At 47.7% G+C, this 71,799-nt stretch overlaps 2 protein-coding genes and 1 long non-coding RNA gene across 3 annotated transcripts; 1 reads left to right on the plus strand and 2 right to left on the minus strand.

The window, feature by feature from the left end:
• Positions 1-23,208: 23,208 nt before the first annotated feature.
• LRRC55 (leucine rich repeat containing 55) lies at positions 23,209-35,510 on the plus strand. Its single transcript, XM_019713427.2, has 3 exons — positions 23,209-23,543; positions 24,420-25,902; positions 29,623-35,510. Exons 2-3 carry the CDS (start codon positions 25,182-25,184, stop codon positions 29,856-29,858), a joined length of 957 nt encoding a protein of 318 aa, XP_019568986.1. The 5' UTR covers positions 23,209-23,543; positions 24,420-25,181; the 3' UTR covers positions 29,859-35,510.
• LOC141572269 (uncharacterized) lies at positions 31,354-58,596 on the minus strand. Its single transcript, XR_012497593.1, has 4 exons — positions 58,435-58,596; positions 36,559-36,614; positions 35,874-35,976; positions 31,354-31,489 (listed from the first exon to the last, which is right to left on the minus strand). It is a non-coding gene; the product is annotated as an uncharacterized LOC141572269 (long non-coding RNA).
• Positions 58,597-66,487: 7,891 nt separating this feature from the next.
• Positions 66,488-70,235, minus strand: APLNR (apelin receptor). Its single transcript, XM_019713395.2, has one exon. The coding sequence runs from the start codon at positions 69,890-69,892 to the stop codon at positions 68,741-68,743; it is 1,152 nt and encodes a 383-aa protein (XP_019568954.2). The 5' UTR covers positions 69,893-70,235; the 3' UTR covers positions 66,488-68,740.
• Between the last annotated feature and the right edge of the window lie 1,564 nt (positions 70,236-71,799).

A 71,799-nucleotide genomic window follows, 5' to 3' on the forward strand; every position in this document is an offset into this window, starting at 1 on the left:
GACAGCTCATGCTTACCTTCTACCATCTGTGGTGCTCAGGATGGAGCCGTTTCCAGATGGCCAGGCCCACTTGTTCACTTATGCCTACACCTCTACTTGAGACGGCACTGCAGTTTTCAGGACTTTGAGAAGAAAATGACGGCTGATAACCATGTTCTCATGTTCTCCTCCTAGCAAGCCTGTAAGGTAGATTCAGTTATTGTTGACTTTCTACAGATGAAGGAACTGAGACCCAGAGAGGCCAGGTCACTTGCCCAAGGTCCCACTGTAGTCCTCCCTGCCATCCCCACACCTTCTACACAGGCCCCTAAAGATCCCGAGGACTTTGGAATTCCTTGAAATGTCAGCCCATTATAGTTCCAGTCTGCCAGTGGATAGTGAGGGGCCTTGCCCTGGTCAGGAAGGGAAGGAAGGAAAAAGGTGGGAAGGAAATGTAGAAAGGGAGGCTGAGCTGATGGGAAGAAAAAGGAAGAACAAATGAGGGGGAGGGGCCGGCAGGAGGGAGCCCTGGAGTGAAGGAAAGAGAAGAGAAAGGAAGCTGGGATTGGGAGCAGGAGCTCAGATGCTGGGGAGGAGGGAGCAGCATCCTGAGCTATTTTTATGAGCCCAATTGCTGCTCATTTGCATGTTTAGTGTCTCTTTGCATATTGAGGTCAGAAGGTCCCAACTCCTTGTGTGAGAAGGAATAGGAATTCATTAGTGCAGACTTCTGGAAGGCTCTTCAAGCACACTTGCCCAGCTTTTCCCTAATGAAAGAAAAAGAAGGTGAGAGGGAGATCCAACCCTTCATCCCTCAAGGGTGTGTAGTGTATGCTAAAGAAATGGGCACTGGACGCTTAGTTAGTGCAGCAGGGCACCCACACTGCCCCCACTCATGGCACTCCCTTGGCAGGCGGATTAGCCTCTGGGGCCTCAGTTTCCCCATCCACAAAAGGAAGGGATGGAGGCTAGGAGCTCTGGAAGAAGCCTAATCAAGTTAGGTAAGTCACTCCATGAATTAATTCTTAGAAGGAGCTCATTCCTCAAAGAAAGTGGAGCGAAAGGGAGTTGTAGGAAACTGACTGGCAAGGCCTCTCAGATGCCTTACTCCTTGTCCTGAATCTTTGGGTGCAAAAGAGGTAGGAAGGAGAAAAGGAATGAAGAAATGAAGAGAGGGAAGGAGGGAAGAAAGGAGGGAGGGAGGGAAGTTGGTTTCCCAGCTAAGTTATGCACTTCTCACTTGCATTATCCTCAAGCTGCCCAATGAAGTAGATACTCAAAGACTCCCCTGTAGGGGTTTGTAGATGAGGAAACTGAGTCTTTATTTGGCTCAGGTACTGGCCCATAATCACAGTGTTAGGGGCAGAGCTGTGCTCTAAACCCAAAACCCTCTGAGTCCACAGTGTGTATTCCCAACTATTGCACTATACTGACCCAACAACCACACAAGGATAGGCAATAGAGGACAGTTCAGGCACAAGAGATGGGAACAGGACAGAGAGAAATCTCCCATGACCCACGTTGTCTCTCCCCCTGTGCATCTGCTCTATGAGCTTGGAGCCAACCCATTTGGGAAGCTACTTAAGACTCCTCTGTGTCCCTAAACCTTTGGCTTACATGAGTCTAAACTCTGACCCCAGTTCTACATGACCTCTTGTTTCAAGTCCCTCTACCAACTAACCAATTTAATTTCAGTGCCACTCAGTTCTAATTCTCTACAGACAAGATGTTACATGCCCAGCCCAGACTGTGAACTGGCTCCCTTTGGGAGGTCCCTCACACGTCCATGCCTGGCCACCTAGCTGTGGCCTGGAGAAACAAGGACACGGGGTACAAACAGGACAATCAGATGCCTTCGGTATACCAGGAGGGGCAGAGGGTATTGCTGTGGGGAACAATGGTTGGCTTTTCCAAGTGTTCACGCTTCAAGACGGTGGACTCTGCTTATGGCAGCTTTTGCTAAAAGGGGGATTACAGTGTCTAAGCTCATGCTTGGTTGAAAAAGAGAATAAGCAGAACAGACAGAAGTTCCGCAGAAAGAGTAGGTGACCACCCACGAAAAGACAGGAAGAGCATTCTAGAGCCCTCACTGGAAAATATCTCCTCTGCCTGCTTGCCTAGTGCCTGAAGAGCTACTGTTACAGATTCCTATGGGATATTGGACAAGTTCTTTAACCTCCCTCTGAATGGAAAGCATGATGGGTGGGCAGCCCTAGGCATTTTGCTCTAATGAGCAGTTAGGAAGGGTTATTAAGTGATGGTGGGCACGCATGCCAGTGTTGGAGCAGAAACTGCCGACTTATCTCCCCAGTGTCCATTCTCCCCTTCTTTTATAAACAGAGGTCTTATCTGGGTACGTGGCCACCCAGGTAAAAACCACCTTTCCCAATCATCCTTGCAGCTAGCTGTGGATTGAGGCCAATACAATGTGAGCAGAAGCCATCGCCAGGTCCTTGAAGGGAAAAAGCAACTTTGCCTTCTCTCCACTCCTGCTCACTGGAAAGATCCACACAGTAGGGGGAGCTCCATCAGCCATCTGAGCCACAAGATGGGACATGCATTTTGAGGATGGCCGAGGAACAAGATTGGAAGTGCCAAGTCCCCAGGGCTGTGGGGCCATTGTATCCACCCTGGACTGCTGGTGTTTGCACTGTGACATGGTTGAGACAGAAATTCCTTCTTGCCAGCCAGCATTGTTTGGCCAATGTCTTTCATGCCTCAGTTAAAGGTGCTCTGTTTGTCCAATCCCACGCCAGTTGGGAAGCACAGCTTGGTGCCCTTCACTGAGCTGGCGAGGGAGGACCTGCACCAGGTAGCCCGAGCACAGCTCTGACCCCAGCTCACAGGGCCCCCCTCCCAAAGGCCTCTGCTACCTCTGCTGGGGAGACTTCATTTTCTCATCTCCAAATCAGGCACCATAGTGTGACAAAGGATTTAAAGGCCTCTTTGGGGAACAAGAGGCATCTAGGAGATACAGTCTGGATGATAAAATGTCTGTATTTATGGGGTATTTCAAACAAATACACGAACACTAGGAATCTTAGATTCCGAGTCACACTGAAAGCCAGGAATTGCAATGCTATGTTCAGGAGAGGCCTGTACTCACAAGCCCAATCCTTCTCTTTTGCCTTTCACCCCACCACCTGACATATTCAAGACACTTATCTGGTCCATGAAGGGATTAAGTTCACAATCTCTCGTGTAAATGAATCAAAGTAGAAAGTGGCCCCAAGAGAGAGGCTTGGCTGCAGGAACCCCAGCTTAGACGTGGCCATGAGTTAGCCAATTCAGTCTTCAATGATAGGTTTTCCAATCATCTCCATGCCTCCACTCAATGACTGAATATTTTTTTTTTAATTTTTTTTTATTAAATTTATTGGGGTGACAATTGTTAGTAAAATTACATAGATTTCAGGTGTACAATTCTGTATTACATCATCTATAAATCCCATTGTGTGTTCATCACCCAGAGTCAGTTCTCCTTCCATCACCATATATTCGATCCCCCTTACCCTCATCTCCCACCCCCCACCCCCGTTACCCTCTGGCAACCACTAAACTATTGCAATGACTGAATATTTAAAGCCCCAGGGAAGGAGCGTCTGTTTGGCTGGGGTCAGACATATGCCTACACTTGGCTTTTCCTAAAAGTAGGCAACAAAGTAACTGGACTTCCTTGGCTTCCCTAGGAAAAGAAGGTGAATACTGGGAATCATTATCCCATGAAAACCCACATGCAGAATGAGGAGTGTTTACTATACCATGAAGATTTGGGACATAGTCTCAGGAAAAGCAGTGGATGTTGACTGGCCCAAAACATGGAACAAATGGCCGCGAGAGCCACCTCACCCTCTCCAGAAACAAAAGTGAAATCAAATAAAACAAGAGAAAAAGAATGAAACCCTCGTGAAGAGCTCGGGCACCAAAGGAATTGCCTTTCCCACGGAGATCACCAATGGCATAATTTGATTTTCTATCAATATCTGTGATTCAGTGCATCAGAAGGAGTTGACCCTGTTAGGAGCACAGGTCACCGGAAAACATTATCAGGGTGTGACCTCATCGTCATCCTCTGGAAGAGAGCCTCGAAAGAGGGGCTGCTGGCAAATCACCAGATATCAGAGCCAAGACACGGAAAGGACTATCTAGGGAACAGGACTGGGTACCATGGTCTGTTTTTGCAATTTTCTCAGACTTTACAATCCCTGGCCGATTCCATGGTGTACGCTCTTCCACCTGGACCTAGTAGGATAGCTCTAGAAATACCGTGTATCTTATTACACACCTCAATGTCACTCAGTTGTCCTCGCAGACAGAAAGGACCATGTTTCCTGTCAGTACCATCTGGCCGCCTGCTATGCTTCTCAGTAATGACTCCTTAAAAAAATCCCTTCTCCAATATCCCCTGTGAATTTAACAGAATAAAGAGAAAAAGAATCAAAATTAATCTTCTCAGATTGGCTTTCCATCAAGGGATAGTTTTATAATGTGAGATAGAGTGGAAAACAGAAGCTTTAGAGACAGACAGAGTTGGATTAGAAAGTATTTTTATTATTAGAGCTAAGATGTATTACTACCATGTGCTGGCCACTGTTCTATTCACTGTAATGTTCTCAACAACCCTCTGAGTTCGGTAACATTATTACCCCCATTTTACAGGTAAGGAAACTGACACATGAATAATTCGACCAATGTCACTCAACAAGGAAACAGCAGAGTTGGTCTGAGTCCAGAACCAAACTTGTAACCCCTCTGTAAAATTGCCTCTGAATGAATGTTAAGTGCTTTTCCCATCCCTCAGATCCTCAGTTCAGATAGACTTGGGCATGAGGTGACTGGAGGGATGGGGAAGGAAAGGCAGATGCAACTTGAGAGGACAAAGGGATGGGAAACCAACAGCCTGGTTGTGTTGAGGACAGTCAGAAGACGTGCAGTACAGCAACAGGGTGGGAGGGCGGTTTGGGCAGCCACCGGTATCCATGGAGAACCTAGGACGCAGCAGACACTTCTCCCAACTACACTGCTCTCAGCATCGTGGCAACAAGTTGTCAGGGAATCAGGAAAGGCTCCAATCCCAGCAAAGACAGATAATAGATAGAAGATAATAGATACTTGTAGATAATAGAAGATAGATAGATAGATAGATAGATAGATAGATAGATAGATAGATAGATAATTAATAGATGATAAATAATAAATGATAACTAGATAGGTAATTAATAAATAAGTGGTAGATAAAAAGGTAGAGAGATGACAGATATTAGATTGATAGATAAGTAAATGATAGATTATAGAGACAGAAAGATGATAGATGGTAGATAATTGAGAGAGAGATAATAAATAAATTATAGATAAATGATAGATAGATAGATAGATAGATAGATAGGTAGATAGATAGATGATAGATAGATAGATGATAGACAGACAGGTAGATAGGTATTGGACCGGCTGGTATATTAGATGCTCAGCAACAGTAAGAGATCCATCCATGAAGAGGTGGGCACATGGGTGGTGTGGGCCGGTATATCATTACCAGAGCCCTGGCAGAGTGTGGGCTGAGGCTGTTGACATATCTGCCCTGGTCAGGTTGACCTCTGGAACTTGGACTTGGCTGAGCCTCCTGACAGGGACATGGGAAACTCCAGCCAGGGAGGGCTTAGCTGGTGTGTGACTCCACCTTCCTGCCTCTTGCCCTTCGGTGCTCAGCGTGGGGCTCCAATCACCTCTCTGGTCTGACAGATCATCGCTGCTGTCATCATCCATGTTTACTGAGCATTTACTTTGGGCATGCTCCAAAATGTTTCACATCTCTGTTTTCATGAAACTATCACAAAAGGCATATGCAGTAAGTCGTGTGTCATGTTAGGTTTTCGGGTTGCAAGTAATCTATCACCTCGTTCCCCTGTCTGTGTTTCTCCCTACCACAGCGTCGTTGAAGGGTACATGTTTCAGAAAGGGGAGGTAAAAAATGGCCCAACCTCCTCGGGCCTTTAAGAAAGTGAGAAATAAACTTTTATTGTGTTAAGCCACTAAGAACTGAGAATTACTATGATATTGCAGCTTTGCCTGACTAATACACTACTCATAAGCTCCTGGCTTGTTGTGAGAACTGAGTTTATGCGTGTGAAGGAGTTGTAATCTTGTGTGATATGTAATAAGCTCTCCAGCAATGCCAGCTATTGTTCATATCATTCTTGGATGACAGCAAACTGAGACTGATCCCCAGAGGAGTTGAGGTCTTACAGATACTGGCATTTATTGTCCCAGCGTGGTCATCTACTCACCTCCTGTTTATAACAGCACAGAGCTGGGGCTGGAGGTGCTTCGTGTTTGCAAAGGGGTTTGTCGGTTGTTTTACAGAATTGCACAAGAACCTCAGGCTCTCTGCGTTGGGAAGAATATTAAAGGTCCTCTCGCGTATCCCTCACCTGAGGTTTAACTACCTTCTCCAACTTTCCTACTGAGGGTTCCTTTAGCCTCATCTGAACACTGAAAGGGCCTACCTGAGAGGTCTTGCTGCCAGAAAGTTCCTTATGCCTGCCTGACTCTATCTCCAGTAGCCCCAGCCCTAGCCAGTACATCTGCCTGGCCCATCCGATGGCCCAATGACCACCCATCCACTTCATTCAGCAAACAGTGATTGAGTCCTACCTTGTGCCTGGCCTCGCTGCTTGCTGTGACTCAGGCAAGTTACTCACCCCTCTGAGCTTCAATGCCTCCTTTATAAAATCAGAGTAATAATAGCACCTAATTCACTGAGTTGTGAGGATTGAATAAGGCGGTGTATACAGGGCGCGTATCACAGAGCCTGGCACAGAGCAAGTACTCAGTAAATACTAGTTTTTGTCACTCTGGTGATTGCAATGTGTTAGGATTAATTGAAGTTGAGTCAGTATTTCCAAGTCCAATAAGGACGGCAAAAGAGAAGGGATGAGGTGCTACCGAAACATTGAATGGATTTGAATTGGGCTTCATTATTCCATAAGAAGAGAAATAGCTGGGTATCGGAGGACCCTCAGAAAGGCCTGGGAAACCAGGCTAAGAAAGCCACCGTAGGGAGCTAGTGGGTCCCCCTTTGAAAGGCACCGAACACACAGGGTGGGAGCGCTGTTCACGGGGATGGCAGCAGAACTGGACACTGAGAGCAGCTCGGGATTCAGGGCAAAGGGTGACCCAGGGGCAGGATGTGATAGTGTCTCAGACCTACTTCTATGTGGCACAGAGCAGTCATCGCCACTTAAAGGAACTGGGCAGGACAAGCACAATACAAAACAGATGTGTCACCTTAGAGCTCCCTGAACAGGAAGTAAGCACAACCGAGGGATACAGGACAACGCAGGAGACAGGAACCAGGCTCCCTGGGTGTATTGCAAACTGGGCCCCTGCTTCTGAACCACTGCTTCCCTCATGCTAACAGGAGAAGGCTGGGGCATGGGGTGTTGGGGACAGAGGAGTGATTGAGCCACCACCCCCCCACCTGGCCACAGGGCCCAGCCTCACTATTGTTGGAGCACACGCTTTGTTGCTGTTGTTACTTCTGCTGTTGCTGCTGCAGCTGTTGCTCTGGTTTGAGGACATTTTGTCTCACTGCAGAGTCCAGGAGGAAGGCTCTATCCTCTCCCTGTGCGAGCTGCTTGCCTGCTGCCTCCTTGATGGCCCTTCCCGTTCGTTTTCTGGCTGTAGCCGGGCTATGACCATGGAGGGCAGGCTGCCTCTGGCAGCCCTGTGGTGGGTGGAGGCAGCTTCTCCTCTGAGTCACAGAGGATATCCCCCACCCCCGCTTAATTGCCAATAAAGCAGAAAGCACCGGTCTCCCTGGGAGCCTGGGAAGAATCCTGCTAAATCCTGTTTCAAGTAGGTTTGTGTTTTTGTTTTGTTTTTTCTGTTTGGGATTTTGTTTTATTGATCAGGCGAGAAAGATTCATTTTCCTTTTAAAGAGCTAAATTGTTAAGTGAAAGTGCCCTGCCCCCACAGGCAGCAGAGACCATGAAGAGGTCAGGAGGGCCACAGAAAAAGGAGTAATGGAGAAAGTCTGCCCATTGGGTCACACGGACTATAACGGGCACTGCTTTCCGGTTGACAGCTCTGTCCAACATTCAGGCACAGGGCCAGGCCTGTTAGCCAGCCACAGTGATACACACTGACGGTCACCACCAGGTGACCGGCAGGGCTCAGTGCCTCCACCGACAGAGGAGGGACATGGGAACAGCCACAGCCTGAGTGTGATTCCCTACTCCATTATGAATGTTCTGTGTGACCTTCAGGGAGTCATGCCACCTCTCTGAGCCTCAGCTTTCCCATCTGCGAAGTGGAGCCAGTACTAACAACCCGACAGGTTTCCAGAGAAGATCAAATCAGATGAACATATATAAAAAGCTTAACACAGTGCTAAGCCCATTGCAAGCACTCCAAACTAGCAGCTTTTAAAACCTCTAACTGTCATGAACATGAGGCTGGCTACACAAAGCTTGTGCCTTCAAAAGGAAACAGGGGCCCCGGTATGTCACTCTCTGCAGTGAGCTGACTCAGCTCCTAGAATTCCGGAGACCACTCCTTGGGAACATGACCAAAGACTCAGCTTTGTCTCTCTCCATGTTATTAGTTCCTAGATTTAAGACTCCTCCTTCAGATCATTTCATATTCCGTTTATCACAACAGTAGCAAAGGCTGGCAAGTACCCCCAAATAGGTGGGCTGCAAAGTGGTGGTCTGGCAGATGCCCCGAGTTCCTGAGGGAGCAGAGGATGTGGGGAGTGAAGCATCATGGTGTGTGTGTGTGTGTGTGTGTGTGTGTGTGTGTGTGTTCCTGTGAATGTTCTTGAAGTCCCACTGGAGAGAGCACACAGCATCTCAGCTGACATTTGCAAACAGAGCTAAATTGAGAGGTGTCACCTTCTCCAGCAAGGTCAAAAGACTCAGTGCATGCTAACCTGGAGAGGTGAGAATTGCAGGCAGCAAACAAAATTCGCACTGCCACTTGGACACCTGCCGACTGCTACAATCAGGGTAAAAATAATTGGAAGACTAAGTCAGGTGTAAATCAGATGCTCTAGCACCGAGTGGAGGTATGGAATTCTGTTTTCTAGTCCTCTTCTTCCTGAGCCCCCTCCTGCCTGGGGTTCCCGGACATGGTATCTGCACACTGTTCTAGTAGCCGGCCAGCCCTGTCCCCTTCCCTGGCTTCTCATTCCCTTTGCAGGCCGGAGGGCTTGATCCTTGGCACCCTGTTTCTCCCCTCTAATAGTGTATTCTCTAGAGGGTTTATCCTTTCTTGGGACTAATTGTCCCCCTCCTCAACCTCACTGCAGCTAAGCACCAAGCCAGAACCTGTAACCCAGAAACCTCTCTGCCCCACGCTCCCCATGGCTCACAGGCCACCTTCTCTTGGGTACTCCTGAGTAAGCCATTCATTCACTGGCTTATTCCATCAACAACTATTCGGTGAGTACCTGCCAGGCACTGGACTAGGTGGTAGGGCTAGAGAAGGGAAACTTACATCCTGTTGGCCATTCTATTGCAAAGAAAGGACATTTTTAACAATTAGACTTTGTGAAAAATATATAAAGAATACAACATGGCCCAACATGGACAAAATCGAGGTTTGAGGGAGGAAAAAAAATCTACTCTTTATAAAATAAGACCATTCGGAGCCCACAGTGTTGGTGCTAAGACTTGAGGGTGAGCAGGAGCTAGGTATGCAAACAGTGGGGAGAGATCATTCCAGAAGGATGGACCAGCATGAGAAAGGCTCTCAACAATGCCTTTGCAAAATAATTTGATTTGTGTGGGGGACACAAAGTGGAGGGTCTCCAATTTGCTGATTACCAAGCAGAAGTTAAAAGCAAACAGATAGAAGTTCTGTGACAGAAAAAAAAAAAAAATGCTTCAGCCAGACATCCAAATAATTACCTAAGTTGTCCCAACCCTGACATTTATCACCAGCCCTTCCTTTGAAGGTATGTAAGTAGAAAAATAATGAGAAGAACGTTATTTTGTAATTACCCAGCATGAATTACGGCTCTGAGAGGCTATTTCCAGGGGTACTTTAGTGTAATTATTTGGGCATTAGTGGAGTCTAATTTAGTATGACATTATCCATGCAGAGACGTTCTGGAACAAGGCTCAAATTTCATCTTGGCATTCCTACCATCTGACTGGGGAGCCTAACCCTGTTAAGACTCAATTGCTTTCTCTGTGAAATGGGAACAATGATTATGCTTTACCTACATCCCAGGAGAGGTGGAAGAATCAAATATGGCAACGGATGTAGAAAGGCTTTGCCAACTGTAGAGCATGTTCCTGCGAGGGCTCACTCTTCATGCCTTTCACTGATGCTGAAGATCCCCTTGGGGTTGCAACCAACAAGAGAAAACCTAACTCAACCTGGTGTAAGGAAGAAAAATACACGGGCCACAATAACAACAGCAAAATCTAGGGTGAAGCAGCTTTAGGTACAGTTTGATCCAGAGACTCAAAGGATACCCTTTGTAACTCAGCTCTCTCTCCATCCCTCAGCTGTCTCTACTCCCTGCCAGCTTTCTTCCTAGGCTCTTCATGACGACTAAGTGGTTCTCGACCTATAACCTCCCTCAGTTCAAATCCAACAGGAAAGAGAGACTGCTTCTCTCTCAATAATTCAGGGGGAGTCCTGAACCTGATTCTCGCTGACCCAAATTGGGTAGTGTGACCATCCGTGCTCTGACCACCGTGTCCAGGGAGTGAGGAGAGCCATGTCTGAGTCCTATGCCCAACTCTCAAGCACGACGTACACAGACCGAAAGTGGGGGAAGGATAGATTCCTAGAGAAACCAAGGAGAGGATGAAAGGGAGTTGGACAGCAAAATGGCAGATGTCCACTCCACCCCCATATCCTAAATCCCTTGCCAGGAAACTCTCAGCTCAGTCTTCAGGGGCTTAGGACCAGCAATAACTAAAGACCAATGTGATTACAGACCAATGTGATTACAGACCAATGTGATTACAATGCGAGAATGGAACACAACCCTGCTTAACAAGCAAGCCCTCCAGAGACTCACAGTGCCGAGCCTTCCGAGCCTCCACAGTCCAACTTGTTCTCAAGCGTCTTGTCTTTCCTTTCAGATTCGGTCTGCTTCTTCCGAGCCCAGGCTGAGTGCTGACAGGCAGCAGCTGCTGCCTGAGGGGACCTGTATTGTGGAGTTTCAACCACGTCTCCTTCAACTTGTGATTCTGTCCGTTAATCCACAATTCTCTAGCTTTTCTTGCCCTGGCTTCTCTCCTGCTCCACAGCTTGTGTTTGTTTGTTTGGTTTTCGCAGGTATCAGGGCATATAAAAGATGCCGGGGAACATAAGGCATGATAACTGCTTTCAGAGGTTAGGGGCTGATTGCAGGATGTGTAGCAGGTGGGAGGGGAGCCATGGGGAAAGGTTTACAGAGGAGGCGTGAACTGCGTGTCAAGTAATGATGAAGAATTTGCTAGAACAAGAGGAGAGAAGGTTATTGCAGGCTTGGATCGTTGGATCCAAAAGTATTTTGATCTCTCTTTACAACAAGAAAAAAGAAAACTTTTTTCTCAACCCAGAAGTTGCAAACCAGTGGCCGGCAGACAAATCAGGCTAACAGATGTGTTATATTTGGCCCACACAGCATTTTGTGGCATTTAAATCAGTTGCCAACATTTAAAAATGGTGAGATTTTTTTACATAAGGATCTGGATTTCCAGCTGCTCTTAAAAGCTCAGGAGCTCTGGCAGCCCTGGACCTGAGTCCTCACTGGGGTAACGATTGATTGAGTTGAGTAGCAACTACCCTCTTGAGACAGGGCAGGGGCCACACGACCTGCTTACCTCCATGTTTTCCTATGTCATCACATGGCCTCTGCTGGTATTAGAGTTTGTGACCCGGTCTCCACACAAACAACTGACTATTTACTCTTCAGCTCATCTCCCATTATTATATCATATCATATCATGTCAAACAATCTAATCTGATTACATTATTCCCTTACTTAAAAATCTCTAATAATTCTCCAGATCAACAGAACAAAGCCTAAACACCCAGTGCAGACTGGGTTGATCTCAAATACCCCTCTACCTTATCCACAAACTCCCAAGCCCCATACCTCTACTCTGAGTGTTCACCCTTTTCTAATCCTATTTTTTTCCCTGTATACTCTTAGCATATACTGTGTATACTCTTAGCATATACTCTTAGACTGTATACTCTTCGCATATACTGTCCCTCCCAAACTCCCCCTGCTCTCCACTGGCTAATGTTCAGTTGAGAGGTCCCCTCCTCTGTACAGACCACGCTGACTCCTCTCTCCTCAGGGATCCCAGAGCGGCACTGTGTTCCTACCTCGGCTCCAGCACCTGCCATGTTTCTCTCTAATTATCTGTTTACATGGTTGCCTCCTCCACACCCACCCAGACTGAGATCCTTGAAAGCAGAAGCCGTGACTGATTCATCTTTGTGTATTCAGTGCCTGTCTGTGTACCTTGGCAGCTATCAGATACTCAATAAATTCTTGTTAAATGAATGAAGAAAGGAACACACACACCGGGAACAAATTGGCATGTGTTCATGGAATTTGTTAAGGAATGTCACACCTCAGCAATTGTAATGAAAGACATCCTTCTCATTTCTGTCTACTCTAGCCACAAGGAAGCCTTCGGTGCTCTGGATCCCTGCAGGAACCGTAGTTTACAGTAGATCCTAGGTGAGTTATTAAAGGAAGCGAGGAGGAAGGTCCTATCCCTTACGTATTGACACACACAGAATTACAGAGCCAGCTCAACACTGACCTTTCTAGCCCCTAGCAGCGACACACACTAGAGCCCTTGAAGCTGTTGTTCAGGGCCCAGCACCAACTCTTGTCCAGGCAGACACTAACTCCCAGAGAGAATGCCTAGAAAAAGTTATCACTTTCTCACCCAGCTCCAGCCACACATGGTCTTCCTGTGCCTTGAAGACACCAAGCACCCTCCTGCCCCAGGACCCTTGCATTTCCTATTCCCTCTGCCTAGAATTCCCTTCCTTGTGTTTACAGGGCCCAGTCCCTTATTCTATTCAGATATAAGACCATGTTTAACCTTATTAGAAAAGTCTTTCCTGATCAACAAAGTAAAACCACAAAAATGCCCCTCATGCCTTACCACTCCTTTACTCTGCTTTAAGGAAGAACCGTAGGGACCAGAGAGAGACAGGGCTTGACGTCACCACGCCTCTCTCCTCTTCATCTGTCACATCTGTTTGTTCTACTTGGTCCCATCCTTTTCTTTCTGTTCTTCAAGGAAAAGTCACACCCTTCAAGCTTATAACTGAAAGCAGAAGGGATCTTTCCTACTCATCCCAGTGAGAATAATCCCAGAGAAATCATCGGATTGGCCTAGTCTGCATCACATGTCTATCCCTAAGCCATGACCACGCAAGGAGATGTGTGTTCTTATTGGTCAGGTAGGGGTCTGACCCCAGGATTGGTTCTGATGGGGTCTTTGTGATTTGGTTCATCCCCCAACCTGTCACTGTGACCAGAGGAAGAAATACTCACCTGCCCAGGCCTGGGGTACATGCCAGCGTGGAACCGGGAGTGGAGCGAGCTCCATCTTAACCCTATAGTTAAGAACGGGTGAGGCGGAAATCAAGATGCAATTGCTCCCCGAGACACAGGAGACAAATGGACATTGGGCAGACGTGTATCAGACATGTGATTACGGCTTCACAGTTCCCAAAAACACTTCCTCCCATCCTTCCTTTACTGCATTAGATCTTCACACCAGTGTTGTGCAATTGCCCAAGCATTATTACCGCCAGGGTAATATTCAAAATACTGAACAACTAGCATGACGGGGGCACTGGCCAAGTAAATCGGACCTGTCATCTTAGGTCGTCGTAACAAGATACCATAGACAAGATACCAAGCCAGCATGCTTTAGCACACAAAGTGGACTGCTTAGTGGGTGACTTACCAACAACAGAAATTTATTTCTCACAGTTCGGAGCCTGGCAGTCAGAGATCAGACTGCCAGCATGGTTGTGTTCTGAGAAGAGCCCTCTTCTGGGTCACAGACTGCTGACTTCTCATCGTACCCTCACATGGCAGAAAGACTAGCTAGCTCTCTGGCCCCATTCATAATAGTTCTTCCCTCCTACGCTTCCTACCTTCCAAAGCCACACCTCCACGTACCATCATAACGGGGGTTATAATTTCAGCGTGTGATTTTGGCAGGGACACAAATGTATAGTCCATTACAGGACCCCAGCTATGAATCAGTGGGATGGCCACCAGCTGTGAAACACTAGCCTGATTCTCCTCTTTCTACAGGAGAAGATACAGAAGCTAAGAGATCCGGGCACATGGTAGGCCTCTTTCCTCTGTCCTAAACTACCCCTGTGTCCTCAGCCATCAGGGAGGTGAAGTGAGGCAGAATAGAGGGAACCAGACAAGAGTTGCTATTATGATCCCAGCCTCTTGGAGGAAGAAGCCAGCATGCTTTAGCACACAAGGAAGGCTGCTTACTGGGTGCCACAAAAACCTGGAAAGCAGCATATGCCAGACAGCAAGGATGGGGAGCAGCCAATGGGATGAGAGTCTGCAACCAGGATGGCAGATGCCAGGAGGGCTGCAGCTATTCTGGGATGCAAGCAGTGGCTGCTCCATCACTGCGGCCCTGCCAGTCTCTATTTCCCCAGGGTGGTGGGCAGACCCTCACCCTCACTCCAGCTCCTTATTGATTTAGAGCCTGAGACCTGAGACTTCAGAGCCTAGCAGTCAGGAAGGAAATCAGCCCCTTACAGAGAAGAACGTGATTAAACATCATCTCCAATCATGATAAATGCTTAGTCATTGTCCTTATTAGAACTCTACAGTCACCCAGCCTACTCAGAACTCATCTGGCCCAAATGCCCCATGTTATTAGATAACGGAAGTAAGGGCCAGAGAGGGGATATGATTTGCCCCAAGGTTCCACAGCAAATTTGAAGGAGCGTTAGACATTGCCTGATTTCTCAATTCAGGATTCCTTCACCTGGGCTGGAGAGGTCATCTGATGGGGAGGTCCTCCAATTCTCATTCTTGGGGTCATCATCCTTCCACTTCAAGAGGCTGGTTGAGCTTCACTTCCATGCCCCCATTCCTCTTATAAGGGCCATGCTCTAGCTGCAGGTGTGAATTCCTGCTACAGCCCCTCTTCCATGCCCTCGTGTGCTATACTGAGGACCACACTATGCAGAGTTGGGTCCCTGGATTCAGAACCTTAGCAGCCCAAAACATCCAGACCCTTTTCAGCTCTTTGGTCCAAAGTCATCTCCCAGGCAGGAACACCTTAGTCCAGATGTCTCTCCTAGAAAGAGAGGAAACAAAAACAACGGGTAAGAAAGAAATTGCTTCTTTTCTGCTCCTAACAGGACCCACCCTTTTTTCCATTGGCCCGACATTTTCAGCCTGGGTAGACAACAAAGAGTATTTCATGCCACTCCATCATTCCTACAATGTACAGTGTGTGGTTGGCTCACAGTTTCTGGATACACCAAAGTTGGAATTAGGCTCTGTCATTGCCTGGGTATGGTACCTGGGCAACTTACTCCACCTGCCTATTTTCTCATCTGTAAAATGGGGGTATGACGCTATCAACCTCAAAGGGCTGAGAGGTTTCAATGACATAAAGGATATAGCTCTGTACCTGGGATAGAGGCAGTATTCAGTGCTTTTCAGCGGTGGGATGGTGACAATGCCCACACAATGTGAGGTGAAGGGGGAATGTCACTGCACACACTACTACCTTCCCTGCTCCTCTTAGCCTATCCCAAGCCCCAATTCTGCCAGGAAGCCTTCTCTGATACTATCATCTCTCCATCAGTTTCTCTTCTCAGAACCTCCATTCCACAGCCCCAGCTTAGTGATGAATTAAATTCCATGTCTAATTATTCTGGGTTGGTGGTAGTCTTGTTTCTTCATCTAAAACCCTAAATTTCTGCCAGGACAGACCAATGGGGTTTCCCCACTCCCACCCCCACCCCAGACAGTGCAAAACCCAGGCCCAGTCATGTAGAAGTGCTGGAAAAGTTAGCAATTAGGTGAGTGAATAGCCGATTGGTTGCTTTCATGGGAATAGAATATAACCATCTGTATCTGTTTCATCTTTTGCTCCTATGGTCTGTAAGGCTTTAACATCCCAGGGCACATTCATGAGAGCTGGGAGCCAGACCTAGAAATCTGTCACGTAAGGGAGCCCCAGTGTGTCTTGTTTATTACCCAAAGGAGGGAAGGTTAACATCACATGTAGGTCACTCAATAGCTGATGAAATGCTCTTAGCAATTCACTGAGCAATGAAGCACCTTTTTCCGTTTTCACAGAGGGATAGCCAAGCTCAGAGAGATTGGGAGACGAACCCACACTCACAGAGCTGATCAGGGATGTGGGCCCAGTGCTGCTGGCCCAAGATCTTGTGCTGCGCCCTCTCCACCAGCTGCTACCTGGGGAAGCTGCGGCAGCATTGCACCTACCTGACCACGGGTGGACTCGGCAATCCCCTCCCCTTAACCAAGCAGGAGCCCACAGTGGCTGCTGTGCTCAGTGTGTTTCTCTAATGCCAACTCCACTGGAGTATAAGGAAACAACACAGTTTGAAGAGACCATCCCTGTAACAGACCTCAGGGACACTGTGGACACCCAAGCTCTCCCAGTCTCTGTGTGGTCAGATCCGGAGCAGACCCCGGAGAGGGAAGGTGTGCCCGAGAAGGCAGATCCCCTCCCAGCCACTCACCAAAATGATGAGCCTCTGATACACTTTACGGATTTTATGGGAATGTTCTGTTTTGACCCTGTGTGATAACCAAGAGAATTAATCTCCCCATTTAACAGAGAGGGAAGACTGAGATTCAGAAAGACAGTGTCAACTTGGGCTTCGGAAGGAGAATAACCAGGTCCTTTTTCTGCTGTGTGTGAGTTGTGGGACCCAGGGCAAGTTACTTAATTTCTCTGCTTCTTAGTTTCCCTGTGTGTAAAAGATGGGGCTGATATTTATGTTTCAGACTTTTTCAGGGATTTTAAAAGATGGTGTGTATAAAGCACTGAACAGAAACTTAGTGTTTAGAGTGTCGGTCATAAGCTCTTCTACCTAATTGTTGTTACTTTCACAAATTACCTAATTTATTGGGGCCTCAATTTTCTATTAATCTGTAAATTGTGATTTTAAAAAAAGAAGTCACACCCCCTTCATAGGGCCGCCGTCAGAACTTGATAAGACAACCCTTGTAAAACACTTAACCTAGCGCCTGCACAAAGTAGGGGCTCCATAAGTGTTAGCTATGCATTGCCATCCCCAGAGGCAGAGCCAGAAAACGACAGAGCTACAGCTCCAACCACAGTCTTCTGGTTCTAATCCCGCAGCCCCTGGAGGAGGGTGAAAATGGTAAGGTAAAGAAGGAATCAGCAATGGTGGCCTCGCTGACACGAGCCAGAATAAACCACTCCAGCTGCAGTAGTTTTTCTATGCCTGAAACAAGGTGCACCTTTGGTGGTGCACCTTCATCGATGTGGACAGGTAAGACAGAGAGAGAGGGCACAGGTCACAAAGGTGGGCATGACCTCACTGCAGCATCAGGATATTTCCAGGCAAAACTTCACTTAGCAAGACTCACTGGGAATTGTACTATAAGTGAGACTCCCTTCCCAGGGCCTCACTTCCCAAGCCGCAGCTTTTCCCAGTCCCAGCCTCTCATCTCTTCTTCCTTAGACACTGCTGCTCTCCTTTTCCAGGAAATCCAGGGCAGGATCTGGGCTCCCTCCCACCATCCTCTTCCCAGAATTCTAAGGATGCCTGGGAGAAGCAACTGCCCTGAATGAATGTGTCAGAGGCATGATTCAGAGTCAGGTGCTAGCAATAGGAGCTACTCCGTGGGCTGGCTGGGGCGTCCAGGGCCCACTAAGCGTGTCCGGACAGCATCAGAATCACAAACGGAGGAGACTTTAGCAGGACTGGGCCCCAGCAGGCACCCACAAAGGAAGAAGTACGCAGGGAACCAGACAGGAGAGAGTGATGCTCTTCAAAGTCAAGGAGTTTGTATTCTATATATATATATATATATATATATATATATATATATATATATATATATATATGTTCTTTTTTTTTACGTTTCTCTATACAGCTACAGAAGAGAGAGGGATAGGATCTCAAGAGAAAGTCACAGGAAATTTCTAAGTAGAGCATTTTCTATAGGTAATGACCAGAGCAGTGCCATCAAGTGTTGTATCAAATCAGCTGTAAAAAAGTGGATACTTACGTCGGTCATTACCACAGCATGATTTTCATAAGCCCACGACGTACATCTTATTGCCCTCTCGATTCATATTCAGAGGACTCAGGAGAAATAATGTTTTTCTTACTGTTGCCTCTTGGTTCATTAAAATCTATATTTCATACAATGAAGCTGGTTATATCACCTGAGAGATGCAAGACTATAAAAGCATCTAAGGGGTAAAATGACACCACAAAATGTTAACCATAGCTTACAGAAGCATAAAAATATTATCTAATAAAGGTGACATCTGCAACTAAACAAAATCAGGCAATGGGCTTATGAAGCATACCACCTTACAGGGAAAAAGGGGAGGGCACAAAACAAACCCGCTCAGCCAATGCATGGCGTTCTCAGGGAGGTCCACCAACCCCACCCCCCGTAAGCATAGAACCCTGCTTTTACCTTCCCCAGACCATCCTTTATTCTCCCTTTGAAACACTTGGTATCTTTACAATTATTTAAGATCCGTTGTCTGTGGGTCTCCCCCCGACCCCCCAAGCAAGGAGCTTGCTGGTTTCCTTGACGGCTCTATTACCAGTGCTGAGTATGGTGCCTGGTACATAGTAAGGGCGCAATAAACAATTGATGGCCAACTTATGAGAAGGCCAATTCTCTTTCTGAATCCCCTTAGCTAGGCCAGCTGCTTCCACAGTCCCTAGGCTGAGACTGGATAACAGCCAAGTGGTCAGTCTTCAAATCCTTCAAGCCCAGATTCCACCTCTTAGGAGCTATGAAATCTCAAGCAAATTACTAACCTCGACCCCTGTACCCTGATTTGGTTTTCTTCACAGCACTGTATCTGTTTGCATGTATGTTCATCACATGTCTCCTCCAACCAGAGAGTGAGCCGCAAGAGAGCAGGGACTGTTTGTTCACTGCTAAACAAGGGGGCAGCCAACATGTGCAACCATGAGCCATCGTGGGCACTGACCAGTCAGATGGATATTGGGCCCATCATCATACAAGTGCACGTTGTCTGTATATCAAACGTGGCTGTCGTCCCATCCTGGGACAGGGTCTGGAGTGTATACTAGGCGCTCAGTAATAATATGTATTATATCAGTTTGTAAGAATTATATTGATAGCATTTCTTAATGAATTTTGTATGGATTATTTCAAATCATTTATGTTTAAAATCTATTTTTCCATTGCATTTCTTTCCTTTCTCTCTGATTTTGTTTTATTATTTTTCTGCTCAGGGAAACCTTGTTGTCTTTCAATGTTGTGTATTTGACAAGAGCCATTTTAGCACTAATGACATTCTCTATTTCTTCAACACACAGAAAGATATCTTCTCTCCACAGCTGGGATAAATGTGCTAGTCTGTTCTCTTCCTGATTTGTATTATGTTACTGTTTGCTCCTCCCTTTAATTCTCTGGACCAACGTTTACAATGTATAAAAATGAAGCACAGTGCTAAGGCCTCACTAACATTTCTGACACTAAGATTGCTTGCAACATTGTGGGGTTGCTTCCCATGTTATGTTTTCTGTATTCTGCTGGTGAGATTGGCTTTCTCAAAGTCTAGCCTAGCAAATGATCATTTCCCAAAGCACAAATATTGAGTAATGCCCCTGAATGATTTCCAGTTCACAACATATTGTTGGTCGTTTAGTTAGGTAAGTTCACCGCCATTACTTTTGAGCATGTCCATCATCTTCTTCCTAATTTGCACCGTTTGTGCATTCTTGCTCATTTTCCCCCAGGTGGCTTTCCCTACCAGTTCACCAAACTCTGTTAAATACTTCATTAAACTATTATAATGTACAAAGCAGAGTTATCTTTCCTATGTTTAAACTTTCCCAGTAACAGGAGAGATTAGCTTTCCATTTCTCCTTATATCTTCATCCAACTAAGGTTTCATAATTTTCCCTGAACAAATTTCTTAGGTGGTAGATTAAAATAATTCTCATGTATTTAAAGGTTTTCTGTCATTGTTACAACTAATTTACTATGTCTGTCAAGAAATTATAATAATAAAAATGATTTTTCAATTCATTTGTATTCTCTAACTCTTAGATTAATTTCTGCATATTTTCCCAGTAGAGTGAATTCTTGACATTCATGATTGAATAGTCACAGTTTCAATAACTTGCAAGAGACTTTGAAAGGCCATGATATGTTATATCATTTTGGTGGGCTCAGAACTGAATTGCATTGCTAAGGGGAGCAGCCAGCCACCCAGCATGAGGGCAATGCTGGATATCATCCATCCGTCCCCCTTCCCCAACCCTTTCCCTTGGAAAGTCACAGTGAACATTTGTTCATTAAAGCCTCTGAGAAATCTTGCGACAAATAAATTTGTCTCATTTTGCTTAACTCAATATTTCTCAGACTTATTTGAGAACAAACATTTTTCTCATGGCACCCAGTGTACCATGAGACACCAGTCTGGAAACAATGGTTTAATAATTAACTTATAGAATGATTATGGGTCAAAAGTCATTTACAAGAGTTCTGCCCTCATTTAACCTCATTTTTACAGAAGACATTACACGCAATGATAATGTTCGTGAGATGGAGGTCTTCCAAAGTTTTTGAAACTTACCTTGTACAAGAATACATTCTTATTGTCTCTGCAAATGTGATCGTTTCCTTTCCTCATTTCCCATATCTGTGCAATTTGCTTTCCTTGCTGCGTAACTATTTTAACAATTTTACTTTATGTTATTTGTTCATTTAACAAACACATCTGTAGTGCTCACTGTATACTATTCTAAGTGCTATCAATAATGACTCATGTAACCTAAACAACCTCATGGGTTAAGTGCCATTATTATTATTATCCCAATTTTACAGGTCAGAAAACTGTAATTTCAAATGGTGATGAGGTATTCTTGCCTAGATCCTATTTTTTTAAGGAAAATGCCACAAATATTTTCCTTTAGTCATATTATTGGTCCTAATTGTGAATATAAACTTCATATTATATAAAGGAATAAAACCTCCATTCTTTTTTATTTGTTTTTAATGCATCTTTAGTCAACATTAAATATTGAAATATGTTGATTACTTTTCTTAGTCTCCATTGAGATAATGGTTTCTACCATTTTTCAGTTAATATTAATAAGGTATTATACTAGCTTTGCTTTACTGAGGCCAACAGTCCTTTTTTATACTGGATTATGTATTTCAATGTATTGTGTTTTCTGCATTACGATTTTATTTGTTAGCTCATAAATGAATTGAACAACCATTCCTTTCTTTAAGGTGGGGGGATGCAAATCATATTTACCTCAACCAATTCAATATAAAAATATTAAGGAAGTGGTTCCCCTATGACCCTGCACTAGACACTGTATGACATGAAAGATTCCAAATGAGCATAAAATGAAAGAGGACACTGAGAAGGGAAACAGATCTTCTCTGGCCATATAGGGCGGAAAAGCATGTTAGAGAAGACAATGATTTTGAGAACATTATAATTGCCCAAGATCTGTACAACTTAACATTCATTTTCTGTTACTCTATTTCAGTTTCCCCAAAAGACCTAAGATATTACTTAAATAGAAGAGGCCCCAGATCAACTGAGTGAACACACGACAAAGACACCTCTGTAAAGGCAAAGTCTGATTCCATCTTACTGGAGGATATATGTCTACCATCTACCAAGAGCCAGGCACACAGTAAGTTCTCAATAAATAATTATTTATAGAAAGACATAATTATTAAAAGAAAGAAATGTGGGCGGCCAGTTAGCTCAGTTGATTAGAGTGCAGTGCTCATAGCACCAATGTCACTGGTTCGATTCCCACATGGGCCAGAGAGCTGTGCCCTCCACAACTAGATTGAAAACAACAACTTGACTTGGAGCTGATGGGTCCTGGAAAAACACACTGTTCCCCAATATTCCCCAATAAAAATTAGGAAGAAAGAAAGAAAGAAAGAAAGAAAGAAAGAAAGAAAGAAAGAAAGAAAGAAAGAAAGAAAGAAAGAAAGAAAGAAAGAAAGAAAGACATGAGCCAGCCCTTTGACCAAACCAACGGGTCAGGCTGGTTTTAAAAACACAAGGCAGCTAGAGACTTGTTCAATGGGTCATCAAGAAAAGAGGTGTTGCAAAGACTTCACCCTCATTTGAAGTCAGTCTGGGGTGGGAGGGAGCAGGACGCTTGGAGAGATGGGAACAGGACAGCAGACAGAGTCCCTGGAGCCTGGAGAAAGATAACAGGGCCACAAGGTTTCCTGGCAGCCTCCGTTTCCCTAGAGGCCGGTCTGAGTGTCTCTATGGCTCCAGATACCCCACCAGGATCTGGCAGTTGGCCCTTTGCATCCTGAAAGCTCTCAGAGCTTGTAGGGTCAGGACTTAGGGGCAATTAAGAAACACAGAAAAGGTCTCAGCTCCTATAACTGTCTCTGACAAGCCCTGAGCCAATCCAGTCAGTCACCTGGTACCTGATGACCCAAATCCATTAGACTCAGGGAAACAGATGTTATATATGGACCGAATAGATGTATCCCGTCAAGTGAGAAAACTTGTCACATCCAGTGCTCTTTTTCTTTCCATCCTTATTCACGTCTTCATGCCCCCACCCCATTTTCTCCACTTTCCCCCCACCTCCCACTAAGGCACTTTCTCCATTCCAAGCCCTCTCTACTTTCCCTTCTGGGTCTGATGCCCTTAAACTACCTCTCCTCCATCTCAGATTCCACTGGGCCTTTGCCCTCTCTTCCTTCCCGCTCCTCTTCCCCTGCCCCTGCCCTGTCCTGTAGACACCCTGCCCCTTCTTCCCCTTGCCCTGTCAGTAGCATCCTGCACACAGCTGTGGATTCTGCAACTGCTTCCTTCTTTTCTCTCTCATCTTGGCGGGGTCCATAGCCAGCGCTCCTGTTGCTCAGAGATGTGGAGGCAGTTGCTAAGAGACAGTGAAACGTCAGTACCTGGCCCTCGAGGAAAAAAAAAGGGAGCGAAAAAGGAAGAGAGGAGGGGGAGAGAGGGAGGGAAGGGGAGGGAGGGGAAGACCTGGCGGAAGCCACAAACCCCAGCAGCCTCAGCACTGAGCTGAGTTTCTGGAAAAAGCATTCAGATTCTATGAACTTTCTTCTAAGCATCCTCCCTCTGATTCTCCCTTTGGGTAAAAGGAGGGGACCAGCCCAGGGACCACAGGACGGGAAACGACCGAGGATGCTGCCCTGGGATCCAGAAGCCATGGAAGAGGAGAGGCCGGGGGAGGGGACGAGCCGGGGAGGCAATCTGTTCTCCTGAAGCAGAAGCGGGGATTCCAGCGTGAGGGAGGGAGCACCGTGTCGGCTGCAGATTGATGGCTGTGTCCTTGGAATATAGTAAGTGGGCTCAAGAGGGCCTGTGGGAGTGCAGGCGGAGACCTTCGGGCTGAGAAAAATGAGTCTGGATAAAGGGGAGCTGGGGTGATTTCCCAGTGAGCGGGATTGAAGCTGGAAGTAAGGGGAAGAGAGGCAGTGCCAGACGAGGGGATGGGGAGGACAAATGAGGACAGCAGGTGGGCACCAGAGAAGCGAGGGTCCACAGAGGGTACAGGGTGGATGGCAGGCTGAGCCACCGGGTGGGTCATCCCACTCTGTCCCTCTGCCTGACCAAGTGTGGGTGTGGGCTCAAGCTGGGGGGGGGCTGCGGGGAAAGTGGAGTGTTTGTGGGAAAGGATGGTAGGATTTAGGGGTGGGCACTGGGGTGAAGGATGGTGGGGGCAGCCTGGAAGGGGATCTGCAGGAGTGCGTGTGCAGAAGAAAGCGGGAGAGAAGACCGAGGAGTGAGCGCTGGGCAGGGCGAGATGTGTTGGAGTCACCGGAGAATAGTGTGCGTGTGCGGGGTGGGGTGGGGGGGAGAGAGATGCTAAGAGGGTCTGAAAGGTATGTGATCGGCCAGTGTGTACGCATTTTTTCTTACAGAGTTGTTCAAGGGTGGGGAAGGGGAGAGGCCGCTAACAGGGCTGGGGCAACGAGAAGAAAATGCATCCAGCCCAGGACAGACTTAGGAGGATGACTGCAAGTAGGGGTGGGAAGGTGTGTGGGTGACAACCATGTGAGGTTGGGGTCTGAGCACGCCCCTTGCCACACCTGCGACAGTACGCAAAGAACTTTGTGGTTGGTGGCAAAGAGGAGGGAGGAAGGAACCTAGGAGAGGGGACAGTGGGCAGGAGAGGGCACTGGATTTCTCTGCCTGAGTGCTTTCCTTGTTGACAGAGGGAATTCTGCCTCCACCTGCTGAACACAAAGCCAGCTGAGATGCACTGGCTTGGGCAGTCGCCAAAGCTCCTAGCTGACCCCCATCCTGCACCTCCAGGACACGTGACTCCAACCTCACCGGCCCAAACAGTGGGAGTCACTTGGGGTCCTCCCCTCCCTGGGGATTTCAATAGACACTGAGGCTAAGGACTCAGGCTTTCAGGAGGCCCATGGAGATCCACTTCACCCCGGGATCCCTGCCTAAAACGCCCACCCCAGGACCCCCTCGGACACGAGCCTACTTGGCCACCAGGAGAATGGCCTTGGAGACCTTGAACGCTGGAGACCCAGATGCAGCTCTGGCCTCCTAATCAGTCCCAGACTTGGGACAGTGCTTAGGGTTTTTTCAGATGTGCCAGGACCTTTAAAAGGCACCATTCATGTCCTTCCCTCCCCACTCCCACCTTTCAGACACAGTACAGAGAGGAAGCATCAGCAGTCATGGGTGAGAGGGACACAAAAGATCTACAGGGATTCCAAGACGGGCAGGCAGCTGGTTCAGCCCCATCCTCAGCTCCCTTTCGCAAGTTTTGATCATCTTTGCAGACCCTGGGGGACCTCAACTCCGGGACTTCCTATGGCTCTCACCTAGGGAGCCGTGTGCTACTTAGAGGCTCCAGGGAAAGGCTTGAGCCATGACACCACCTGCTCAGAAGCCCCACCCTCCAGGGCTCTGTCCCCTGATGTAGCTGCCTTCCTGTGCCACTGACTCTTCATTCCATGGACACAGCCCCTGCCCCAATGCGCTCCCTTCAGCACTGCTGTTGCCAGCTGCCTAAGATGGGTGACACGTGGTCCCAGCTGCCCTGGCCAGGGCCCCCCCACCCAGCCATGCTGCTGGTCTCCCTCCTCTTGACAGCCGGGGTGATGCACTCAGACGCCGGCACCAGCTGCCCAGTCCTTTGCACGTGCCATAACCAGGTGGTGGACTGCAGCAGCCAACGGCTATTCTCCGTGCCCCCAGACCTGCCAATGGACACTCGCAACCTCAGCCTGGCCCACAACCGCATCGCCGCGGTGCCGCCCGGCTACCTTACGTGCTACGTGGAGCTCCGTGTGCTGGATTTGCGCAACAACTCCTTGATGGAGCTGCCCCCCGGCCTCTTCCTCCATGCCAAGCGCTTGGCACACCTGGATCTGAGCTACAACAACCTCAGCCACGTGCCAGCCACCATGTTCCAAGATGCCCATGGCCTGGTGCACATCGACCTGAGCCACAACCCGTGGCTGCGCAGGGTGCACCCACAGGCCTTCCAGGGGCTGGTGCAGCTCCGAGACCTGGACCTCAGCTATGGGGGCCTGGCCTTCCTCAGCCTGGAGGCCCTCGAGGGCTTGCCGGGGCTGGTGACGCTGCAGATCGGCGGTAACCCCTGGGTGTGCGGCTGCACGATGGAGCCCCTGCTGAAGTGGCTACGGAACCGGATCCAGCGCTGCACGGCTGGTAAGGGCAGGGGCGAGACTGGGCGGCCGGGGGAAGGAGGATGCTGTCCTCTCTGAAAGCAAAGGCTCCAAAGGAGACAGAGGAGCTTAAAGATCTTGAGCACCTACTGTGTGCCCTGATCTGTGCTGGCCTCTCTGTACCCCAGCTCTTTCACTCCACAGTATTTGTTGAGTCCTTGTTCAGCAGGCGAGGCGCAGGGGGACCCATTTGGTAAGGAAACAGATGCCGCCCTTGCTTCTGTGGCACTTATGACCTAATGAGGCAGACAGACAGTAAACAAGTAAGAATAGCTAATAATAGACAGTGTTTATTGAGCTTTCACCATGATCTAGGGACTTGGTGTGCGTGATCTCATCGAACCCCCACTTTCATTATCCCCATTTTGCAGACGACGAAAATGAGATTTAGAACAATGAAAAAAGTAGCCCAGAATCGCTCATTTAGAAAGTGGCAGAGCCATGGATAAAACCTGAGTTTATTTGACTTCTAAGCCTATTTACTTTTGTACTAACTGTCATGCTCTGTCCTAAGCATAGTATACATTTTAGCTCATTTCATCTTCACATGAACCCTAATGAGCCCCTTCCCCACTTTACAGAGGGGGAAACCAAAGCACAGAGAGGTTCAGTAACTTGCCCAAAGTCACAGAGCTGCTAAGTGTTGGAGTCAGGACTCGAACCCTTGCCGTCTGGCTGTCCTCTGGCTGTATCCTGAAGAATCAGGTTCTAGGCTAACGGGAAGAGTCAGAGCCTGAGTTCTGGGATTGCCAAAGGGCCTCTGCAGATTCTGCAAGATTTGAGCATGAGATGGAGAGTTGAGAGAACCTGGGATGTGACTTCAACCAGCCAATCCCAACTGGAGTTGGACTGGGGCCTGAAGGAGCCTGAATCATGCAGGTTTGATGGTCCCTGGCCTCCCCCTGTGGTGCCCAAGCCCGGCCCAGAGGCAGGCACTGCTCAGCTGAGGCCTTCCTCACCAGCTGTCCAGTGTGGCAGCACCGAGCCTTGGCACAAGCCCCCAGCAGCAGAACGACAAGAATAGCTGGAGGCACTGTCCCAGGGGCTTTCCCAGAGCCTGGGCTCAGAGTTTGTTCAGCAGTGGTGCTGAATGAGGTGTGAGGGGGAGGAGGACTGAGTGGGGAGCCCAGGACCAAAATAGTTTGGGGGAGGGAGGGCTGTGGGTCACGATTCCTGTGTTTCCACGGAACTGTGGGAGGACATTCTCCGGAACCAAAATAGCTGGGGACTGAGACGGGGCAGTGGTAGGGGGCATGGGGGGCTGCCTGGAGCAATCTCCCCACCTGCTCAGCCTTTTCAGGCTGGCTCTCCTCCCCTCTCTTCTGGGCACTAAGCACAGAAGGGGCATTCTGGGGTGCTAAGCCCCCACCACATCTGGGCTCCTCTTTTTCTGAGATCTCGGAGGCTCCTGCTGCCCTTCAAAAGAGGCACAGACTCCCAGTGAGCAGGAGAGGGGTCTCAGATCCCACCAGTACAACCTTATGTCAGTACACCTGAGGGACTTGAGCTCCAGAGAAGGAAAGCATCCACAAACCCACAGTGAGAGGGCAAACAGGCCACAGCCAGAAACCCAGGTTCCCTGTTCCTCCAAAGAACTGTACACCACACCACACTATCCAGGATATTTTCTCTTGGGGGCGAAGAACTTACCAGTGTAGGAAGAATTAGGCAATCCTCTTCCCTTTGTCTTTTTCTGCTCTTCCTCTCTTTTCATGGGATTCCCGCTACTATCCACGGTTTTCGGAGAAATCCCAACACAGAGAAACATAAGGATGTCCCTGGGACATAATTCAACTTCAAGAGTGATTCTTTGACTTACGAGAGAGTTTTGTCAGCCCCCGGCCGGGCTCCCATCCGGCACTCCTGCCAAATGCCCTCAGTGCCTCCTCTGGTTGGTCTACACCAATTGCCTTCGGTGTCCCCACATTCCCCAGCTTCGTATTGTCTCACCACCACCCCAGTCATACACACAATAGACTTGGGAGTTCAGCATCTTCCAGTTCCAAGATGGTCAACCCCAGACACAGACTTTTCCTGGGCAGAGTCTGGAGGACTGTGCATACAGCCTACGGGAACCACCCAACGTGGGGTTTGGGGAAGGTTGCATTCTTTTGCAGACTCTCATTTCTAAGGAGAATGATGCTCATTCATTTCTCATAAGGGTCAATCCAAATTCATTTTATTCTTTGCCCTCAAAAACTACAGAATGAATAAATACCATTTTGCACCATATAATTTAGAGAACTCCTTCCCATTGACCCTCCTAGACAATGAGATAAGAGTATCCTGTTCTTATAGATCCCCTTTCTTCATGAGAGCCAGAAAGGCAAAAAAGACTTGCCCAAGGTAAGCGCTTCAATGATATTAATCCACTGGACGAAGGAATGGCAGAACTGCTACCTGCATACCCTCTTACTTCCAATGCAGAATACGACGAAACCACTGGCAATCATCAAGCATTTGCACATGGGATCACGGAAGGATGAGGTGGGACCATCAGTGATGGAGCGAACAGTAACACGCTAAACAGTGACTTCTACAGAAGTCTGTGTGCAGAATAGGATCTCCACTGATCTGTTCGGAGGCACCAACATAGGAAAATAATAAAAGCACATACTTACATAGTACTTACAATATACGAAGAGTATACCATTTACATATGTTAACTCGTTGAAGCCTCCGGGTAACCCTGTGAGATAGGTACTATTATTATCCTCATTTTACAGATGGAGAAGTGAAAACACAGAGGGGTTAAATAGCTTACCCATAATCAACTAGGGAGAGAGGGGAGGAGGGGGATTTGAACCTAGGCCAATAGCTGCAGAGCCCATACTCTTAACCCTACAATTTGTGTATCTGGAAAAGCCACACGGGGTAGTAGAAAGACCCAAAGCTGTGGAGCTGGACAGTCATTCATTCACATGTGCATTTCACAAAGATTCACTGAGCACTTACACGGACAGAACACGATTCTGATGCTAAGGATGCTATGGGAAGTGCTTATAATCGAGGGAGTAGAGTTAGATAACAAACAAGTTGTCAGTAATAAACACTATGAAGAAAAATTAAGCAGAGTAGGTAAGATAGGGAATGCCTAGAGAAAGGTGAAGTGGGGCTTGCTATTTTATGTAGGATTATAAGGGAAGGCCTCACTAATAAGGTGATATTTGAGCAAATTACCCAAGAAAGTGAGGGACTAACCTGTGCAGAGATTCAGGGGAGAAACATCCTCACGGGGGGACAAATGCAAAGGCACCCCCTCCCCACCCCGAAATGGGACATGCTCGGAGTGATGGGCTTTCATTCTGTGGGAAGATAAGAAGCCAGGGGAGGGTTTCAAGCAGAGAGTGACATGATGAGACTTCAGGTTTGAATGGATTGCTCAGCCAACTGTGTTGAGACGGTTTAAGGGCAGAAGCCCCAAGACCAGTTGGAAGGCTATTGTAAGACACAAAAGTCCCAGTTCTACTCTTATTAGTAGCTATTGGACTTTAGGCAAGTTACTAAACTCTCCTAGCAGTGATCGCCACATCCATAGATGTATTTACCCTGAGGGCTGTTGAAGGGACTACAGAAGGTAAGTAAAAAAATGGGCACAAAAGAAACTCAATAAGAAACTCAACTTCTCCTGGGTGGGGTGGGGGCTCTCCATTCCATTCTCTCTCCCCCAGGCACCTCACCCTCCCTGGGTTCTGTGTTGCAGATTCTCAGCTGGCTGAGTGCCGGGGCCCCCCTGAGGTTGAGGGCGCCCCACTCTTCTCCCTCACTGAGGAGAGCTTCAAAGCCTGCCACTTGACCCTGACCCTGGATGATTACCTCTTCATCGCGTTTGTGGGTTTCGTGGTCTCCATCGCATCCGTGGCCACCAACTTTCTCCTGGGCATCACAGCCAACTGCTGCCACCGTTGGAGCAAGGCCAGCGAAGAGGAAGAGATTTGACATGGGTGCCTGGCGTCCCTCCATGCTACCAACCGCCACTACCACTGACCACCAGACACCCTCCCTGGCTGCCCACTCTGGTCCCATGATGCCCTGGCCACCTGTCATGGCTCAAGCAAGGTCAGGAAAGTACTTTTGATGAGCTTCTTCAGCAAGCCAGGCGCTGTGCTAGGAACTGGCAATGTTAGATGAATCCACCTAGTCCCTGCCCTCAAGGCACTTCCTTCTAACAGAGGAGAGAGATTTGGAGACTCATCCCCTTTAGATGATTTGTCTGTACTCTGAGCACAGAGCTATGGAAGCCCAGAGGAGGGGTCATTAACTGTGCCTCGAAAACTCCAAGAGAATTACAAGAGTGGAAGTGATTCGTGAGCTGAGTCATCAAAAACTGTCCGCTTTGTCAAGTAGATGGAGAAAGATGGACATACACAATGACAGAGGCCAGAATATGCTTGGAATGTTGAGAACCTTGAACAATCCCTGTGACTTCAGTGTACAGAGGGGAGTGGCACAGGACCGGAACTTTCCCTCTGACACCCAATCTGTCAGCACTTGGGGCTGCCCACCATTGCCTCTGGAGGGTGAGATGACCTCCATGCCAGCCCCCGTGGCCTCCTTCTACCAGCAGCTACCAGGTGAGACCACCTCCCAGGGACTGCCCCCTACACTACATTGCCAGTTGTAGCCTGCTGGCAAAGTCCCAGGTAGCAAGCTAAGGACTGACACCTTCGGAGCCCTTTCTCTACCCCTGTCTCCTGCCTCTCACTCTAGCTTTGGCTTCAGCAGAAGGCCCAGCAAGAATGCTGGCACTCTGGGACTCCTAATCTCGTGACTGTTCTCGCCACAGTGCTCACCCCAAGGGACCTCACCAGGAAAGTACACTGTGCGCTACAGCCCTGTAGCATGATGGGATAGGACTGAAGGGGAGATGGTCATCACTGTGGTGACATAAGACAGATTTGCTCTTTCTGCTAAGCAACTCACTCATTTGCATAAGGGTGAGAGAGCCATTAATTACCAAGCACTTGCCCGCATCAGACACTGTGATAAGCTCTCTCCACAGACAATTCCCTTTGACACACAACAATCTTTTGAGGTAAGTCTTGTCGTTCCAGTTTTACAGATGGGCGATGAAGGCTCAGGGAGGTTAAGGTCATGTGATACTTATGAGCAAAATAAGTCTGTGCTTTTTTGACTACCCCACCCAAGTTGGGGGACGTCACAGTCCCCTCCAAAGGCATACAAATTCAAAGTCAAGCAGTGCTGATGATGCTCCTGATAAGAGCCAGGCACTCTTACATCTACGGACTCATTTATTCCAATTCTCACAGCAACACTGCCTGCTGGTTATTATTCCCATTTTACAGACGAATTACTTGTAGAGAGCTGAGACTCTTACCCAAGGTTATCTGGATAAACTGTAGAAGGGAGGTGACAGGTGGCTCCATTCAGGGAAATTGTGTATAATCAGTCAGTCAAAAGTCAAGTAACTTCATGTGCAGCACAATTACCACCATCACTGTCGTCATCGTCCCCACCACTGTCATCGGCTTCCTCACTTCCCTGTGTCTGGTCAGCACTGGACAGCTCGTGAACTGCTTTGGCACCATTCTCCTTGACTCCTCACAACCCTGCACGGGAGGCAAACCAAACATCATTACTTCTATTTTACAAATGGAAAAATAAAGACCCGAGACTGGATGTGCCTTGCCTAAGCAGCAGGGGTGGCACTCAACTCCAACTCAGTTTTCTTCCCAGTGCTGTCCCAGATGCTTGGGAAAGAGAATGCCTGGGACAGCTGGGGAGTGGGATCCTCTGATTCCGCAGCCATGAATATCCCAGTAGATCAGCTAAATAAAGGGTGTAAAACCTCACTGCTGTCCAGATTTAGATGTACTTACAGTGGGGCAACTTGCAGCCTCTGAAACATAGAAGCAGCCCAGATAACATCTGAATAGGAGTCACCTGTCTTGCAATGTGTAACCAACGCATTAGAAATGGTGGCCATCTGAAAAATTAGACTTGGGAAAATAGGAGAGGGAGCTGTGTTAACCCCTCCTGCTCAAGCCCTGTTGTGTTGGGTGCCTGAAATACACAGGGTGTCTGAAAGCTGTGGGTGAGAAATTCCACACGACCGGGGAAGACGTTAAGGCACCATCCAACACGTTGGCAAGGCTGGCTGGGATGGGAATGAAAACATGGGCTCTCTCCCTTGCCCCCAGCTCCAGCAGGCTTGCATCGTCCCATCCTCCTGGCCTGAAAGGAAGGAGAATACCATTCCACCTTCCAAGCAGCCTTCCCTTACTCATGCTCCCTGAGCTCCTCAACCAAAAGAGTGCCCGGAAACTTTGCTAGATCTGGGCTACTTGAACCTTATGTCCCCTGAATGTCATTTATAACATCCGGCCCAGAGCCCTGCTCCTGTGACTTCTAGAGCATAACTGTGCCCGCTCTCTTCTTCTGCTATGTCCAGCGACCACTGGACTGGGCCTGCTGTCCACCCATCAAGCAGTCAGGGACACCTTTGTCCATTTCTTCCAAAGCTAAAGTATTTGAGGATGAACTTATAGAAATAATAGTCCTGACACAAACAGTTAAGTGTCCCATACAGGGGCACCATATGCATCTATGATAATCTCCTAGAGATGCTTGTTTGCTGAAATATAGTTAATATATTTTAAGATATGTACTCTGTTTTGCATAGAACTAGAACCAAACAAGACACCAAATGCCCCCTTGAGATCCAATGTCCTTTCTAATGAGACTACTTAGTCCCCATTAATGGCAAACCTTTCTGAGTAGGATACATGACTTTTAAAGAACAGATGATTCTCCAGCTACTAGAAGGTCCCCAGTTAACTAAAGCACAATGAGGAAACTTCCCTGCTGCCAGGGAATTCCGTTTTTTCCCCACCTCCACTACCAGCATCTTCTATAGGCTATCAGAAGCAAGCTTCTAGAGGGAATCTAGCAGTCCTGGCTGAAACTGTTGTTACATGCTGCTGACCAAGAACCCATGATGGTAAGCCTATAAGGCTTCATTAAGATTTTTCCAGACTAGTTAATATATAAGTGTTGGGGTATCTCTGAGACCATGTGTCTGTTTGTGAGGTTCTGTGTAGTTTGCATATCTACTGATATGGGGCCAATCTATCTGGAACTTGATTTCAGTTCTCTGACACAGTCTACTCAGCCATCTGTTTATTGTATTGCATGATACCCTAATATGGAATCCCATTAAAGTTGGGGTAGGGATAGCTGCTCAAAAAATATACAAAGAAAGAGAGAGAGCGAGAGAGATGTGGCTGAGGCAGCTTAATGACAGCCTGTCTGCTTCCCTCCACTCTCTAGTCCTCAGAAATTTGTCCTCATCACAGAAGCTTCCTTCATGCTGGGCCTGAGGATAGCTAACCAACAGGGCTGTCATGGGCAAAGTCTGGGCCAAGAAAATTGTTCTGTAGAAAAGACCCCACATCTGCACCACACTACTCTGTACCCATTGCTTCTGGTCACCCTCAGACAAACCCTCCTCTGTTCTCCATCCCTATAGGGATTCCCAGGTAACCCTGCAGAAATAGGTCCCCAGAGTTGCTATAGAGTTTGCTGGATCCTTTCAAGAAGGTTGATGTATGGAATTTGAACGCACCAAAATAGGTATTTCTCTTCATCCATTAGGAAATGCTTACAGCCCCTCTTTTCCCTATAGATGTCTTTGTTGATATGCTCAGACATCCTTTCCAGCTCTCAAAGAGTGTAAGGAGAACAACTATCTCCATTCCTCCCAAAGCTAGAGAAACTTGTCTGCTCTCCCCACCCCAGAAGGATGGAAAGGGGAAATGAAGGAAGGAAGTCAGGCAAGGTCCTGTGTAAATCACCATCATGTTTGCCACAGCACTGGATGGAGAGATCTGCATCCACAGAGCTCTCAGTTTTCCTAGCACTGTCCTATGGAGTGCTGAGGTCTGGGGGTGGAAGGGTGAGGGAGGGGTGGGGAAAGGGAAGATGTGCACCTTTGTATGGAGATGATTTTATAACCATGCACTTTTGTAACTGTGAAGAATTTTTCATAAATGTACATTAATAATAAAGAGTGTATAGTTTAACAAATTTTCTAAAGAGTTGTGAAGAGGAGGAAGAGGGAGGGAAATGGAAAGAAACACAGAGAGAGAGAGAGAGAGAGAGAGAGAAAGAGGAACTAAGCGGAATCAAGAGAATGCGTGCCAAAATATACACGCAAGAGGTCTATGGGGAGGGAGTAGATGGGAATAATTAGGAGATGAGCCAGCCATGGAGGGGCATGTGTGGGAGTAGAAGGAACATCACAGAAGCATATTTCTACCAGGCAAAAAAGAGTACGCGTGTGTCTGTATGCACACACCCCTACGTGTAGGCATATTTTGGTGCCTGAAATTATACAAAGAAAAGAGCATATGTCTTATACATGTTGGTGTTTGCAGCTTGGGTCATCTACAAAACATGCCAAGGCAAGTGGGTGTGCCAGCCTAGTTAGCATCCCTGAGGGATGTGCGCCAAGGAGATGGCCCATACCAGCCACATAGGCAAAAGGATAAACCAGGCATACAGGTAAACCAGGAATCTAAACACATGGTGTAGTGGATGGAAGAGGCCATTCATGGTATAGGTTCAGTCTCTCTCCTCATAGGTTATAAAAGAAAGGAAGGGAATCTAAACCTCCTGAGTCTTGCGAGTGTTGCCAGAACACCACGGGAAATGAGACAGTTGGGCAGTGTACCTTGGGAACAGAGACAGAAGAAGGAGGAGCAAAGTGTACTCCTGTATGTGCAGTAGCAGCCATTTCTATCCTGGTACACTAAAGAGGAAGTGGTTCTAAGCAGGAAGTGGATTCAAGCAGGAAGTGGCTCTAGACAGGAAGTAGTTCCTTCCACCAATACATATTCTAGTCTCCTTCTGTTCCTCACACTCTAATTGCCACAGGGTACAGACGAGTACTGCACTCACAAAGTAAAGCCACTAAAGGGGACTCAGAACACTCAGGAAGGCAAAGAACATGCCCAACCACAACTAGTGGCATCTGCAGTAGATTGGAGGGAGGCAAAGACTTTCTCATAAAATGAAGTGCTTAATGAAGTACTTCTCACAGAAGTCTAGAACTTGTATATGTTATGCAATGTTGGCCCTAGTGCCAGGCATATACCTAGATATTGATGATGATGATGGTGATGATGACATAACATTTATTGATATGTGCCAGATGCTGTGCAAAGCACGATACATGGGGTAATTCACTTAATTTTCACAACAACCCGAGATAGGCACTGTTATGATACCCATTCATTGATGAGGGAACTGAGACTCAAACCAGCCATCCGCGCCCAAAGTCAAACAGCTAGGAAGTAGTAGATCTGGGTTTAAGCACTCCATAACGTATACTTGGGGACTAACTGACTTCAGGGGACAAGAACAATATGAGACATTAAAGAAAATCCCATCTCAATCAGAAGGTCCTCTATAATTACTTGGTGAAAGCAAACTGGGGGGTAATAGGTAAAACCAACCCATATCCTGTATGTTTTATTGTGTATAGCTTTGATTACTGCATTGGTAAAGGTAAGCTAATTATGATAACAGGTGATCCAAAAATCTCAACAGAATAAAGATTTGTTTACTGGATTATTTAACATTATAAAGACTTATTTCCTGCTCATGTCACATTTCAATGCATGTCAAAGTTTCTGCTGCACACGGTCATTAAGGGACCCAGGTTCCTTCCATCTAATGTGTCTGCCATCCCTGAGTCCCCAGAGCCCTCCATTGTATCCTCTGCAGCACGGAGGACCTCAAGGGAGATTTTAGATGGCCTAAGCTGAAAATATTGCACATCAGTTCCAGCCATGTTTCACTGGCCAGACCCAGTTCCATGTCTCCATTTAACCTCAAAGGAATAGACTTGTAAGTACCTAGAAGGCAAAGGAAACAGGGTTTGGACAACCCCACCTGTCTCTAACACCATCTGTTCTGCTGGTCACCAAATACCTGTTTCAATCTTCCTCCCATACTTATCCTGTCACCACATCCAGCTCAAAGTAAAAGATCACCAATAGTGATTCTCCACTAGGTCTCCTTGTGGTCCTATGACCTATGAAATAAAAAAGAAAGTTACTACCCACCCACTTACACATATCCAATATACAAAGTTGATACAAGGACAGTGTAACAGCAAATTAAAACCCTTGTTTGGAAAGGGGGAAACAAAACCACATATGGTCCATAGTAATAGTAGTCATGGTCCATAGTAATTCTAAAATCCTCGTGAGAGAGCACGAGGAAGGCCTCAGATCAAATTCCTTTATTAGACCTCAATTCTGTTTCCTGATTGGAACTCCTTTGTCAGTCATTCTCTGTCACTTCTGGGTGTTCTCTCTTGAAGGGTCTCCCTTTTCCACTATTCACCATGGCCAAATCTAAAGTGGGTATTGGGGAGCATGCACTCTTTGGGGGTTGCCCATCTTCTTTGACCAGCCTCCTGCTGAGGCAAGTATCCTGGCCTGAAATTTGTTTGAGGTCTCAACGGTCAAAAGCTTTTTGATTCCATGTTCATGGTTTCTTCGCTATTCATCTCCCTTAAAAACTTGGCAGACTTTTATTCTATTTGCTTCTACTAAGTTTCATGTTTCAGTGCACACACAAAGTTCTTTCTAAAAGGCCTTTTTAAGCCTACCTTGATTTCTTGCGTTGTCTTCCCCGGTGCTTTTTTAAGTGCAACCTTGCAATTACCTGAAACAATAGACAAGAAGACACATTCTTATTTTTATGTGTTCCCACTTGGCTAAGTTAGTTTAACTGAAAAATTTTAGTGGGTCTTCTTGCTCAAAGCTTTGTTCAATTTTATCTCTTATCATGTAGGTCTGGAAATAGTCAACTTTTCCTATTCTATCTCTTCTCATTTAGATCGAGAAATAGTCAGTTTTCCCAACTTTTTAAGGCTGTAAATTTTTTACCTTCTCCCTCTTCCTTTTACTTTCTATTTTCAAACTGCTTTAAAACTAATTAAAACATTAGAAACCTGATTTGGATTAATTTGGGCTGAGACCAAAATGTTTGAAGCACACAAACAAGACTGCACCATGAACTTCGTGAAGGGGATTAAACTCATCATTGAAAATGATCATTGTGATGCAAGGTAAGGAAAGTGGATAAAACATGATAACTGTGGCATTCAGAACACCTACCAGAAATCACTAGAGCAGAGATAGGTTTGCCATTATAAGGATACGAGGAATTGATGGAAACGAGTTACTGCCCACACGTAGTGATTAAAAGGCTATCTCAGGAGAAAATGTTAGCTAATATATTGTGTCACTGGTCATTACCCCAACCTACTCACCACGGAGGGCCGAGATCATAAAGCCACTTTGACAGGGTTACGAAAAAGAGAATATTGTCAAGTGTGGCCTCCTCCGGTTTTATGCTTAGCTCGTGGAATCATTTAGAAGGACACAGCATGAATTCTAGAAAATACGTAATAATGGGGCTGATTTTTACAAAACTGAGGATTCTATTCCTATAGCTGAGCCAATATTCAAAAGAGATCTCTATGTACATAAATTAAAAGCCAAAGCTATGGAAATGGTTGGTATAAGAATCTTAGCAGGTCAAGAGTTCTATATAAAAGAGCAGTTTTTGCCTTCATTCATTCAAAAATATTCATCACACATTCCCATGCGCTGGACACATGTTTCAAGGGTTGGCTAAATGGCAATAAACAAGATAAAGTGTCCGCCCCTTGGTGCCAACCTTTTATAAGGGGGTGGGAGTGGGGGTGGGGGGAGTAGAGGTAGATCAGACAATAAACAAGAATAATAAATAATTCCAGATAGTGAAAAGTACTGCAAAGAAAAGAAAATAGCAGGAAGAGGGTTGGAGGATGAGGTTGAATAAGTCAGCCCAGATCAAGTAGGTCCTTGTGAGCCTTGGTCAGATTTCCCTTTTAACGTAAATTCCGTGGGAAACCACTGGACGGTTTTAAGCAAGGGAATGACATGATTTGATTATATTTTCAAAGACCATTCTGGATGCTGTATGGAAAATGTCCAATAGATAGGAAAGAATGTAAGCAGGGAGACCAGGGAGGGTCCTCCTTTTAGTGCAAGATGTTCTAAGGGTTATGAGTGTGGGTGAATAAAGAGACAAACTGAGGATATATGTTTCAGAGGCAGAGTCAATGGGACCTACTAATGCATTGGCTATGGGAGACAGAACAAAAGAAGAATAAAGGAAAACTTCAATTACATATTTTTTTTTACTTCAGCTATAGTTATTCTCAGCAAGACCCAAGTAACAGAAAGGCTGTCATAATTCTAAAAGAAAAGAAAAAAAGAAAAAAAAAACCAACAGACCGTCAACAATCAGCAAGTCAGAAAACCCTGATGAGTAAGTTGGAAGGGGAAGGGAGAAAGCAGATAAACAGATTCATAATGACAGGAAACAGCCCAAACCTGAGATAAGCATAGAAAATTCTGAACATACACAGCATTAAATTCTCTGTATCACTCTGAGTGTCCCAGTGGATCTTAAACCGAGCAACGGAGCTTAAGGAACTGGAGCTTGCGCCTAAATAATCAGCAGCATTTTCAGAGTACAGATATGTAGACTGGTACCCACAGTGGTGTGCTAGAGGTGGGGCTTCAACCGAAAGTGATTTCCTTGCAGGAAAGTGTAAGGCTCCCTCAGCTGTCGATAAAGACGCAAATCCAGGAGACAAATTGTATTTGAGATGGGCCCAAATATGTTTGAAATGGGAATATTACACAGAATCATATTTTAAAAACTGGGAACGAACAGCTTGTACTCGTCTTAGCCAAGGAATGAAAGACTATGGTGACAAGCTGGGCATCTCAGGATGACACTAATACTGTGAACATTTTCAACCACTGCTGACATTGTACCACACAGCACACCGAGGCTTTACCTGCAATACCTCACTGATGTCTCACTGGGAGATAGCTACTACTTAGAAATGCAAAGCATAAGAGCATGCACTAGGGAGCCGCAGTGCCTGGGTTCAAATCACATGGCTGCCATTTGCCACTTGGCCAGCTATGTGACCTTGAGCAGGTGACGTCATATCACAGTCTTCTCTGACTGTGAATTGGAAAGGACAGTGGTAGCCACTTCATAAGGTCTCTGAGACTAAATGAGTTCATGTATAGAAAGTGCTTAGAATGGGGACTGGCACAGAGTGACATTCAATTAGTGATAGCCACTATTACTAGCTTCCCTCTTTAACAGGAAAAGAACTAGAAGACGAGAGATGTTTAAGTAACTTATCTAACATCACGCAGCTGAAATGTGACAAAGCCAGGGTTTTAATTCACATCTGTCCTCCACACCCAGTGTGCTAAACCACTACCGTATACCAGATAGGTTTTGTTGGCCAGCTGTGACAGCTGGTCTCCAAACATGCGACCCAGTGAACCACGCCTCCAACATTGATGTCCTTGAGTAGTCCACTCCTACACTGACCCTGGACTGGCCCTGTGACTCAGTTTAACCAAAGGAAGGTAGCAGAAGTGATGTGTGCCAGTTCGAGACCTAATCTTTAAGAGGGCCTGGCAGCTTCTGTTTTGTGCTCCTGGGAGCCCTGAACGCCTGTGGATGAAGTCTGATCCATAGAGATAAATGGAGAGTCCAGAGACCACATGGAGAGAAAATAGACTCAGCCATTCGTGCCAGTTGAGCCCAGCTTTCCAGACATCCCCTCCGGGCACCAGACATATTAGTGGATCTGTCTTGAACATTCCAGCCCCAGCCACCCTCTGACCACAGCCCTATAGGAAAGCCCAAGCAGGACCAACAAAAGAACTGTCCAGCTTTGTTACAGTACTGAAGATTGTTTAAATTAATTAAACTAGGAAGCCATTAGACTGACGTGGTTTGAATGCCCTGGTAGCCTACTTCAGCAAACCAAAACCTAAGCTCATAAATGCCTCAAGGTTAAGAAGTCAAAAGCTTAGGACAGCCAGTCACAAACAGCCACCTAGCCTTTTCCAAATAAGGCCACTGCTTAAGCTATCGCCAACCAAATAATTTTTTGCTTCGCGTCTGTGTCTCTTCTTTAAAGTCTCGCCGCTAATTCCTATTAGAGGAGCAGCCCTGACCACTCCCGGTTTGGCACTGCCTGATTCCAATCTATCTTTGCTCAAAAAAACTCTTAAATTTTAGTGTGCCTCAGTTTCCCTTTTAACACAATTAATTTATTGTGTTGGGACTCTTTGTTATACAACAATACACAACTGAAACACCAGTCTATGAGGAAAAGACTTATTGGGGCGAAAAATGTGTCAGTAGCATAAGTCTGAAACCCAGAGCGACCATTCCATCCCAGAAGCAAGCTGTGTAGTGGATATATGCCACCCAAGTTCAAGTTGTGCTGTTGCCACTTACTAACTAAATAAGTTATTCAGTGTTTCCATTTTCTCATTCCCTTCTCTGAATAATGGGGATACTACCTATCTCATTGTGTTGTAGTAGTGATTCAAAAATACAATGCCTATTAGTGAGCTTAGAATAGTGCCTGGCACATAGTAAGAAGTCAACAAAAAATTAGCTAGTGCTATCTTTTATTATTAAAAATAATGTAATTATTCTAGAGTGATTAAATAGGCCAATGCAAGAAACAGGTGAAATTCCCAGTTCTAGTTTCTAGTGTTTCCAAAAATAACACCACTGGAAATTTGCATCACTTTCCTTCGCTTTAGGAAATGCCAGTGGACAATATTGTAAAGATGTGACTAGTAAAAGAGTATAACATAGACAACAAAAATTAATCAAGAGGAGACGATTACAACCCGTCTCATACTGGTCTTGAAGAGTACTGCTATCCCAAGCTACTACTGAAAAGTATCATTGTTACAGAGAAACATATCATGGTGGCACGTTCTTCCCCAATGGGAAAGTCATTTACAGCACAGATGCAAAGTAGTATGTGACTTCTTGCAGGCAAATAGTTTAAAATCCCATCCTACTCCACGATCGTGAAAGAATATTGAAGTCCCAGAAATAACACAGCAGCCAAAAGAAGCACAGATGCAGACACCGAGCCTGTGATTTACAGAGAGGAGAATAGCTGCCCTGCACAGTTACTCTTTGATGAGTAGATAAGGGAGAAGCAAAGCCTTCCTTGGGAATAAAGGTAGCTTCTAAATATTACTTTAAGCAAATGGTAAATCAATAATAAAGCCTCTAAAGAAGGAACTAGGTGTTCCAAAAGAGATCAGCTCTCAGGGGACAAGAAAAAGATGGAATACCCAGAAGATAGCCAGGCTGCACAGAACAGAATCATCAGCCTCAGAGATGAGAACTAGTATCACCAGACCCTTGGTGACATGGCGTCGGTCACTGACATTTGAGCCTGTTACACATCCTGTATTGCTCCTTGAAGATGTTCCATCAGTTGGAAATTGCTCCTTGTTTGGATACAGATCCTCCCCTTCTGTTATTTATGATATATGGATTTCTGGATTGAATGAATCTTTTCTCATTAGTAGCGTCTTGGGATTCTGCTTCCCAGAGTTGGCAAAACCAAGGATACAACCCACTCTCTGAATTCCTCCTTTAAATCCCTTATTTACTTCTGTCTAAAATTACTACAAGTTACTCAAGGAGGCTGGTAATGATAGAAGGCAGCTGTAGTGAAGGGGAAGAAACCCTGGGCTGGAATTCAAGAGATGTATGCACTCAACAAACACTTGCTGGAGCCCGGGTGTGGGCAAGGCGATGTTAGGGGCACGAAAGAATTACTGAAGACCAAAGAGACCGGAATCCCCACTTCAAATTTTATCCACAGTGCCTCGCACAGGATGGGGTATGCAGCAGCTTTTCAGCAAATACTTGTAAAACCAAATTAATCTTGCCATGAACTCACAAGTCAGTTTCCCTCCTCAGGGTTCATATGCCACCTCTTATTCAAAAAAAGAAAAAAAAAGTAGGTTAGAGCAACACTTCCCAAACTTTAATGCACATAGTAGTTCCCTGGAGTTTTGTGGAAGTGCCAATGCTGTGTCATCAGTAAGCCCAGGAGGACCTAGGAATCGCATTTCTAAGAAGGCTCCAGCATCGCTGGTCCATGAACCACACTTTGAGTAGCAAGGAGTCAGATCATCTCTCAGAGATTCTGGATACAATGGTGGGTTCCTCCAACTCTACATTTTTTTCATTGTGGAAAACACTAGCAATTCTAACTGTGGAAAAAAAAAGAAAAAAGAAAGAGAAGTTGGAGGCTGGGCATGGTGCCTGGGATGGATCTAGGAGATAAGTAGAGGCTTCTTGGGGCCAGCAGGAAAAGCCCACTCTTTAGTCACAATGCACACAAAAAAAGCCTTTGGTGTCTGTTAAAAGTATCAGGGATCATTTTGCTGGCTCGGAAGGCTCTCACTCTTAATGATTCTTCCTGTTTTTCTCAGCCTGACCCAAGAGAATGAGAAAACAGCCCTGGTGAAGGTCAGCTGAGGTCAGAGAGGTCCCTGGAGACGGCTGCTTTCAGCCACACTTGGCAGGGAGGAGGCAGACAGAGACCCCACCCCCACCCCCAGGCCTGCCTAGTTCTGGCCCTATTCCTTGACTCATGCAAACCAATACCAGAGTATTGGGGTGGCAGGGGACCCAAGATGGGGAGCTCTGCCCCAAGTCAAGGCCATTCAATTCCACATTCATTATAACCACTGTGTGTGCCAGTGTGCTAGATGCCCCCAGACGATGCCAGGATAAAACAGAGTCAGGACCCACCAGGAGCTCGAAGTCTAACAAGAGGAATGGTGCCATCCCAAGAAGACAGATCATAAGGCAGAAGGCAATCAAGGACACACAAGAGGGACCCGCAAGTAGTACAGAAGTTTACAGACGCAAGAGGTCAAATTCCCCTAAAGGGATCAAGGAAAACTACATGGAGCAGACTCGAAGATGGGAATGGGCTCCTCAAGTGGAGATGGAAACGAGTGTGCTCCAGGTGGGGAAAAGTAGGAGGGAAGGCACGAAGAAAGGAAGGTGTGATTTCGGCATGGAGTCCAGTGTGACTGGAACAAGGGCCCTTGCAGAAGGGAAGCTTCCTGTGGAGGGGCTGGGACGCCGAGGAAGCATCTTTACAGACTTATGTGTCTCTTTCCTATCATAGAGTCTGATAGATGCCCCACATACACACACACTTACCTGGCCCATTTTTAGGCTCGAACCAGTAAAAATGGTACCCATAGCAATCCACTTGCTCCACAATGTTTTATTGAACCCCTGATATGTTCGAGGCATTGGAAACACAGTGGAGACCAGACATGTTCCCAAGAGCCAGACAGTCAGTGACATGAGAGAGCAGGAAGGACATAGGAGGTGAAGTCAGAGGAGACTTGGGGGTAGGAATCCCAGCTGTGTGCTGTGAATGAAAGAATTCGTGTCTCTGGGCCCCGGTCTCTGCCTCCCTGATGGGGGTAACTATACCTATCGCACAGGGTTATTGTAGAAATTCACCAACGAGGAAAGAACCTCAGACTGCCAGACACACACTCAATGCCCGTCTGTTCTGTATTCAGCCATTAGGAAAGGAGACTGGAATATTCTCCAGCATCCCTTTCAGCTCTAATATTCCACTTTGGCCCTTCTAAGACTGTGTGGCACCTGTAACTATGCCCACTGGCCAGGGCTCTGGCACATCCCAGTGATGGAGCCTCTACCCCTCCCTGGGCGAGAAGTGACCCCCAGGGTGGCCGGAGAGAGGCCAGTGGCTCAGGCAGACATTAATCAGTCTGCCGCCCTCGCTGGCCATGGCGCCAGCAGGCCAGGCAGTGTTCTGGCTGCTTCACTGCCCCAATCTGCTTTCTCACTACTCCACCAACCCGTTGCCATGGCAGTGAACCCCCAAGAGAGAGTTAGGAGTGGCCAGCGCCAAGAGCGAGGTTCTGTTCTTCTGAATCAATCTGACTCAGTCTTGGTGGGTTTCAGGGTCCTGGAGTGAGAAGTAACAATTGAAATTTACTAAGCGCTTTTTCAATGCCAGACAACATGTTCAGTGCTTTTCATCAGTTATCTCATTTCATACTCACGACACTGTGAAATAGGTGTTCTAATCCCCACTTGGCACCTACACTAACACATTTCCCAGTGATCTCTTACATCTGGAAGCAGCAGAATATTTGATAACACCTGTCAGACCCTGTCACAACCCTCGATTCTAACGATCAAAGTCCCTGTATTTAGGTGCAAAGTGGCAACTGAGGTTCAGAGAGGTGAGCACCAGTGTCACACAGGTAGTTAATAAAGTCAGGACACAACTGAACACCACACACACACACACACACACACTCTACCCTTAGGGTCATCTGATTCCAAAGGCTCTGGGCTTTTCCACATGCCACAGTTTTCCCAGCCATCTGAGCCTCCACAAAAACTGGTGCTATTGTCCCCTGTGCCTGAACATTCCTGGGGACTCAAGGGGGCAGGTGCAGAGAACTGATACTCTGAGTTCCTCTAGGACCTCGAGGATTCCTCAGGGACAAAGCCAGGTCACACTGACAATGAACTACTCAGACAGCTGTCAAAAAATATGTTCTCGAATTTCCTAATGCAGTCCCAATCTCATCTATTCAGTTTGCTTTTCTCCAAAAAAAAGTGAAAACTGGCGTCCACACTAACATATCTCCCAGTGATCTCTTCCATCTGGAAGCAGCACAATATTTGGTCACATCTGTCAGACCGTGTCACAACATTCAATTCTGAAGACCACGGTCCCATATTTAGGTGCAAGGTGGCAACTGGCAGTCTGGCTTTAGCCTACGGAAGGGGGCACGTCCAAGGCACCCAAGGAAATCAGCCCTCTCCCTCAACTCAATGCTGGGAAACGCACTGGAGAACAGCTTGGCTTTCCTTGCCTGTCACCCACTCCTCTCCAGCATGGCTGCGGAGCTGCTGAGTCCAAACACTGGGAACCAGCGACGTGGGAAAATCCTGCTGGCTTCAGTGACCCCAGACATCTGGATTCCCTAACCCCGGGCAGCCAGCTGAACGAGGAGCCAGCAGCCAAGGAGCCTTGGGAAAGCATTTGGAGGTACTTCTGCCAAGTTATTTCCCTCCTGAACAAACACATGTCCCAGAACCTAGGGGTCACCCGAGCCGTGTTTATATATGCCCAGACCAGTCAGTTGATTAATTAATTAACTCCATAGGTGGCCTTTGGCCCCTAAAGCCTTCACCTCTTGGGGTCTCAGTGTCCTTCTCTATAAAATGCAGGAATGAAACTGGTTGATTTCCAAGGCTCCTTTCTGTTCTGACCTTTTCTGACTCTGAGATTCTACTGTAACAAGACAGGATAAGCACAGGCTCTTGTTCCAGTGCTGGCTGTGCTCTGCTGGCCTGGCCAAGTCCCTCTCCATCTCTGAGCTCAGTGTCCTTATGCAGTCACATGAGGGGTCGACTAGATGGCCTCACAGTCCTGTCACTGCAGAAACCAGAAGACATGTTTCACATGTCCACTCACCTGCCACCTGCGGGCACTCTCTGACACCACCTCAGCACCTCCATCATCACCTACCAGTTCAGGCCACCCCCTCTCCCACACAGGCCACAGCAGTAGCCTCCTAATTGTCCCGCAACACCCACCACCTCCTCCCCCATCTATTCTCCTCCAGGCGTCCATGGTGATGTTTCCTTTCAAAACACAAATCTGATGTATTAGGCCCCTGCTGAGGTGGACTTCCATTGCTTTTACAGTAAAGAACAAAAGCCTCCATGTCATCCAGAAGACCCGCAGGGCTAACTCTGGCCAACCCTTCAGCATCCTGTCACATCCCCTCCCTTCCCTGGGCACACCAGCCACCTGGCCTTTTACTGCCTTAATGAGCAAAGCCCTAACCCCAGGGCCTTTGATCATGCTATTCCTTTGTCCAGAATGCTGATCTGCTCCCTGTCTAGTTCGCCCATTTCTTCAACTAGCAAGGTTCATCCCTTCCTTTATATCTCACCTCAAGGCATCCTTCCAGAAACTTGCCAGGCCAGCTCAGATGCTCTGCTTAGACTTTCCTATGGGACTGTACCCTTTCCCGTACAACATTTGTGTATGTGTGTATGTGTGTGTGTGTATGTGTGTATGTGTGTGTGTGTCTACTAATGAGATTGTTTTCTCTCACTCCTGCTCACCCCTAGTCTACACTCAATGAATATTCTCAAGATGGGCAGATGGAGCTGGGTGTCCCGCCCTTAGGAAGACCCTGAGGGGTGGATGACATGTCTTCCAGTAGACTTTGGCAGACAGCAAGTCTGTGTCTGCTCTAATCTAAGACTTTGAGGCTCGTCAGGAGGCATCCTGCTGACTGCTGGAAAACTCTGCCCAAAACAAGCTTGGGACAAAGTCAACTGTGGGCTGTGCTCAGCGTTCATTCCAGCAGAAGGTGCTTAGAAGTCCATCCCACCGCAGAGACCTCTGGCGCTGGCTGCCCTCCCAGCTGGGCAGACAGAGGAATGGCTCCAGAGTACCACAGTCAGACTGGGGGGAGGAAGGTGTGGGGAGCCAGAGTTTATGCTGCAAAAGCAAGGTGACTAGATAGATTCCTTCTTTAGAAGTGTCTGAAGTATCTTTCCCCCACACCTACTTCTACCAACTGACTTGCACTGGTCATTCAAGTGTGCGTGTAGCCTCCTTCTCCAGGAAGCCTTTCTGCCCCTCCCTGGCTGGACTGAGGGCCCATGCTTGTGCCTCTACACCCCCAGGCATCCCTTTAGCATTGTACTCAGTACACTACACAGAAAGCATGTGTTTCCACGTATGTCTCCCCATCAGACTGAAGGCTGCCTGAGGGAAGAAACCTAGTCTTTTTCATCTTTTATCACCAGCACCCAATGTCCAGAACACAGCTATCACTTCGAAAAACAATGTCATTGCATAGAGGAAACAAATAAATCCCTGACAGGAGGAGTAACATGTCCCCCAGGTTGCACAACATGTCACTCACTGGCAGAATCAGGCATGTAACCCAGGTCTCCTACTTGAATATTTTCCTCATTGCTGCCCTGTCTTCTTAGGGATGGACCCCATTTATGACTCGGGGGGCCAGAGTTTCCAGGATCCCTGGACTATTCCATGGGGAGAGCAGCTGTGGCCTGCTGTGTCCCCTGCCTGCCAGCGGGAGAGGCGGACCCCCACTGAGGACCGAGATTAGTGGAGACTCCAACCTTTCCCTGCAGGCGGTGAGCATATTGTGGCAACCCCTCCCTTCTCTGCACACGTAAAATCCATTCTCCACGGAGACTTATGGTCCTCTCTCCACCCCCTATTACTGATTACATGCCTTCTAAGAATCAGCAGGCGTCTACCAAGCGTGCTGTCTCGTTCGGGCATGCACGCCAGACTATAATCTTCTTGAGGGCAGGGAGACTTATTTTAGGTTTGGATAGTAGAACATGTTATCTAAAAGGGCCTTGTGGATTCACCTAGTTCCATCCTTTTTTTTAATACCTGGGAAATGAGGTCCAGAGGGCAAGTGACTTGCCCAAGTCACTATGAACGGCTGACAAAGCCGGAGTACAGCTCTGAGCCCCGTGCCCCACGCAAATCTCCCCCCTCCACTTCGCTGGACTCTGGCTCTGACCAGTAGCTTCCTTGGGCCCCTCCAGGCTTGACAGCAGAGTGGGTCCCTGGGAAGGATTGTTCACTGGTGGGAGGAGACATGTCAAGATTCAAACTGCAAATCTGATGGAATCACTTCCCTGCTTAAAAGGTTTCTGCGTGGGGGGGGGGGGGGGACCAGTTAGCTCAGTTGGTTAGAGTGTGGTGCTAACACCAAGGTTGCCGGTTTGATCCCCGCATGGGCCACTGTGAGCTGCATGCTCCTTAAAATAAAAAAGTTTTCTGTGGTTTCCCACTACCCTGCAGATGAAGTTCATCCTCCTTGACGTGACCCCCCTCAAAGCCCCTGGCCCTGGCACTCTCTTCAGCCACGGTTCCAACTCAGCCCCCATCAGGAACTCTCACACCCCTCGACAGCTCTCCCTCAGGCCTGTCCTCACCTCTTCACTGGGCCGTCTCCTGCTCATCCTCAGCTGGATGCTCATCTTCCCCCACCGCGGAGCCTTCCCTGGTTCTCTCTCACCCCTCAGCCAACCGCCAACACCCTGGACTTTGGGACTTCCATTCAGCTCACTGTATGTGCATGTCATCTCTCTACCCCACCCAACTGGAAACTTCCCAGGGGCTGAGATGGTATCTCTCGCCATCATCAATCACTGCATTTCCACAGACAAGCTCTGTCCTCACCACACAGAAGGCCTTCAACAAGTATTGGTGCTTTCACTCTGGAATGAGAGCTGTGTGCAAGCTTCTCTACAGTAACTTGGAACGTTATATACAATAAACTATAAATGATACCATGAAAAAAAAGTATTGGTGCTTTGATTGGCAGGGAAGAGCCACTCTCCTTCACCGGTCCTGCTCTTTGACTCAGTGGAACCGTGGGAGGCCACTGAGCAAGCACCCAGAGGGCAGCTCCAGCTGAGGCGGCACAGCCGTAGGGCAGGAGCAGCTCACAGAGGAATCGCTAATAATCTGCCCAACAGGGTGTCCGTCCAGGCGATGTTCCCGTCTCCATATCAGTCCAGGATGCATGTGGAGAGGGAAGTCTTCATCTCCCTCTGATCCCCAGCTGGTACTTCCTGAGCCTCCTTAGGGCTAAGGAACCGGAGGGCAGGCGGGCGCGCAGTGGGGCTGCCACACGCTCCCATCCCAGCACATATCCTGTCACTATGTCTCCTGGCAGGATGTTATTGCACAGTCCCGGGCTGTCATTGTCAGGAGATGGGCTTTCCTGAACTCATTAAAGGGCCTCTATCCTTTCTCCAAGACCAGCCCCCCTTTTCCTCTATCCCCAGTCAACACTGAGAGAAAGGGACAACTCCAGGTGGAGCGTGACAGCTCCCCCTCCCTTTCTGTTTCTCTACTTTGCTGGCTGATAATTATGAGCCTAGATGGCAATAGTCCCCTCAGGGATGCCTTTGTGCGTCAGGCAGTGCTAGGCATTAGGCCATTGTGTAAGGCTCAGAGAGGTTAAATGATGTGCCCAAGGTCACACAGCAAGAAGGAAACAGAACAGGGATTCAAACCCATATCTGCCGGCCCCAACACCCACCCACTCCCTTGCATGACCCCTTTGCTGCCTATTTAGCCCATGAGCAAGCTGTCAGGCTCTGTAAGTGGAGAACTGCAGTGCACGAAGGGGAAAAGGCCTTGCCAGGAGCCAGCATTTCCCTGCAGGGAACCTAGAGGTCAAGGGCTCTTCCCTCATCCCTGGAAAAGAACTAGAACTAAGATGGAATAATGAGATAACTGCCATCCTCTGTTTGCTCAGGCCTTTACCAAGCTCCTCCCCCGTTGGAAGAGAAAGGTTCCTCATCATTCATGGACTAGGCAGAAGGGAGGTGAGGGAGACCAAAACCTGGTCACAATGGCAAGTGTAATTTCTCTTGAGAGGTGTTGTGTTGGGAAGAGCAGGAACGTGGCAGCCAGCAGACACGGCTTCTTCTACGTCTGAGCACTGCTAGGTTGGCAATCCTGGTATATCACACCTTCCAGGGGCCTCCTTTTCCTGATCCAGGAATTGGTATAACGACCCCACCACACTGGGTATGTCATAAGCGTCCAGTGATTCCGTGGGCATCAAAGTACCTTATAAAGTGAAACACAAAACTCTACTTTCATTATGTGGATGTTTTTTTCTTTCTTTTTTCTGCTTGGATGACAACCTAGAGTAACAGGTTTGGGCCCTGATCCTGGATTCAAATCTCAGTTCTGTTAGTTATGTGATGGCAGATGAGTGTTTTACAGACTCTAATTTCTGTTTCTTGGTATGAACAAAGGAGAGCAATCACACCTGCCTCATGGGTTTGCTAAAAGGATGAAACACATTAACATAGAAAGCACTTAGCCCAAGCCTGGTGTCCAAGCGCCCAGTAAATGACAGCTGCTACTTTGATACAAATTATTGTTATGTTTCTATTACTGTTTTGATTATTCTGCTGAAATTGTATTTGCAATCCTGTAGCACAGGGACTTGGGATAAGAGGGCAGCTTGGACCCACCTGGTCAACGGCAAGCAGGCTTCCTGACCCCCACACCCAGCAACTGGAGCCCCACAGCATGAAGGGACAGAACCAACACCTCCCTTCCGTAAAACAAAACAGAGAGGGAGACACACAGAAAAACGAGGATAATGAGGGAAGCATAAAAGATTCTCTTGGCCTAGAGACATAGTGCAAAGAACAGACCTGCCTGGAGTTGCACGCTCTTTATCTATTGGAGGTGAATGAGAGGCCTACGGTACCATACATTATGACATTATGTCATATGTCACTCCCACAGCCCGAGGACGTAGGCAGGCACTGTTGTGATTCCCAGTTCACCAGGAAGGAAATTGAGTCATCCAGAGTCACACACTTAGTGGTATAACTTAAACCCCAAAATGACTCCAGAGCCCACTCTCTTGAACACAGACCAGGTCTAAAGCCCATTGCCACCACTTACTGGCTGAGAGACTTTGGGAAAGGACTTCGCCTTTCATGACTTTCCATCTTCCTTACCTGTGAGGTAGGTACAGATAAAGCCGACCTCACTGGCCTGTTGTGGCCTGGGGGCCTGATGGCCACAGCCCGGCACAGCACCTGGCCTAACAGGTACCTGATGAATGACATTCTTCCTGTCTCTAGTCTACATCCATTTTTCCCAAAGCTGCTTGACCATAAGAATTACTTGACATACTTAATAAAAACACAGATTCTTGAGACCTGCTCCAGACCCACTGACTCAGAATCCTGAGGGAAATTTCCCAAGAATCTATATTTAAAAAAAAAAAAACCCTCCCACAATCCTTATAACAAGGCGGTTTGGGACTCAGTGGACCAGTGATGGCTGCACATTAGAATCACTTGGGGAACTTTTGAAAAGTCCCAGTGCCAGACCCCATCCCAGATCTATTGACTTCAGAGTCTTGGGGGTGAGCCCCAGCCCAGTATCAGGACTGTTCAGAAGCTCCTGGGTGATTCCAAAAGGCAGCCAGGGAGGTACTGCCGCTGAGGCTCCCGCTGTCCTAAGGCACTTCCTGCAGTGATGCAGACGTCCTACACCTGCATGCTCCGATCTGACAGGGAAGAGTCACACACGTGGCTACTAAGAACTTGAACAATGGCTAGTGCAACTGAAAAAGTGAAATATTCATTTTATTTAATTTTCAATAATACAAATTTAAATTTGAACAGCAACATGGGGCTAGTGGCTACCCTATTGCACCCCACAGCCGTAGACCAGGGAGTGCACACAGCCCCTCTGGGTGACAGGCAGGGGCTGAGGGATGAAAGTAAGAAACGTCCTCCCCGTTTCACAAAAGTGGGAGTGGGGCCTCTCTGAGCCTTTTCCTTAGAAATCAAAACGTTTGTGTGGGATCTAAGACAATAACTGATCCCAGTGGTCTGTTCCATTTGGTAAATTTCCCACCTGGCCCCTTTCTTGGCTCGACTGAAGAAGGAAAATAGCCATCTCCAGGCTTCCAACCAGAGCCTTGAAGTTGCAGGAAAAGCCAGGGGGTGGGCCGAGGAGGTCAGCTTCTATTTTAAAGATGTTTTCCTCTTTGGAATAAGCTCCATCCTCCAGTGGTGCAGACAGGGCAAAGGTTGTGACTGACATTGTGTTGCTGGACATTAAACAGCCTCTGAGGTCACCTGGCAGCTGGTGGGCACGTCCTGACAGACGGTTCTTAATCAGACTCACCCCTGCCCCTGGGAACCTTGAGGCCTGGGGGTGGGGAGGTGAGGGAGGCCAGCTGTTGGTGATCAACAGTTGACTTTCCCATCCCCCTCCATACTCCCTGCCCCTCTGTGTCACCCCACCCTGTACCCTGTGGTGATGGATGTTTGTGAGTTAAGTGGACATACAGATAGGCAGGGGGTGCGGGGACCAGACCACCCGGGGAACAACACAGGAAGCTCTATTGCATTTCTTCTCCCTGGTGTGAGCTCACTCCTACATGACAAGCTGTGATTTCCAACCAAATGTTTTCTTACAGTCACCACACCTATTGGTTTTCTCTCCCTGTGGAACACTTAGTGGGTCTTTCAAGGGGTCATATTACTCTAGTTCCATTAGGGATGGGACCTCAAGACCTCAGGCCAGGGTCAGGGAGGGAATGTGGTGTGGAGGAGGAAGTGCTGGGTCCGCAAGACTCTTCACCATTAAAATGGGGACAGTAACATCCACTTCACACAGTGGTTGGAAAAGCAAAGCCAGATGATGATTTGTAAATGCAAGTGGCTGGCAGGCAGCAGGTACCCAAGTATTTTTAAAGTCTAAGCTTCCCTAACCCCCGATCCTTAGGATTTCTTAATCTTCACTTTGCCCTTTCTCTAAATTTCCTCTTAATAATTGCAGCACCCTTGGCTGTGATCTCTGACACTTGCAGATTTGTTACCCTAAGAACATCCCCTAAAATATCCCCTACATATCCCAACAATACGCAAGCCCCCGTGGGCCACACGCTACGGAGTTTCCCATCTGGACTCAGTGACCCTCAATAAACATTTACTGTGTTTCCCCAGTATGGTGGCTGAGCACTTGTGCACTGATTGGGGCAAAGGGGATAGGGACAAAACCAGTAAGACATGCTCCTGCACTCAGAGAACTCCAAAAGTGACAATAACACACATCTCCAGGGCAGAATATCTTCCAGGGTTCAGAGCACCATCCTTACTAATAGCTCTTGCGATCTTCAAAACAACCCTCTGAGGAGAATATGGAAATTATTATCATGATTCCTGTTTTCCAGATGAGGAAACTGAAGGTCAGAGTTGAAATGTCTTGCTCAAGTTCACAATAGACGCAGAGCCAAGCCTCACACTCACATTGGTTTTCACTTCAAATGATACTTTGCATGCAAAGCACTCTTGATAGGAACTGAATTATTGATTAGTATCATGTGATCCAAATTCCATGCTCTTTCCAACAGGAGGGAAAGAGCCTGTATTTTAAAAACAAATAGGCTGTGATTAAGCACGGACATAGGTGTTCAGAGAAACAAGAAATGGGTTTGCAAGCCAATGAGCTATATGCATGTTTTGAAGACCCTGGTAATGAATGCGGGCTGGGGAATCTTTGACTAGAAGGTGGGACTTGAGTTGAACATGGAAGAAGGAATAGACCTTGCATGGGGGGAGGAAAAAAATCAGAACTTTCCAGGCAGGGAGCTCCGTTGGAGCAAAGGCTCTGGGTTCTGGAGTGAGAGCATGACGTTTCACCAGCACAAATACAGCTCAAATACAGCACCAAGCTCTAGAGATGCAGAAATAAATAACTAAGACAAGGCCCCTGGAGGGATTTATAGTAGCAAGGCCAACACTTGTGCCATGGGACTATCGATGAGGAAATGGAGGAAAGCAGACAGCTCTGGCGGAGTTGGATACTGAAAGCCTTGTGTGGTGGTCCAGGGGATTTAGGGTTTATCTCGCAGACAATCGTTCAGGGAGAGGGTTCTCCCTCCAGCCCTTTTATCCCAGCCTTTGAATCAAGCTCAGGTCCCAGGACACAGCTCCCAGTGCCTTTCAGCTTTCTCCTCCGGGTCCTGAGGCTCCATTATCCTATAATCAATTTGGAAAGCCATAAGACTAAGGACAATAAATCGTCCTTAGGGACGTCCCTGCTCCCTCTCCCCCAGCCTTTGTCCCTCCCTTTTGTCTGGAGAGGAAGGCTCCCACCCCAGGCTCTCCTCCTTCTCCACCCCTCCTCCCTCTAGCCCCCCTTCAAGTGGGCTTTATGGTTTCCATGGAAACCAGAGAGACCTAGCAGCCAGGGGTCTCTCACAAATACAATGTTTGTGACACCATTTGGGACGGAGGAGGAGACAGTGTGAAAGCGAGAAAATAGTTTATAAATGCCTTCCTTGCCAGGCAGCCATGCATTTGCTCTGATTTCAGGACAGAGGGACTGAGCTTTCTGATTTCCACTTCAAAGGAGCTTTGCTGGGTTAAGTCCAACCCTGGCCTGCAGCCCAAAAGGAACACACACACATACACACACACACACACACACACACACACACACACACACACACACACACACGAGTCCCACCGTCTCCAGTACAGCTGGATTAATTCCACTAACAAAACAAACCTCCCATAAGATGACCCTGCACTTAGAAAAACTGTCCATTCCCAGCAGGTGGAAACCTTTTTGTGACCTCCCAGAGCTGCCACACCCTCAGGAGCCCCAGCATCTAATCCCTCAAGCCCTCTGACCTTAAGATATGGTGAATGGGACCTAGCTTCTCAGCCCCTTTAATGGCCTGGTGACAGGAGAGTTACAGACGCTGCAGACTGGAAGCCCTGCACCTCTGCAGGCTTCTCCATGAGGACCGAGCAGAAGCCATCAATCCTGCTTAAAATGACAAAGGACAGTGGGCAAGTGACAAATGACAACAGGAGAGAAATACTTCATTTCTCACCTTGATGGACCCCTGCTTAGAACCCAGATCGCTGGGAGTGTGCTCAGATTGGAGAGGGGTCCCCAACTACCAGCAATATTTCACACAAGTTGAGTGAAAGCACGCAGCCTCTGTCTTAGGAATGGGTAGCAAGAGTCCATATTGTTCTCAACAGCCATCACGAGGCAGTCCAGAATTCTGGTGGGTACTGCTCTTGCTTCAGCTTAATCTTTTGGTCAACGAGGTACTCTGAGGATGAGTTCTCATTCAGCACAGTCTGTTTGGGATTTCAAACATTTCTGAGCATGAGGAGGTCATTGGTGGATAAGCATCGTGCACATGGGTCCAAGCCCCTTGATTCATGCCTTATATTGGGCCCATCCACAGCCCTGGCTGACTTCACTCCCTGTAGCTCACATTAGTTCTCTACTCTTCAGAAGAAAAAGAAATAAGGTAGCACTCCTTTTTCTCTTCCTAGTTTTCACCACAGCGTGTGGAGCGGAATGTAACTCTGGTCCTCTCTCCATTTAAATTATTTGTCCAACACCTAGAGGGTAACTTGGCACAGTGGACTTTTGGTTCTGACGCTTTGAGGTTCCCAACCCAACTCTTCTATTTACAGTGTTGCCCTGGGAGTATTAACTTGACTCTAAATTTAATCCCAAAAAGTGGACATAATAACATAGCACCCTCCCCCACGACATTTGCAGCGATTGTGAGATAACAGATGCTCAAATGCCTGGCACTATTGTGTTCAACACAGGTTCCTTCTCTTCAGTGCGCTGGAGAAACAGGAAGTAATATCAACTATGATCTCTCTTGCCATGTTTTTTTATCTCAAAGAGGCGACAGATCTTATATACGCACATTAACGCCTAGTCTCTCTAAATCAGTCTCTCTTTACCCATGAAAATTAATTTTGAACTAATCAATGTTGAGGGCCTAACGTGCAGTCTCAGCACCAAGACCCAAGCAGAAGTGTCAAATAAAAATAAAAAATAATTATCATCACATGCACGAAAATAATTAACTGAGCAATTTGACCTCTGCAGAAAACAGGGATGAGGAAAACAGAGCAGGCACCAACCAGCAGTAGCATTTCAGGGTGGAGATATCCTCTCCCTGGTTCCCACCCACCCAGGGTTCAATCCCAACTCTCCCCTGCTGACTATCGGTTGATGTTTGGCAAGTTATTTCATCCTTCTGATCATCAGTTTTCTCATCTGGAAAATGAGGTTGATCACACTAGCCCCTACACCTCCAGGACTGATGGAGAAAAAGCCCATGAAATCCTCGTGCTCAGGAAATGCCTAGCTTAGGAAGTACTCAGTAGCTTTTACCGTGACTGTGGCTGCTGTGGTGGTTGTTATTATCATCAATCCATCCAATTCTGGAATGATTAGATCACAGAATAATACAGTGAGCAGTGAGGTGCGGTGCAAAGTGCCCGAGTGACCCTGGGAACTTACTTGCCGTTTCCGGGCCTTTAGTACATAAAGCAAAATAAAGAGATAAGACCCAATGGTCCTTGATCACTCAGTGGCTTCAAGATGTTCTCAAAAACTAAGAGTCACGAATAATGACAACAAAAAGCGCCCAAGAGCCCCCTTCAGGCTCACAATACAGTGGGATCCTCCCACTCACCTTTCAGTCAATTTTTTCCGGAAAGCTCCTTTTTTCCTAAGTGCTCCTCCCTGTGTCCTCCCCTCCTCCCTGTCACCTTCCCCTCCCGGGGAAGCAGAAGTTCCTGAGGGCCAGAGAGGTCAGAGGTCTCCACCGGCCTGGCCAGGAGCCACCAGGACTGCTTCCTGCCAGGAGCCTTCAGTGAGCCGCTGCCCACCCCAGGGAAACCCAAATAAAGTCACCTCGCCGTCCGAGAGCATTTTGCCCTTTAAGGCGAGGTTGTGTTTGGAGCCCAGAACATTTTTATGGCTTCATGAAGAGTTCATCCAACCTTTTACGGACACAGTCAGCATCAAAGGGGCCCACCCAGGCCCATCTGCTCCTGCTCTCATGGGCAGACCCAGCCTGGATCCTGAATAAATTACACAGTTGCTGAACTTGGCTGTGATAAGCCCTTTCTTTGTTCTCTCTCCCTTTCTTCTACCTCCACATCACACATCACGCAAGATTTCCCTTCCACGGTCAAGTAGGTTTACAATCTAATCCCAATCTGTCTTTTCAAAGATGCAACTAAGGGTAATTATTCAAAATGACCATGTAACATGGCTTAATACATTTCCACCCCAGGAAAGAAAAGCTTAAAGAGGAGACCTGATAAGCATTTGCTCGCCCAGAGGTTCACAGACATCTCATTTCATTCTACTCAGCCTGTAAGTAGGTATGACTAATATCCCCACTTGACTGACAACTGGACAACTGAGGCTCAGATAAATTGTACAACTCAACCAAGACCCCAGTGGCAGGTGAGGACACAGCTGGTATTTTAACTCAGGTCTCTAGAGTCAGATGCATTGACCACACCACAATAGACTGAAAGACAAAGGGATTTCTAGCATCGCTAGGAGATTGACAAGTCTACAGGGAGAGGCCAACATTTAAGGAATCTGTCATACCCTCTAAGTCACTTTCAAAACTTCCTTCTCACGTGACCAGTACTGGGCCTGTGCATAACTGAGGGGGCAGGCAGCACACCCTCACTCTAGGACACCTCTGATGACAACAATTAGCCACGTTTCAGCTTCTCCACATAGAAAGGTGAATGCACCCGAATTCCCAGAGATTTAAGGAAGGAAAGGCAAGAGATTTTGAGGTAGTAGGTAAATTTCTGCCATTGCATTAGATAGGTAGAGAGATTACATAGATAGACGGATGGATGGATGGATGGATGGATGGATGGATGGATGGATGGATGGATGGATGGGGTATTTATATAAATATACAGAGAGGGAAATAAAGATATATTGGGTTTTCATGTCACAAGTTTTAATGTCAATTAGAAATAATCCAACGAGACTCAGGAGCTCATGGTGGAACCAGCACAGATTTTGCCATTACGAAAACCCCACTTTGAATCCTGCCATGGCCATATACTGGCTATATAACCTTGAACAATAGACTAACATTTCTGAGCTTTGGTTTCCTCTTCTGCAAAATGTAGATGATAATATCTGCCTTTACAGAGCTATTAAGAGGATTTGGGATTATTTATGTAAAATATCTAAGATTGCATTGAGAGTGACAGATATTCAACAAAGAGTATTATTATGCTTCGTATCTGAATTAGTAATTGTGTTAAGATGCTCTCCAAGATATCCAACCATATATCTCCTCAGGCTGAATGGGGAGGCAAGAAACAGCCCAGCCCAAAGCAGAGATATGGAGAGAACTCCAAATCCAGGGCAGTTCTAAATAAAAGATATTTTCATCAGCCAAAGAGCAGTTGCTCTGGTCCTTTGGGAACAGCCCTCTGCCTTAAATCCCTTCATTGACCACCCAGGCTTATAAGAGAAAGTTCAGACCCCCAGTGTGATTCACAGAGCCCTTCATTCCCCCTCCAGCCTCATTTCCAGCCAGTCCCCTCCCCCACGCAACCAGCTCTTCAGTCCATCAGCCCCCACATACAGTATTCCACGGCTTTCAACATGCTGTTCCCACTGCCTGGAAAGTCTTCCTCGCCCTCTGCCTGAAGGACGCATGTCATCGTTGGGAGCCCAGCAAGAACCCATCAAGCAGAATTAACCACCACCTTCTCTATGGTCCCATAACACTTTATATTGAAGGAAGAAAAGAAGAGGTGTGGGGGGGGGGGGAGAACTACGTTTGCTGAGTACCTACTATGGGCCAGGCACTGGCTGCTCCGTATACTTTATACTACATACTCCTTCAAGCAACCACATAAGCTAAGTCTTATTACCCCACTTTGCAGCAGGAAAATCTAGGTCACAAGGCGCAGGACATGATTCCTAGATTGAAAGACACCCAAACTCTTTTTCCCCTGCTCCCTGTTCCCCACTGACACCCAGTTAAGCACAGGTCCATCTGTCTGTGACACTAGACTGCATTCCTGTAAACAGAGCCCACATCTTACTAATCTCTGAAACTTCCAGGCCCCTCAGCCAGGCTCAAGCCCCAGTACCTGATACCTAGTAAACCCTCAATAAATGCTTGTCAGGTGAATTGTGGATCACCAAGGAATAGCAGTTCCAGGTAGAGAGTCTCAGCATTCTCCACGGACACAGGTTTGCTGGCAGGACGATTTGAGCGTGACAACCACCCGTTGGCAGAGGCTTGGACAAACAACTTTCTGTTTCTCTTTTAACTACACCCATTTTAAAGAGAAGTCTAAATTTGTAGCACGAAAAGTCTGGCTGTGCTGTGATCTCTGAGCTGGTGATCACACTCTGTGAAGATGGGCCGTTGGACCAGGAAGTGGTGACAATGACCCAGTCAGCACTGTGCAGCAAGGGGCAGCTTTTCCCAAATCCTAGGCATAAGGGCCCAAGGAAGCCTATGGTCTCGTAGGAAAACTTTGCCACGTCTGCAGCACTCTTTTTTTTTTTTTTTTTTTTTTTTTTCCACAAACTCCCTATGTTTAGGGATCTTCCCACAATCAGATCACTGCTGGAATCCACTTTTCCTGGCCTCTTTGCTGCTAGTTTCAGTATGTGGCCTGGGCTCCCGCAACCATGCCCGTGGGAGAATTCACTTTGAAAGAGAACAACCTGAGGACCCAGGAGCTTGTGAAATCTGTTTTCCATCTGAAGTGGAGGAGTGGCAGAAAGTCATCAAGATCTCAGAGTCAGCAGGGCCGGAAGTGCTGTGTCCAGTCCCAGCAGAACCTCATGTGCAAGCAGCGTGGTTCCTATCAGAACCGGATAATTGGAGGATGGCTCCTCCCTGAAGCCTGATTCGCCAGCGATGCTGTGAGCTGCCTGGTATTCTTTATTCAACTCATTTTCTGCATAAATAGGTGGGTGGGCTTCTGCTATTTGCAGGTAAGATGCCAGAAGGATGTGAACCTCACCCACACCAGCCTTGCAGAACAAAACCAGTTCGGAACGAACATACCTCACAGCAATAACTGACCCCTGACCTTGATGGGGAGCTCATGGGCCTGGAAATGCTGAGTGCAAAACACATATGTGTTGAGGTGTAGAGAGGCCATATTTCCAGGCTGCATCTCGGGCTCTCAGACCCAACACAAGAGAAGAACAAGGATAGGTCCCATCCCACACATTAAATAAGGCTCCCCAGTGCGCTGGGCTGTCTTTGTGACTCAGAAGCTGGCTCTGAAGATCGTGTCCATGAAGGAGTTTCCAGAAATGGTTGGAACAATAGCAGCATTACTAGAAAGAAGTCTGGCACCTCCCACAGAAGCGACTTTGAGGGGCAACGTGTTTTCTGAATTTGCAATTCTGGAGCATTTGCTAAAACGTCGCTTCCACAACGACGACGGGGTGTCAGAATAGTTGTGTTCCAATTCTGCCTCCTGGGTGCTTATTTCCCTCCTCTGGGCCTCAGTTTCCCTGCCTGTAAAATCAGAGAGTTGGTCTTTGCTCCCCATTGCCTCTTTCAAGACATTTCTCCTGCAAATGGCTGACTCCTTTCATACCTATGCCATTCAACCAGGGCTGCCAGGCATGGCTAAGCAGGTTGTGCAACAGGGTGTGTCCTGGCCTCAGACACACACCTGAGAGGTGACTAAAATCCAGCCCACACTCCCCAAGCTATGCGTTAGGCACAGCTGCTTCCCCCTGGAGGAGGGACACTTTTTCCTAATTTGCACAAAAGCATCCACTGGGCTAGCCACGGCCCTACTTTCAGTTACTTCATACCCATGCCCTCCTCCTCGTTGGGCTCTGTCTACCCTCTTCTTAGTCATTATCCTTCCTTCACTGCAGACTTTAGCTCCTGGGTGCAATCATATTCACTGCCCTCTTCCTACAATAATTCTCAGAACTTCGAATCTAGATATGCCACTCACCCAGCAGCTTGGCCTCTCCACCCTTTGATGTCCTTCGCCCCAACAATCTTTCTCTCCACTCCACTGCACCCGCCCACTCAAGTCACACCATAAACCATGTCATTACCAGAAATCTCTAATGTGAAAACCCATTCTTTGACTTCCACTTCCTGTCCTTCTACCTCACTTGCTGTAGTGGGACCCCCCACTCCCACATTTCTTGTCTCTTTTCCTCACGACTAACCCATTGATCTCATCACATGTCCACCATCCAGCAGCCACTTCTTGTCTTTGCTTCCTTCCTTACATAAATTAAATTCCATTGTCCTTCTATATAATTACTCTCTCGCAAACAATCCCGGTACCTCGCATCTCTCCCCTCTGTCACAAACACCTTGCAAACTCCAACGTGCTGAACACCTTCTCTGTGCCTACAACCGCCGCAGCTAGATGCTACCAGGGAAAATCACACACCCGGCTAAGTGATTTCTCTTTGAAGTCACGGACACAAATCCCAGAGTGGAAAACCAGCACTGTATGCTTCCCTAGGAATTTTGCTTTGTCACTTTCCAAGATAACACTCTAAGCCTTCAACACTTTACCCCTTTCCGTACCTCATGCACAGCTGAGGCCCTCCTCTTATGATTCGTTTAGAAATTAGAAGTCACAGAACTAGGACTCCGTCACCTTCCCACCACCAAAGTCCAGCCACTCGCCTTCTTCATGACTCATTATTGCCTACTTCCTTCCTAACCTACAGAAGGGGTGTGCTGTCTTCTCCACGCCTGACCCATGTGTCCCTTCTCAAAGGCATTTCTCCTCCAATCATCCCTCTCGGTTGAAGCCTCATCCTGTCTATGGCTTGCTCTCGCCCTCACTCATGGTCTCAGTCTTTCTCAGATCGTTACCAGCACACAGACGTGCTCCTGAATCTCTCACTTCCCAAAGGTTTCCCCTTCACCACACATCCTTCTCTAGCTAGTGCCCATTTCTCTGCTCACCATCCCAGCAAAATGTCCCAAAGCGTTGTTCCCATAAGCATTCTCCATGACCACCTCCCACCCACTCTTCCACTCCCTGTCCTCTGCCATCACAACCCACTGTAACGACCCTGTCTGGTCCCTGGCATCAATGATCTCCATGTCACCAAATTCAGTGGACAATTTTCTGGTCTCCTCTTACGTGGTTTCTCAATCAGTAGGATTCCTCAGAGTTCCACTTCTACCATGCTCAGTTTTTTATCACCAGACCAGACCTCTCTTCAGAACTCCAGATTTGCATATCAAACCACCGTCTTGACATCTTATTAACATCTTAGGTATGACATGTTTATCTCTCTCTCTCTCTCTCTCTCTCTCTCTCTCTCTCTCTCTCTCTCTCTCTCTCTCTCACACACACACACACACACACACACACACACACACACACACCTTCCCACCCACTCAGTCATCAAGGCCATCAGAAGTCCTATTCATTCTGTATCCAAAATATGGCTTAAACCTGCCTCCCTTCTCTAGGGACCACCCCTTTATATGACCCACCATCATTTCTTATCTTGGCCTCTGACATATCCCCTAATGGGTATCTCTGCTTTTTCTCCTGATCCCCTTCAATTCATTCTCTACACAGCAGCCTGAGGAACCATTTTAAATGCAAACTGGATTGTGCATTTTTCTGAGGGCTTCCCACTGCACTTTGAAAAAAAGAAAAGTCACACTCCGCACCATGATCTCCAAAGTCCTGCATGATCTGGCCCCTGTTTGTCTAACTTCGTTTTGTGACGCCTTCTCCCTGGCTTCCTGCCCACTGGCCCTGACAATAGCTCTGACAACCCCCTGAGATCTGTCCTGCTTCCAAGTCTCTGTATGTGCTGTTCCCTGCATCTCGAACTCTCTCCGCCAGCCCTGTGCACAGTCGCTCACTGTCATCCTCCAGGTACCAACTGAAAGGTCACCTTCCAAGAAGACTTCCTCAAGCCCCTTGTCTGAAATGTCCTCAGCATTATTTTCTATCTGAAATGCTGCTTTCTTCCCAACATTTTCTGTAATCTGTCATTTAATATGTTTGCTTATGTACTTATTGACTGTCTATACCCCCACAAAAAATAATTGACATAAAAGAAGGACTAGGCCTATCTCATCCTCTACTAAAATCCCAGTGCTTAGCAAAGTGACTGGCATACAGTCAAGGTTCAATAAATATTTGTTGAATGAGTAAATGAATCATTGTGATTGGTCCTTAGTCTAAGGACATGAAAAAACAAGCAGGCCTAAGAATCAAGAAAACCAAGCCAACCAATTCAGCCACTATTTAGTAATAATGTGAAGAAAGTCACTCACCCTCCCAAGGCCTCACTACTTTCACTAGAGAAGTGGGAAGGTAAGAACAGAACTTCCCGGCTCAATTGTGCTGTTTCTCATGAGAACATGTTGGGCTGCCTGGGCTCCTGATGCAATCAGAATGGAAACCACTTCCCTCTCCAGCCTGTAACATCTGTCTTTAGTCAACTCCTTTGGTAATTGCTGTATTGTTTTTCACAAACATTAAAAAGAGCTCCTTATTAGCACAGCAAATAACCACTGCCTTCCAGGGGCCCTGACAGCCTGACAACACTCCCGATACAGAGTTTTCAGCCAACTGGGTCCCAAGGATACTCAGGGGCTTCCAGGTCTCATCCAGGAAACCAAATAACCACCATATTGGTGCATCCTTTTTCCTAAGGGCAAGGGTCACATCCATGACACCTTCGGATGACAGTCCCCATATTCTGGGTCACTGTTGTCCCTGCTGCCAAAGTCCTTTCTCTGCCAAAGATACCAGACCCTACCCACCTAGAGTGAAGCCCAGGTCTCTCTCTCGTCATCAGAGGCCACTTCATTCCCATCATACAGGAAGACCTCTTACACTTATGGACATATTCCAGACCCAGAAGAAAGACTTGCCAAATCTTCTTGGATGCCCTTAAACCTGGCCCAGTTTTTCTGAGGGACCGGAAGAGAAGTTTTCTCTGAGTGTTTTTATAGAGAGGGGAAGTCTGAGATTTTATTTTCCACTCGGTTGGTACATCCCCACCATCATGAGCGTCCTTCCTCCATGCACAGTGGAAGTCCATACATAGATTCCCAGAAACTGTTTGACTCACTGCTGGCTCCCGTTGGCTCACCGATAACTTCCCCAGGAAGACAACTAGCCTCACACACCATCACCCAGCCAAGGAGACCTGAAGACATCATTTTCAGCATCAACACCGAACTGATCATCGCAAAGCAGCAACTTGAGGAATCCTACTTACAAGAATATCAGAAGTGCCTGCCCGCAAACATGGTTTACATGATCCCATGTTCTGGTTCTGTGCTTTGGTTCCCAAGGGGCAGCTCGAAGAGGACGAGGTTATTTGGTATAACGGAGTCAGTTGTTAGTAATCTTCGTACTCGTGAAACCCAGTGCATCTGTTCTGGCACCAGTCTTTACTTCACCTTTCTGGGCTCTTTTAAAACCCAAGCACATAGTAGACACTGAATAAAAGTTGGTTGAATAAATAAATCACTGAACATTGCTTGATACTCTAACTATAAATTGAAACTTCTAGAATCAGCCCAATGTCTCTGAATCTCCTTTCTTATGCCCTTGATTTTAAGCTCCCTGACTCATGTCTTTGTGACGCCAGTATTTCTCATAGTGACTTGATAAGCATTTTGGGTAATAATTAGGAAGAGTTGTAAGCCCTGGGTCAGGCCCTGCAAGGTTCAAACCCCCTGGAGCTCAGAGTGATACCTGCTGAGATGGCAAAGCCATCATAGCTAGATCCCGTCACACTGGTGTCATCCTGGCTTCCTGGGGTGGTCTTCCCAAGGGATCCATCTGCCCTTTCTTGGCCTCTTTCTCCAACAAGCCCAACGTGAGAGGGCCCAGAACTTCTAACCCGTTTAGGAGACCCTGGCAGGTATCTTAGAGGAAGACAGCTCAAGCCCAGGGAGGAGAGAAACTGGAAGTCAAAAAAAAAAAAAAAAAAAAAAATGTCTGCCCTCCCCCGTCCCTGCCAAGTTGTCTAGAAACCCAGATTTGAGTCCCAGCCACCAATCTGCTTATCAGCCACACTCTGAGACTTGGGCAAGTTTTCCTCGGTGCCTCTGCCTGGCTCCCCTCCCAGAGCTGGGGAGGGGTGGGGGGAACCACAAGAATGAGCACTCTGCCCAACTCCTCAGAGGGGCTGCACCCTCTCTCATCTCTGGGTATTTCCTCTGCACAGACCAGTGTCCCCACTAACTGCTCACCGCCTGCCATGCACCTGTGTCTAAAGGCCCCCTGACACCTGCCCAGACTCATTCCATTGTCTCGATTAGGCCCTCAAAACGCCTTGTACACCCCTCTCTTTGAGTTACACTCAATTATAATCACTCATTCAACAACCCATCTCCACCACCAGACTGGGATCCACTGGGCCCTGTTCACAGTTTGATCCTGGGCTCAGCACGCTGCATGGCCCCTAAGGAATAAATAAGGACCTGCTGCATAAACAGGTGAGTGAGACAGTAAGTGAGTGTATTAACGAAGAAGTGTGTAAACAAATAAATGGTTAAGTGCTCTATACGCTTACAATTTGGGGGTAAGTTACTTCAAATTCCCCTGTAGAGTTAGTGAGGATTTTTTACAGTGTCTATAAAAAACAAAATAGCTTCAATAGTTTGCGATTCCAGTTGTAAATTCCTGCCATTTCCCTGGTGTGTTTCAGAAAACTGAAAACAAGCACTGACACCCTGTCCTGCAGCTCCTCCCTGCCTCCCAGCTTCTTCCTGCCACCAACCTCCTCACTCTCTGTCTGTTTCTCGCTCTTCTCTCTGTCTCTCTCTGTCCCTGTCTCTCTTTTTTGCCATCTCTGTCTGTCTGTCTCTGTCTGTTTCCTCTCTCTCTCTCTCTCTCTCTCTCTCTCTCTCTCTCTCTCTCTCTCTCTCTCTCTCTCTCTCTCTCTCACATTTTCCCCATTCCTCTCCAATCCTGCCCCATCCCCACCCACTCATGAAGCGCTCTCCACATGTGCCAGGCACCTTACAGGTAACACCTCACTTTCCTTCCCAACCACCTGGACTGCCCCATTTGTACTTTGGGAGGAACAGTGGTCAAGAGCATGGGCTTTGGAGTTAGACTTGGCTGGTTCTAACTTGGCTCTTCCATGTACTAGCTGTGTGACCTGGGTCAAGGTATCTAACCTCTCTGAGCCTCAGCTTCCTTATTAGCAAAATGAGGTGAAAATGCCCCTCTCAGAGGATTAATTGCAAGGATTAAATGAGATAATTCTTGGGAAAAGCTAGCACAGCAGTAAAATCCCGTGAGCTCTGTCATTACTACACATTCTACTGTAGTGATTGTTTTTGTGATTGTTTTTGTGTCATCCTCAGACATTATTAGTACTCAATGTCTTCATGGAGGATCGTGAACACCTCTGGACTGGGTATTTCCCTCTAAGGATCATTCCAGCCCCTTCCTCCCCCAAATCCATGAGCATCCAGAGCCTGGCTTCCTCTACCTCTGACTCTCTAATCTTTTGCGCCCACTTTAATTTGGGCAGAATTTATCTAGATGGAAACATCTCCAAACCTGACCTCCCAGAAGAATCATCTGATGGACTTTTAGTAATTGTGAACACTGGGGATGAGTCCAGGAGATTCTGATTCATTGGTCTGGGTGACACTCAGGATGGGTATTTTCAAAACCCTCCAGAGTGACTCTGATTGAAGAACAAGCATTGGAACTTCTAGTCTAAACTGAACGGATGTTCACATGATAATGAATGAATGAATAACAGGGGATGATAAATGACTAAATAGATGAATGAATGAATGAATGAATGAATGATAGGTCTACCTCCATGGAAAGAAACGTTAGTTTTTTCCCCAAGACCTGTGCTCCAACTCCAGAACATGTGCCCATTTGTTCCACAGCTTCTCAGAGCACAAAGACTTAGCTGCTTCCCTGGCCCTTTATTTTCTTTGCCTTCCCCTGATCTCACCCTCCATCCTTTCCCTTCCCTGGTGTCCATTTTCTCCATCTTCTCGTCGCCTCCCCCACGTCCTTTCCAGTTTTCCACTTTAGTCCTTTTCGCTCCCACTTTCCCTCTTGTTCCCTCTCAGCCATACTCAGTCCACCTCCCACTGTAACATTTGTAAATTGGGGGTCCTTTCCTCATCGCAAGACATTTGTGTGAGAAGAGGATTTGAACACAATAGTTACACAAAACAGATTTATTTGATGAACCACAGTGGCCAACAGTGTCAGAAAATAGCACAGACATTCCAAAGAAGGGGTGGGTTAGGGATGAGAGACCAGCACAGCAGGCAGCCTCCTACACCCTCTGTCTAGGACCACTGATGATTTCCAGGCAGAGGTCTCTGCAGGTCACCCAGGAGCGCCTCTCCCCTTCTAGAAACTTCTTCCAGCCTTGACTGGATGCTCTGAGGACAGCCCTGGGCCGAGAAAGTGAGTCTGTGGAAGATTCTGGCCTGTGATGGGGAAACTAACCTTCCCTTCTCCTCCTCCCCTTGCTCCCAGAGTTGGCTCCATTCCAGTGATGGCCATGATGTCCATTTACTCCAAGCTGGGCTCTTCCTGTCTCCATGGCTCATGTCTTGTCCTCCATATCCACAGTCCTCCAAGAACAAAACCCAGAATGTACTCACCCTGCCCCCAGCTCGCAAAGGCCCCACCAGCAATTTAGCCCTCAAGGTCTCTCTGGTGGTGTAGATGTTATGCCATCAGCCCTGCCATGGCTGCTCCACTCAATGTTCCCAGCCCCTCCACCCAGCAGGAGAAGCCAAGGAGTCTGATACTGATGGTGAGGTGAGAAAAAACCCACCAGTGCTCTTCACCCCATGGCAAGCAGGTGCTCCCCTTAAGAAGAGGGCCACAGACCCTGGAAAAGGGAGCAAGCTGAAGAAACACCCACAAACTCAAAGCAAGGTGAGGAGCATGGGAAAGGGGCCAAAGGAAACTCTTAACCAGCCTCCTGTTTCCCTCATGAAACTAGGGAAGGCATGGGGACCCAACACATCGGACATCCTCAAGCCGTGGGCACCAGCTGCTCTGGGGAGTACTCTCCTTATACGGAGCCCAGAGCAAACACACAGACTTCTCCCTTAAAGCACGGACCAGCCGTCTGAGCCCCCAAATCCAGTGGGGGGTGGACACATTTTTATTCTATATTGCCTCAATATGTCCTTTCTTCCCTCAAGGACACTGTGTGAAGAATGAAGATGTGGTGGAGAAGAAGGGGTTGTTATCCAAGTGACAAGTGACACAGGCACACTACTCTTCATGCTTTGCTCAGCAGGCTTACACACACACACACACATTCACACACACACACGCACGCACGCAACAAGCATCTCCACTGCAGCCAAAGTGACTTGGCACTGAGTATCTCCAGTGCCCGAGAAAAACCTCCTGGGGGTGACGGGGTGGGGAGTGTGGGGGACAGGGGAGAGACCTGCAGCTCAGCGTTGGAGGAGGTTTGAGGGGGGAGGAAAGCCAAGCAGCGTGTAGAATAAATGCAGGTGCCCCTTTTTCTCCCAACTCCCCATTCACATAATGAACCCAAGTAGCCAGTTGCTTCACCAACCTCACTGCCTCCCGGTTCCCACTGAGAACAGAGGCTGAATGAAAGGGTCTGAGGACATCTGCAGAAAGCACATCTAGTGGGCATCGTGGAGGGGATGTGGGAAGGGAGGCCCCTTCTGGAATCGCTGTACCCCCAGTGCCTGAAATCACAGCGCACTGATCCAGTTTGGGGGAAAGTTCTGCAGCTCCTGCCTGCAGACTGCAGCACTAATTCTTTGCTGACACCCAGCCCACCCCCGCCCAGCCCATTCCCTTGGCTTTCTCAGGGAACAGGATGAAGAGCTTGAACTGGAGTGGTGTTTACAAGCTTCAGGATTCTTAACCCTTAGGAGTCCTTCAGAACAAGGAGGTAAAAAGCGGGAAGAAGAAAGGATTGAGGGAGGGGGATGAGCTATGAAGAGGGGGTGGGAACCAGAGGTGAGGATTCAGAGTGAAAATTGCAGAGACAGAGGGGAAAGCAGACAGAGGAAGAGGGGAGAGAAAAGTAAAAGGAAAGGAGGGAGAAAAAAAGGGCTGGAGATCCAAGGAAAGGGGAGTGGGGGGAACGAACTTTTATTGAGCCAGACGCACACGTCATATTACTACTGTTCAGTACGGTTTCCCCCATGTTACACAAACGGAGAGACTGAGACGTTAAGAGACTTGTGCAAAGTCAGTCCCACAGATATTGAGTGGCCAAGCATGGGGCCGCAGGGCTCAGACTCCTTCCACAAAACCTCTGACCAAAACTAACGGAGAAAAATGGACAAGAGGGAGGCGGGAGGCAGGGAGCAGGGAAAGAAGTCAAGTGCAAGAGAGAAGGTGCCCTCAGGAGACCTGACTTTCAGAGAGAGCGCCAGGGCAGAGGGCACCAGGCCTCCCTGGGAATCCCAGCCCTAGTCAACCACAAGGGTCTCTTGGCTGTAGGGGATGGATTTCTCCTGTGTCTGCTCCCCGACCTTCCCTGAGTTAGGGCCGGGCCCCTGGCTGTGCCCTGAGGAGTAGCTGGCCGACTTCTCTGCGCTGCTGCTGTGGGAGGCGCCCCCACACCTGCTCTGGCCCCAGCAGAGCACCGAGGTGCACGCCTGGCGGAAGCGGGGGTCGAAGAAGGCGTAGAGGAAGGGATTGAGGCAGCTGTTGATGTAACTGATGCAGGTACAGTAGGGGAAGACATTCATGAGGAAGAGGTCAAAGCCGCAGGGCCAGTGCAGCAGGCTGCCCAGCATGTAGAGCGTCTTCACCAGGTGGTAGGGCATCCAGCACAGGGCGAAGGTCACCACCAGCACCACGATGATGCTGAGCAGCCGGCGCCGCTTGCGCAGGCCCTCGATGCGCTCCTTCCGGAAGTGGCCGGCGATGGTTTGCGCAATAAAGAAGTAACAGGTCAGCATGATGGTGAAGGGCACCAGGAAGCCCAGGGCTGTGGACGAGACCCCCAGGCCCACCTCCCAGGCCCACTCCGAGCTGGAGGTGGCCACCATGGAGTAGTCCATGTAGCACTGCACCTTGGTGATGTTCTCCAGGTTGGGAAGCACCGCGGTGGCCCGGAACACCATGACCGGCATGGCCAGGAGGGCAGCCAGCACCCACAGGACCGCTGTGGCCACAGCCCCGCTGACCCGCAGCCTCAGCCGAGCGTTGGCCACTGGCCTCACGATGGCCAGGTAACGGTCGAAGCTGAGGCCGGTGAGGCAGAAGACGCTGGCGTACATGTTGACAAAAATGAGATAGCTGCTGAGTTTGCAGGCGAAGGAACCGAAGGGCCAGTCGTACTCCCGGTACGTGTAAGTGGCCCACAGAGGCAGGGTCACCACGAAAGTCAGATCAGCCACCGCCAGGCTGGAGATGAAGATGTCAGCTGAGCGCCTCTTCTCCCGGCTGGTCCGAAACACGGTCCAGAGCACCAGGCCGTTGCCCGTGGTCCCCAGGAGGAAGACCAGCATGTAGATGGCCGGGATGAGGGCCCCCGAGGATTTCCAGTCCGTGTACTCACACTCAGACTGGTTGTCTGCCCCATAATCATTGTCGAAATCACCACCTTCCTCCATGCTGGGGGGCAGAGAGAAGCCGAGCAGGGGATCCCCCAGGCAACCAGCTCGGTGGCTGTGTCACCAACTCAGCAAGCACCCAGAGCTTCTGGCTTGAGCCCTGGAAGGAAGGCGGGTGCAAAAGGGCCGAAGGTGTCCTGAGCCCTTCCCAGCAGCGGGAGGAGGATGCCTGCTTCTGCAGACTTCCCTCCACCCTCTCCTGCCTTGCCCCAGCCTCAGCTAAGACACTTCCTGCGCCCTCCTGAGTCTCTGTCTCCTCCTTGACTCGTCACTCCCTCCTCCCACCTACAGACCAACCCCTCACTTGTGAGTCTTAAGATATTTCAGTTACAACCCACTTTTCTTTTTCCTTCTTGTCACTGGGCAAGTGGCAGAATGTTATCTGTGCCTTGCAGCCAGCTCTCCTCCTGGCTCCGCCTCTAACCCTCTGGTTTCCTCTGGTCTTTGGAGTGCCCCCTCCTCAGTTCTGCCACCCTCCTGTTCTCACCTCCTCCCAACCCCTCTAAATGGGGCAAATTATGCAGATTGAAATCCAGCCTGAGCTGGAGCCAGGGAGGGCAGGGGGCTAGGAGAGTGTGAGATTTCGCAGGATGATCTGAGCATCTGGCAAGCCCTCCTGGCAGGCGGGTCTGGCCCCTTGGGTCTGTCCTACCCTCCCCTCTTTCCCTCCCAGACTTCACTGTACTCTTCTGCTCACGTCACGCTGCTTTACCCCTGGGCTTTGACCCTCTGGAAACGTTTATATTTTACAGACACAGTTATAGGGCAATTTCTCAAGAATTCATAAGCTGTTGGCAGATAGAAGTTTGCAGATGGCATAGAAAGTTTTAGAAAGTCAGGACAGAGTCACAGGACAAAAGGAACCCCAGACAAAAGGATCTCTAATCAAGTCATTAAATCTATGGGGAAACTGAGGCCCAAGGTCACAGGATGAATTTTGTTCCAGTTTTGTTGTTTGCTTTTCTTCTTCTCCAAGCACCTAACGCAGGGCCTGGCATGTAGTCGGTGATCACTAAGTGAGAGAATGACAAGAGAAGCCCCTATAGAGAGGAATGAGTACATGACTTACTATGCAGTGAGAACATGGATGCATTTCAATCCTCAGGTTCTTACTGCATGGACCAGGTTTCTTTACAGCCAAATGGGGACCGGAAGTGACAACTAGAGGAAGAGGCAGAGAAAAGGGCAGTTGCTGAGTCCATGCCGTGGGCACAATCACATAGAAACTCACCTTGCCCTATCTGCCTACCTCTCCAGGACCTCTTGGCAGGAAGAAGGGAGGGATGCACAAGATAAGATAAAAAATATGCACACACACACACACACACACACACACACACACCCAAGAATGGAGGAGGCCATCTAAAGTTGGGCAGGGGTGAGGAGAAGCAAAATCAGGAGATGAGTCTTGCCTACATCCAAAGCGAAGGGTGTATAAAACTAGAATCCATTGTCTCAAGGGAGGTTCCATCAGAAAATCTTCTGCAGAGGTCACAAAGCAGGAACCCCAAACTCAAACACCCACAGAGACCAGGCTAAGAATGTAGACAGGTAAAACAGGCCGTTTGAGACAATAAGGAATGGTGGAGACTGTGAGCAAACACACTCCATCGAAAGGAGGCCTCCTCAGCTCCCAGCTCTGATTGCCAGCATTTCTGTGCCTTCTGCTTTTCTTAACAAAACTTTAAATTCTGGATTTCATGAGAAATTTCCAGATTTGTAAATGTGGGAAATTAATTCCATTTTTAAAAAGATGGGGCAGCACAAGGAAAACATGTCCTCAGGCCCCCATTCAGTGCCCTTTGAACAGGAAGAGAAAGTGGGAGGAAAATAGGGAGGGTAGGCCAGGAGGAAGAAATATAAAACGCAAAGACAGAGAAATTAAAATAAGCGTGGTCAGGGTGGGG

The sequence above is a fragment of the Rhinolophus sinicus genome, linkage group LG06 (assembly GCF_036562045.2).
Source record: "Rhinolophus sinicus isolate RSC01 linkage group LG06, ASM3656204v1, whole genome shotgun sequence".
Classification (NCBI taxonomy): Eukaryota; Metazoa; Chordata; class Mammalia; order Chiroptera; family Rhinolophidae; genus Rhinolophus; species Rhinolophus sinicus.

Coding starts and splice junctions, on each gene's coding strand:
- LRRC55 (XM_019713427.2), top strand. CDS start 25,182: ATGGACACAGCCCCTGCCCCAATGCGCTCCCTTCAGCACTGCTGTTGC. Junction 25,903..29,622: donor GATCCAGCGCTGCACGGCTG/GTAAGGGCAGGG, acceptor TCTGTGTTGCAG/ATTCTCAGCTGGCTGAGTGC.
- APLNR (XM_019713395.2), bottom strand. CDS start 69,892: ATGGAGGAAGGTGGTGATTTCGACAATGATTATGGGGCAGACAACCAG.